At 38.4% G+C, this 63,427-nt stretch overlaps 4 protein-coding genes, 1 long non-coding RNA gene and 1 other non-coding gene across 10 annotated transcripts; 1 reads left to right on the top strand and 5 right to left on the bottom strand.

Moving 5' to 3' along the window:
- Nucleotides 1–4,063: 4,063 nt before the first annotated feature.
- On the bottom strand, nucleotides 4,064–5,539 carry LOC112199445 (bidirectional sugar transporter SWEET16). The gene is made up of 4 exons (XM_040517763.1): nucleotides 5,399–5,539; nucleotides 4,698–4,859; nucleotides 4,499–4,624; nucleotides 4,064–4,400 (listed from the first exon to the last, which is right to left on the bottom strand). Exons 1-4 carry the CDS (start codon nucleotides 5,447–5,449, stop codon nucleotides 4,248–4,250), a joined length of 492 nt encoding a protein of 163 aa, XP_040373697.1. The 5' UTR covers nucleotides 5,450–5,539; the 3' UTR covers nucleotides 4,064–4,247.
- Nucleotides 5,540–6,034: 495 nt separating this feature from the next.
- LOC112200077 lies at nucleotides 6,035–11,111 on the top strand. Of its 5 annotated transcripts, none has more exons than XR_005809300.1 (7): nucleotides 6,035–6,325; nucleotides 6,403–6,513; nucleotides 7,278–7,438; nucleotides 7,525–7,588; nucleotides 7,676–9,758; nucleotides 10,083–10,357; nucleotides 10,572–10,697. It is a non-coding gene; the product is annotated as an uncharacterized LOC112200077 (transcript). The 5 variants fall into 5 exon arrangements; XR_005809301.1 differs by having other exon boundaries at nucleotides 6,035–6,513; nucleotides 7,676–7,741; nucleotides 9,370–9,758; XR_005809298.1 differs by having other exon boundaries at nucleotides 6,035–6,513; nucleotides 10,083–10,481; nucleotides 10,572–11,111.
- A 14,821-nt stretch (nucleotides 11,112–25,932) lies between these two features.
- Nucleotides 25,933–26,645, bottom strand: LOC112200375 (flowering-promoting factor 1-like protein 3). Its single transcript, XM_024341405.2, has one exon. It carries the CDS (start codon nucleotides 26,542–26,544, stop codon nucleotides 26,218–26,220), a length of 327 nt encoding a protein of 108 aa, XP_024197173.1. The 5' UTR covers nucleotides 26,545–26,645; the 3' UTR covers nucleotides 25,933–26,217.
- A 20,014-nt stretch (nucleotides 26,646–46,659) lies between these two features.
- On the bottom strand, nucleotides 46,660–48,809 carry LOC112199891. Its single transcript, XM_040517926.1, has 2 exons — nucleotides 48,741–48,809; nucleotides 46,660–48,261 (listed from the first exon to the last, which is right to left on the bottom strand). Exon 2 carries the CDS (start codon nucleotides 48,019–48,021, stop codon nucleotides 47,479–47,481), a length of 543 nt encoding a protein of 180 aa, XP_040373860.1. The 5' UTR covers nucleotides 48,022–48,261; nucleotides 48,741–48,809; the 3' UTR covers nucleotides 46,660–47,478.
- Nucleotides 48,810–49,808: 999 nt separating this feature from the next.
- On the bottom strand, nucleotides 49,809–52,009 carry LOC112198355 (transcription termination factor MTERF6, chloroplastic/mitochondrial). Its single transcript, XM_024339461.2, has one exon. The coding sequence runs from the start codon at nucleotides 51,844–51,846 to the stop codon at nucleotides 50,623–50,625; it is 1,224 nt and encodes a 407-aa protein (XP_024195229.1). The 5' UTR covers nucleotides 51,847–52,009; the 3' UTR covers nucleotides 49,809–50,622.
- Nucleotides 49,809–52,041, bottom strand: LOC112198356. Its single transcript, XR_002935958.2, has 2 exons — nucleotides 51,888–52,041; nucleotides 49,809–50,403 (listed from the first exon to the last, which is right to left on the bottom strand). It is a non-coding gene; the product is annotated as an uncharacterized LOC112198356 (long non-coding RNA).
- Nucleotides 52,042–63,427: the final 11,386 nt, after the last annotated feature.

The following is a 63,427-nucleotide window of genomic DNA, read 5'->3' as shown; positions in this document are numbered from 1 at the left end:
TTCGACTATACTTCCTGGTTGGCTTAGGAGTTTTGCTTTGTCAAAGTTTCCTTTTCTGAACAGGATTCCTAGTTGGAACAGGATTTCCTGGCTGGACCAGGAAAACTTCATTTCTTCGTTTCAGCTCATTTATGCAGCCCTTGTGCCTTGTCTCAGCTTTCTCCAACGTTTCTTAGCTCTTCTTCCTCTTTTGAGCTCATTTCAGCTTTGTTTGCTCCAAGGACCTGAAAGTAGAAACTATTACTAAAAATAGGAACTTCCTAAAAATAGAAATTTTTACTGAAAATAGAAACTTTCTAGAAGTAGAAACTTTCCAAAACAAAAAGGATTCATTTAAGGAAATAACAATTAAAACGTTGCATTAAAATGCTCCTATCAATTATATATCGATTTTTTATTTGTGTTAAAAATCGGGGCGTGACAGATCTTGCCCTGCAATGCCGTAGAAGTCAGGTTCTGGCACCAATTGGACCGCTGCTTTGGCTCTTTGACCACCACCACGTCCTCCAGTATTATTGCCTCCTCTCCAACCAGAGTTGTTGTAATTAAACCTTCGCAGCTTAGGACATTGATTCTTGAAATGGCCAACTTCCTTACAATAGTTGCAAGTCATTTGGTTATAATTCTGAATCTGCTGATATCCTTGATTCCGTAATTGATATTGACTCTGAGATGGAACTAGGGTAGAATTCCCAATCTGAGGTTGAGGTGGAGGTGAAGCATGGATTGCTAAACCAGAAATTTCAGTATGAAGGTTCTGAGCGGTAGCCTTATTACCTTCATCTCTTCGGATATAGGCAAAAGCTTGTTCCAATGTAGGTGGGGTTGCAAGACGCAATAACTCATTCTTTGCCCCTTCAAAATGAGGATCCAGGCCAGCAAGAAAAATATGGACACGCATCTTGTCCTGCTCAGTCCGATAGGGATTAATATTAGCTTCACAAGTCATAGGATTAGGATTTCGCTGATCAAGCTCCTGCCAAATTGTCTTCAAATTTGCATAAAAGGTTGCAACAGGCTGTCCGCTCTGAGTTATTTTGAAAGCTTTGACATTCAATTCATGAACACGAGCAAAGTCACTCCCATCATAATATGTAGCAGCAACAGAATCCCAAATTGTGTTGGGAGAATTATAGTTAGCAAATAATCTCATTACCTCCGGAGTCATAGATTTGAGAAGAATTCCCATCACATTTGTATTTGCCGTATCCCATTCATCGGCTTTCGGTCCCGCAGCAGGTCTTGCTGCGCTACCGGTAACATAACTCCACTTTCCAATCCCCTGAATATGGATCTTCATAAGCCTCTGCCATAATTGATAATTGGTGCCGTCGATCTTTACACCAAAACTTGAATTATCTGTCACATTCTGAACAATCACAACCTCACGGGCCACAGAGTTAGCCCCTCCACTCTGAGATCCTTCATTATTCCCATCAGTAATATTCAAATCCACCATTTTTTTTCCCTCAAATACCCGAATTAACAAACCACAAACCAAAAAAGACCAGCAACGTTTTTCCAAAAAAATACGTATCCAAGATGTAGAACAAAACGTAACAAAACAAAGGAACGTTGATGCAAAACGTTGGTGCAGACTTGTTTCATTGATGCAAGACGCCTCCAAGGGAAACCAAGGTTAATTATAGTTTGATGCAAGGACAAAGGACCAATAACAAACTAGGTGGACCAGCGAGAAACAAAGGGACCAGAGAAACAAAAGATTAATTGTGTCCAAACAAAAGGACAAGGGAACAAGATGAATTCTAGGGTTGTTTTTCTCCGCAGCGGAAACCAAATAGTACCACCGAGTCTGAATGGATCTCGGCTCTGATACCAAGTCAAGTAGAACAAAGGAACAAGAGATTTGGGATTTTCTGATATGTTATTTACGTTCTCCAAGAACGGAGTATATATACAAGATACATCAAGACCTATTAGGAAACTAATTACAACAAAATAATCCTAATAATACACAAATATTCACAATCCTAATTACATGGCATGACTCACGTCAATACACTTTTCCTTCTTTTTAGTTTTTTAGTGGGATTTAGATTTGTCTCCCAAATGCATTAGTTTGCTATTGTGGAAGAGTTTTCATTAAGGAAATGTCGGTGCTTAGATAGATATATTTCAATGCCTACATCCATGTATTAAAGTAGTCCTAGCAACCATGTGGCAGTTGGACAGTTCATAAACAAAAAGCACAACCAAAAGGCTTCAGGAAATGGAGTGCTTCCAGGAGTCTTTTTCTTCCAGCGATGTAGATAGTTCTTATGCTTTGCAGACATTTTTATGACATGAACAAACATAAAACCAAGATCATTCATGTAGTTACCGAAAAGAATCATAAAATAAATAAAGCATGGTGAAGATTAAAAATCAAATACTTCGAGGAATTCACAGAGTCCAAACGGAAGTCACAAGTTCGATATAATCAGTGAGATTATATCCAACTTTTGGTAAAAGAAGTTAAATGGGATATTGAGAATCTGCAGATGAGATAGTATCCAGCTTTTGGTGGTGCAGTAGTTGGTTGTCATAGTGATCATTGTAGGAAGGGAAAGGTGGAGAGTTGTTGCATCACTCTACATCGATGATTAGCTCTAGCTAGCTAAAAAGAAATATAGAGGTTCAACTTCTCTCAAAAACATACATTATCTGTGTTTATGCTAGGCTGGTTTAAATATGGTTTCCTTTTGTCCGTCTTTCATAAACTTTCGCCGCATTCATTCTTACATATCAATCTGAGATTTCAAATCAGCAATTTGCATATGCATTCAATCTTCCACTCTACTTTCATCTTAATATGATTATTTCTGAGTTCCAAATGAGAGAGATGAAGCAGACCCAAATGAGAGAGATGAAGCAGACATGACAGAACCAATTGAAGACACGTTAGAGGAGTTAATGTAAAATAGTTGGTTCTAACTACAAACATAGAACATTTTCCCTAAATCTAATCATTTTTTTTCAATATGTATATAACAACCTACTTTAGTTAGCATATCTAATTTTTTGAAATATGTGCATATCTGGTTAGCATACCAAATTCTGAAATCTCTAAAAGATACTTTAGTTACTTATATAATATTTTGAACGTTTGTAATTGCTGTAGTTTGAAATATAACGTACCTGCAGCATCGCGTGGGGGTCAATGCCTAGTATATACTAATCCCAGACACTACTATTTGCTAGAATATTTTCATACAACGTTTAGGAAAATTCTAGTAAATGTTGACATATGTCATACATCAAGTTTTTTGAATATCTTAGACCGTTGGATTTAATTAAAAGTTGAATATATCTAATGGTCAGGAATATTCAATAGTGGTGACCTACTTACCAGGTAGCCTGTATAAACATTTTTTTTCTTTTTCAAAATTCTGAATTACATATCTACAATGAAATTTAAAAAAAAAAAAAACCCTAGAATTGAAAAAGAGGAGAAGACGAGGAAAAGAGGAAGAACGACAATTTGTTCTTGTACAAAGCGAGAAAACAAAACCCTTTCTGTTTCATATAAATTAGATGATGTGATTCAGGGTTTGTGTGATTTGAATTCTGTTTCATATAAATTGGATGATGTGATTCAGGGTTTGTGTGATTTGAATTGGATGATGTGATTCAGGGTTTGTGTGATTTGAATTGGATGATTATGTGCAATATTGACCAAGATTGAAGAGGCGCCACAGGGAACAAAGTGAAGAGGAGAAAAGGAGAAGAAGGAGGAAGAGCGTTCGTAAGTTGAAGCTTGAACATCTGGTTTGTTAGTCGCCATCTAGGAAATAGTAGGTCTTGTAAATTCCTTTCGGAAGACCCATGAGTTTGAACATGAACGATAAGAGTTTTAATTCTTCACCGGTTCATTCCAAGTTTTAATTTCAACTATGAACCAAGGAGGAAGAAGGAAGAAGGACGCTGGAAGAGAAAGACAAATAGAGAACCCCAGTCCTCAGTTCGGAAAAAAAAAAAAAAACGCAAATTTTTTTTTTTTGGATTAAAAGGGAAAAAAACACTACACAATCTCTTGAATCTTGATAGAACGAATTATTTTAAAAAGTGGTAGTCAAGTTGTAATTACATCCAACAATTAAACAATCCAGCAATTATATCCAGGAGTACTTGAAAAGTGAAAATTGAAAGTGTTTTGTGAAATCCCAAGACTCTTAACTCTCATATATGAGGAGTACTGAAGAGTGAAAATTGAAAGTGTTTTGTGAAATCCCAAGACTCTTAACTCTCTAAGAGTCTGGTGGTCCCTCTCCAGTGACAGCTTCCCAACCAGGCAAAAGGGGCTCAGCCAATAATGTTGCCGGTTGCTGCAGCCTGTGCCTCTGAATGCAGAAAGTGAGCACTTCAAAACAGCCTAGTATCATTCCCAAGCAGTTTGGTACCTTGATTGTTCAGGAAAAAAATAGTTTATTAGAGAGTAATCAGAGTATAACAAGTCTCTTTTACACAGTAACAAAACCCAATGACAAGATAAACTCACCAAAATATAGAGGTCCTCCACATACCAACCATACAAAGCCCATGCCCCTCCATTAAAACAACAGATGAATCCGTTCCAAAGCAATATATTATCCAAGTCCAACACAGGATTAACTATCATAGTTTTCTGGAGAATTCAATAGGTTTAATAACCATAACAAGACATTAATTCATATAATATTTGTCATATGTAAGCTTACCAACTCGACAATGGGCCAGTAGAATGATGCAACATTCAACAGTGCAGCCACGCTGCCAAAGGTGCTTGTGCGATCATCAAGGTCCACAACCCTACGAGCAATCAGGAGAATGGCAAGAGGGATGCCCAAATCCAGGCCACAGAACCATGGCAATGTCACAGCCTGTGTACATTATAAAATCAAAAAGAACTAGTGTCAGGATTACTGTATTAATGCAACTCCAACCCAAAGGAAAAAAACAAAACAAAAAATTAATGCAACAATAAAATGAATTAAATTTGTCTCAGGAACCCTAAGATCTGGGGGACCAACAACAATGATTAGGCCATCTCCAGTAGGAAATGGCTATATTGGGGCCAGGGCTATAATTTAGCCTCAGAAATATTATTTTTTATTCTTGAAATAGTGAACCATCTCCAGTAAGGAAAGGGCTAAATTTTAGCCATTTCAAGTATTTTATAGTTTTAAATTATATTTTTCAAATTTATCATTTTACCATGTAAGTAATGTAACTGACCATGTCACTGACCAAGTAACTGTAACTGGTCATGTAACTGGTCACGTAACTGACCAGGTCATTGACCAAGTAACTGTAACTGGTCATGTAACTGGTCACGTAACTGACCAGGTCATTGACCAAGTAACTGTAACTGGTCACGTAACTGACCATGTCACTGACCAAGTAACTTTTTGGCTCGTACCTTTGTCGGAGTTTTCGGATACTTGGATGAACACAATGCAAAGAGCTTCATCTTCCTTTCTTGTCCAATTAGCTCATTTGATGGACATGCTTTTCACTAGAAAGAGAATAGAAAGATGGAAGAAGTTTGTTGAAGTGAATTGTAGAAGGAAAACTAAAGGTGTGAAATTATAGAGAAATTGTGGTTGTATTTATAGAGAAAATGATGCTTTCAAATTTTATTGTTTTGTTAAAAAAAAAAAAAAAAACCAACTAGCCGTTGCATAAATAACGGCTAGATAATAGCAGTCATTGATTTGCAATTATGGTGATAATTGCTTAATTGATAGTCATTGATCAATTATGACCGTTGGGAATCAAATTGGTTTCATTTAAACCAATAGAAAGTTGCCACATGCCCCCCTTCCTTCTTCTAGCAGCTCATTTTCTCCACATTTGGGTCTGCTGTTGGGACCACAAATTCTGGACTAGGCCAGCCAAGGCGGCCTTACTCCAATGCAGGTGACCTCGAGGGCCACCCCTGCCATTTTCAGGGTCAACACTATCATCTGGTCCTTGAGAGACTCATAATATGCCCACGACATCATAGAAAGCAACGCAAAAGAAAATCTCCGGTGGTCTATATCTGCGAGACCCAGCCAGACTGGACTGCCGCAGATACTGTAGATCTGTGCATATATACAAACAATAGTTTATTCTTACTTCTCAGCATTTAAAGCTCAGAGATTGTTCACCAAAAAAAAACTCAGAGATTGTAATACATTAATAAACATAGCACGTCATGAGCTTAAACAAATAATAAATAAACTTACAGGGGATCAAAATGGGGTGTTCAGGAGGGAACAAACCCCAACGAAAAGGAGAATGATGATTTTCCTGTACCCCATTGTGGTGAGTGTGTGGAGACTGGAGTGTGGGAGCCTGGGAGGTAATTATTAACTTGACTGGAGTTGGGGTTGGGGTTAGGTAACCAGGTACTGTTAACTTGACTGGGGTTGGGGTTAGGTAACCCAAATTCGCAGGATAAAACCCTAAGGCATGAGCGGTGCGGGTGAGCTTGGGATTAGTGGGATTGCTTGTTACCAGCCTTCTGATGGTTTAATGGAGCTGAAACTGGTACTTCTTTTATACTCTCGAATCATTTCTTGTGTGTTCATGATTGTTCATTCGAATTGTTCGTAAAAAGTATAGTCCCTTTTGTTTGATATGGAAATCTGATTAGCTTTTGAACTTTGTACTTCTGGGGCATATGGCCATATGCTTCGAATTTTGTCTTTGTGATTCTGTTAAGACTTGATTTTGGTGGAATGCGTACCTACCTTTCAGAATCAGGACCTACTTTAGATGGAATTAACCAACTTTGGCTATAATGGCAAAGTATCTTCTGAATACTTGATTTTCTATGACTTAAAGCGTTGAGCTTTTGGTGCATAATGGACCTAACTGTCAAGATTTGTCTAATTTTAGATGGAATTCATTAATTTGGGCTCTATCGAAATGGAAAAGTTTCTGACAAGATTGATATTAAGCTGCTGCTTTGATTGGTTTAATGCTTCCAAGTGAATGGAATATAATTACTCTTGAAGTTCATTGCGGATTATTTTTGTCATTTACTAGAGATAATGGTATTGTTTTCTTACAACTAGCAGTGATTGCTCGAGTCTGAGTCCATTTACTTGATAACAGTTCCATTTACATAATACCAGTATTCTATCTCAGGAAATATTGGCTCTGCACAGATGTTAATGTTTTAGGCAATGTGTAGTTTGAGTTTTGTGTTTACATGCATTACTTTTTATTTCTTGTACTTACATTTCATTTTAATATAAAGGGTACTGTATTGGTTTTTTGTGCGCTCTCTAAGTTTTCTAGATATGCAGGCTGTGGCAGGATTCATGTCTAAAGCCGTTGGAAATTCAGTTACCTACAACCCCTCACAAATTGTATTGACAGCTGGTGCAACCCCTGCAATTGAGATTCTAAGCTTCTGCCTAGCAGACAGTGGAACCGCATTTATTGTTCCGGCACCATATTACCCTGGGTAATAACCGTTACTGATTCACATTTCTGAAGAGTTTCCGTAGGTACCTGACCTAAGAAAAACTGACTTCTGAACTTTATATGTAGTTTGGACAGAGATGTAAAGTGGCGAACTGGAGTGGAGATAATACCTGTTCCAGTACATTGTCTTGTCTGTGGCCAACTTACTTGTGGGTTTATTTGATTAGAAGCAAGTGTTGTCATTTGGTGATTATGACTGTTTCCTTGTCCGTTGCAGTAATCTTGGGAAGATGAAGACACCCATAAAGTTTATAGCTGCGTTGATTTGTATTTCGTTACACAGGTAACATGCTCTCATTGTTATCCTTCTCCCCAAATTTGATTCATCCCCTCCAATTTAATTCACCTCTCGAATCCTAAATTAGAAGGTGTTGATATATTGGGGTTTCGATTAAGTCAATCAATTGGCTGCGGCGTATTGGTCTTTATTTACTCTCTCAATTACAAGGTGTTCATATAGTGTTGTTTCGAATTAGTTGTGTGATTCATCAAGCAGAATATATTTTTGTAATTGCTGAATGGGTTTTGTGATTCATCAATGATTTTTGATTCATCAACCTGAGTAGATGAGCATTCTGAATTAAACGTCTGAATGGGTTTGAACCGATCGTATCACACTACTCCTGATTTGTCTAGTGTATATAGGCTTGCGGATCTTCACCATGTTGTTAATTGTGCGTATAAGAGAGACAACAGTTGACATGTGCATGAACATGATTCTTCCTTCACACAGAAATCTCATGTTACTTTCTTCTTCCTTTTCACAGAAATCTCATGTTACTTTCTTTCACTTACTTTAGTTTCTCTATATTAACTTTGTTCACTCCACTTTAGTCATCCACCATGCAGAAATAAATTGTTAATATATTTCAAACAATTGTATTTGGCTATTCTTACAGAGCCTCCAATGGTAAAATTAGAATACCCTAGCCATACTGTGTGGACCTAGCAACGTAGGATGGTACTGGCAGATGATTTGGATTCTGGACAAGGCAGTAAATAGAATCACATATTCCAAATCCAACCTTGTCTGTTTATGGATTCGGAGGCCTATAAGCCATGAGTTGAATTTGTCTGATTTCGAGCTGCATGTCCAGCCGCTTTGTTAATAATAGCATAGTATGTTACTGTCGATTTTTGTTGCTTTGGTTGTAACCTTTGATATCCTACTGGTGCTCTTATGTTTTGGGAAATTAAGTACAAGCCAACTGTAATGATATAATTAGGAGTTTGTCTCGAGTGTTGCTTGCATAATTCCCGTAACTCTAGTATGTTGAACTGCTAGAACTCACTGACAGTTATGTTATTGAGAAAGTGTCATGGAGCTTTAGCCAATGTGAAATCTCAGTTCAATGGTCTTAGTTCTTGTATGATTTAGAAACTTGTATCAAAGTGAAAATGAACTACTCTATTTCCTCAGTTAGATGACTTAGATCTAAAAGTACGGATACTTATTCTCATCCCAATTATATAAGAATTCTATCTTAATAGGATCTTTATCTGGCGGAGCTCCAACAACTTGGACTATAATTGTAATCAATCAAACTCACTATGCCTATTGGAAACGTTTGTGAATGGAATCTTGAGAAGAAATCAAGTGAGCAATCCACTATGAAGGAACCTAGTGTCAATTAGAAGCTGTTGATAGTGTGGTTTCGAATAAGTTTTAGATAGTATGGGTTTCGAAGGTTTTTTTGGCTGGACTAGTTAGTGGGGTTTTGGTGTGGTTTCGAATAAGTTTTAGATAGTATGGGTTAAGGCTGGACTAGTTAGTGGGGTTTTGGTTTCAGATTTTGGTTTCTTTTGGGAGGTGGGTGTACTTTAATGGAGTTGTTCTAGAGGTTTTTCAAGGATTCAGAACTGGGTTTGTGGAGGAATTCTGGAATTTAGTTTGTTCTATTATATCTACAGGTAACGTTGGAGGTCAGTTTTGCCAGAAGATTTAGTGGGTTGTTGCAGATTTTTGCGGGCAGTTAGTAAAGAAAAGATGCATTGTTCTGTGGTTTCAAGGTTCTTAAAGACTTGGTTTGAGTAATTGTTGTTTGATTCTTCAGCTTTTTAATTTTCAGGCCAATTTTGGCTTAGATAGTATGGGTTTCGAATAAGTTCGGATTCCAGTTTAGGGGTAAATTATGTTGCTGGAATGAGTGGGGTCTAAACAAGGAGATCCAATGCTAGATCTAGTTTTAGTGGGATCTTAGTGGCAATTCAGGATTTAAAATCGAGCCAGCAACTGGCAGGAAAAATTGGTTGTGACCTCTTACCTGTTCTGTGGAAAGGACGCCCTCTAACCTACTGAGGTAATATCTTTTCATGTTGGTAATTCATTTTTCAGTTCCTTCTGTAATGCATGAAATGATGAGTCCAATATTTGATTTGCACTATGTAATTGGATATAACTATATAAGATAGGCAGAGAAAGCTGCATGTAAACTATGTTGCTGGAATGACTGGACTTGTTCAAACACAAGCTATCTTTTTTCATTCATTTCTATCAGTTTCAGAATCTTTTGTTTCTCCTGAAGATCTGCGTTAGTTAATAACTTGGAGTTGCAGAAGTTAGTTAAAGTTTTAATAACCTGGAATAGACAATTTAATCTGATCCATGTGTTCATTATACACAGGCTGCTAGAGTCTTTGAAAGTCAATTGGCAGAGTCCATCTTGGAAGGTGATGGGTGACTTGCATTTCAAAAGCTTGCAACTACAACACACTTGAAAAACTAATGCCGAAGATAGAAGGGAACAGAGAGTTTGGTCAGGCAAGGTGGAGGCTAGTGTATACACCAGCGATCCCTAGCTTGCTCTTTGTTGATACTACTGTGGATTCTCTCAAATCCCTGGCCAGTAATATTTCATTTGGTACAGAAGTTGAAGTCCAACTAGGGAAATGTCTTGGGGTATTTTTCAAGCAAACTCCTTAATCTGCTTTTGATATTGTTGCAACGCACATTTGATATTCTCCAGATGCATCGGTTCTTCAAAAATTTTGGAAACTTTGTGTGCAACAGCTCAGTATTTCTGGTATTCAAGTTTTATAATTATACGGTGTAGTAGTGATATTTTGAGTTCAGGCTCGCTTGTTCAGTTACATTTGGACATATATGCATGCAGGTGATGGCATCACATAAGGCATCAAGTGATGACAATGGTGGGGGAAGTAAGAGAAGAACACTCAGAGAAAGGTTTGCTGCCAACAAGTTGAAGGTATTTCTTTGTTGAAGTCCGAAGTAGCTGCTGCAAAATCTGATGTGGGGAGGCTCAGACCAACGGTGGGATGTTTGGAACCCAATATTGAGACATTGACACAAAAAATAATTGAAGTACCAGACTTGGTCTGAAAACTGAAAGTTGGTTTGTACTTTAGCACTCGAAATTTGTGATGACTGACCATCTCAGATGGGAAAGTGTTGCAGATTTGTTTTATGCCCCCATTTTCCGAGACACATGCTCTCTGTTATGCTCTGAATAATTGTAACTGAGAGTACACTTGGAACTGTAGTGTCAAATTTTAGTTTCGTGGTGAAGAAAACATTTAGTAGGGTGAAAACTGAAAATAACTTCACCCCTCGATTTTAGTGTGACATTGAGTTGTCGGATATGAAGTTCTATAGTACATCCTTATTTCAAGAATTACTTCGGAAGGCTGATACTCTCAATTCTCAACTTGAACCACAGTAAGTTGGCATCGTGTATATATACTATATTATATGTCCTCTGGGTAAAGCCTGACCTGCAGCACGAGGAAAAGGCAAATAATTTACAGCTAGATGTCAATGAAGCAATGAGCTCGGGAATACAATCACTCATCCTCTATTGGCCGATACTTGTTAGCGAAAATGATTCTACTTTTCTTCTGTGACTGGTTGTGGAGAAGCGTTTATGGAGATAACCAGTAAATCGAACAAACACAAGGATCCTGTGTAATGTGTATATAAAAAAATAAAATAAAAATTAAAAAAAATTGAAGTGCAGAGAATATCAATTCCAAATCAGGCAACCCAGTGAAAGAATCGATAGATTTGGAATCTAGAGACAACAATTGTTAAGTGTTTTCTGTTTTGAATTAGCTTTGAATAAGTAAAAGTCCTAGTCTACTAGGAGTTTGTTTTGTTTACCAAGTCTTTAGGGAAATCCCATGAACTTAGGAGTTGTTAGTTTAGTCATGGGTAGTTGTTCCAGATTTTTTGCTTAGTTTGTTTTGTACGCTCTATTTATACAGAGCCTCTCTCAATCAATGTAAATGCAATTCAGTTCCAATAATCCTTCTCTATTTCATAACGTTCTCTTATTCTAACAATCTGGTATCAGAGCCCCCACTGGACCTGAGGTGAAAAGCAGCAGCTTTGTGTCTTGCAGCAGCAAGGGTTATGGCAACAGAGAACAATTACGTGCAACCTTCAATACCACGCTTTGATGGTCACTATGACCATTGGAGCATGCTAATGGAGAACTTCCTGAGGTCTAAGGAGTATTGGAGCCTCATTGAGACAGGTTTTACTGATCCTGCCACTGGAGAGGGGATGATGGTTGCACAGAGAAGGACATTGGATGAGTTGAAGCTGAAAGATCTCAAGGTAAAGAATTACCTCTTTCAGGCAATTGACCGCGCAATTTTGGAGACCATTCTCCAAAAGGACACAGCGAAGCAGATATGGGACTCGCTGAAAAAGAAGTATGAAGGCAAAGCAAGAGTGAAACGCTCTCAACTCCAAGCACTACGTCGAGAGTTTGTGACCCTTGAGATGAAGGTTGGTGAGTCTGTTTCAGATTATTTCTCAAGAGTTATGTCAGTGGCAAATAGGATGCGAACGAACAGATGCAAGATGTTACTGTGGTGGAGAAGATACTTCGCTCCTTGACTGACAAGTACAACTACATAGTTTGCTCCATTGAAGAATCCAAAGACATTGATAAGTTATCAGTGGATGAGCTGCAGAGTTCGTTGATCGTACATGAGCAAAAACTCAATCGAAATAATGGAGAGGAGCAAGCAGCCTTGAAAGTAGCAACAAATGGTGGTTTTCCAACAAGAGGAAGAGGTCGTGGGACTTGGAGAGGTAAAGGCAGAGGCTTTCGAGATGACAATGGCAGTAGGACCCGACATGATCTTCAATCCTACGATAGGACCAGACATGATCTTCACTCCTACGATCATCAGTCCTCAAATTCTCAAGGTAGAGGCAGGGGGCATTTTGATAAGTCCAAGGTTGAATGCTTCAGATGTCATGGGCTTGGTCACTTTCGTTCAGAGTGTTATGTGAAGCTTCACAAAGACAAGCAAAAGAATGGGGAGCAGTCCAATTTTGCAGAGAAAAAGGAAGAGGAAGAAGAGACACTTCTGATGGCATTGCATGTGAAGGAGGAGTCTGAAGCAAACACATGGTACTTAGACTTCGGGTGTAGCAATCACATGTGCGGTAGTAAGTCATCTTTCTCTGTTTTGGATGAAGCATTTCGCAATGTTGTAAGGTTTGGTGATAATTCTACTGTAAATGTTATGGGCAAGGGTGATATTCGAATTAGAACTAAAGCTGATCATATTGAAACAATCTCCAATGTGTTCTACGTTCCTGATTTGAAGAGTAACCTGTTGAGTATTGGTCAGCTTCAAGAGAAGGGATATGTGTCTACAATCAGGGAAGGTGCTTGTGAAGTTTATGATCCTCAAAGAGGTCTAATTGCTCATGTAAAGATGACGCCAAACAGACTATTTCCGCTGCGAATCAAGAGTGCTCATTCATGCCATTTGCGAATCAAGAGTGCTCATTCATGCTATTGTAAATATGGTACGACGTATGCTTGCAAGAGGAGGAATTGGGAAGTCTTTTTGGCCAGAAGCAGTAAATTGGAGCATTCATATATTGAACAGAAGCCCTACATTTGCTGTTCAAAATATGACTCCACAAGAGGCTTGGAATGGAGGTAAACCTACTGTTGATCACTTCAAAATATTTCATTGCATTGCTTATGCTCACATTCCAGATCAAAAAAGAAAGAAGCTTGATGACAAGGGTGAAAAATGCATATTTCTTGGAGTGAGTGAGCAGTCCAAAGCCTACAAATTGTATAATCCCATCACTAACAAGATTGTGATCAGTCGAGATGTTGTTTTTGATGAGGAGAGCACATGGAATTGGGCAGACAAGAGCACCCAACGAAAGCAAATACTTGTGAGCTTTGATGAAGAACAATTAGGAGTGCAGCAACAAATCCCTCCTACATTAGGAGTGCAGCTGCAAATCTCTCCTACCGAAGACATGACAAATGAGCAGCCAATACATGAAGCTCAAGCAGCAGCTCCAAGCTCAGAATCTCAAAGACCAAACAGGAAGAGACCTGCATGGATGATTGATTATGTAAGTGGAGATGAATTTTCTGATGATGATCAACTTGCTCATTTGATTTTATTTGTAAACTGTGATCCTTTAACTTTTGAGGATGCGGTCAAAGAAAAGAAATGGCAGAATGCTATGGATGCAGAGATAAGAGCAATAGAGAAAAATGACACTTGGGAGCTTACTGATCTTCCAAAGGGGCAGAAGACTATAGGAGTGAAATGGGTCTTCAAGACCAAGTTGAATGAAAAAAGAGAAGTAGAGAAGCACAAAGCTCGGTTGGTAGCAAAGGGATACAAGCAAGAGTATGGTGTTGATTATAGGGAAGTTTTCGCTCCAGTGGTGAGGCTTGACACAATCAGGTTGGTGATCTCGGTTGCAGCACAAAATGCTTGGCCTATCTTTCAGTTGGATGTTAAATCTGCGTTTTTGCATGGAGAGTTGCAAGAGCAGGTGTATGTTGATCAACCCACTGGTTATGTGCAAAAAGGTAGTGAGAAGAAAGTCTACAAGTTGAAAAAGGCTCTTTATGGGCTTAAACAAGCACCTAGAGCTTGGTATAGCCGTATAGATGCCTACTCTGCTGGAGCTGGGTTCAAAAAGTGTCCTTATGAGCATACTTTGTACATCAAATGTGGAGCTGCAGGGAAGTACTTGATTGTTTGCTTGTATGTAGATGATCTAATCTACACCGGAAATGATGAGCTTATGTTTCATGATTTCAAGAAGTCTATGATGGAGGAGTTTGATATAACGGACCTGGGAATGATACATTACTTCCTTGGCATCGAGGTAGTACAATCAGCAGCTGGAATCTTCATTACACAAAAGAAGTACGCACTGGAGGTGTTGGAGAAGTTTGAGATGAAGAACTGCAATTCTGTTGCAATCCCAGCAGAACCAGGATTGAAGTTGGTTAAAAATCCTGAACTAGGATCGAAGTTGGCTAACGATCCTAAAAGCAAGAAGGTTGACAGCACGTTCTTCAAACAAATTGTTGGTAGTCTGATGTACCTCACAGCCACAAGGCCTGATATAATGTTTGCTGTAAGCCTTATTAGCAGGTTTATGGAGCATCCAACTGAGCAACACATCCTTGCTGCGAAAAAGGTGTTACGCTACTTGAAAGGTACAATTGATTTTGGTATCTTTTATAAGAAGGGAGAAATTTTAGAACTTGTTGGGTTTACTGATAGTGATTATGCTGGGGATGTAAATGATAGAAGGAGTACTTCTGGTTATGTGTTTATGATGGATAGTGGGGCTATTTCTTGGTCATCAAAGAAGCAGCAAGTTGTCTCTTTGTCAACAATTGAAGCCGAGTTCATTGTCAGAGCATCATGTGCTTGTCAAGCAGTATGGTTAAGGAGAATGCTTGGAGAATTAAATTTTCCTCAAGTGGAAGCTACTGCAGTTTATTGTGACAATAGTTCTACCATCAAGTTGTCAAAGAATCCAGTGTTACATGGCAGGAGCAAACACATTGATGTAAGGTACCATTTCCTTCGTGATTTGACAAAGGATAGCATCATTGAGTTGGTTCATTGTAAAAGTGAAGATCAGATTGCTGATATCCTAACAAAGCCTCTCAAGGTTGCTACATTTATGAGGCTGCGAGGACTACTTGGTATGTGTTCTAGGAAAGAAGTTGCTGGTGATATTACTGATGCACGTGGATTGACTTGCTGGAGTTTCTTAGTTAAACTGTTTTTTTTCCAACTATCAGTTTAAGGGGGCAATTGTTAAGTGTTTTCTATTTTGAATTAGCTTTGAATAAGTAAAAGTCCTAGTCTACTAGGAGTTTGTTTTGTTTACCAAGTCTTTAGGGAAATCCCATGAACTTAGGAGTTGTTAGTCATGGGTAGTTGTTCCAGATTTTTTGCTTAGTTTGTTTTGTACGCTCTATTTATACAGAACCTGTCTCAATCAATGTAAATGCAATTCAGTTCCAATAATCCTTCTCTATTTCATAACGTTCTCTTATTCTAACAACAATCACCTCATAATCCCAGAGAAAAGTTGATGAAATCGGTGGTGTGAGGCTTCCATGCTCAACAATTTGTTCAACTTAATCGAGACAAAATTATAAGAGGGAAATCCCATGGGCGATGGAGATCGGGAGTAAGTGGAGGTTGAAGGTAAGAGGACTGGGGTGATGGGAAGAGATATTAAATGAATCTGATAGCTAAAAGGGGGTAGTTGGAGACTTTGAGTTTCCATATGCGAGGGAAGTGAAATAGCTTAGGCGGGAAACAAGCTGTTTGAACGCGGGAGGTTGAAATGTTGAATTGAATCCCTTCTCAGGTTCATTCTTATAGGGCTATAGGCAAGAGATGGTCTCGTGCTTGGTCTTTTTTTTATTTTTATTTTTTCATCTATACAGAAATAGGCCTCAAAAATTTTAACTAGGTTTCAGGAGCGGATCCAGGATTCAATTGTTGTCTAGGCTACTTAGAAGTGCACAATTTTTTTTTTTTTTTTAGGTTTGGAACCCAGTGGGAGGCTCATCCTCACGTCTTTATTATTTTCAATCAAAACATACAATGGAAGGGACATAAAACCAAACCCCGTAAATTAAAAACTACAAGCATACATTTGTTGTAAAACAACAATAAATTAACTAAATCGTACCCTCCGAGCCCCACTCACTTCAACCATGTCAAATGATAATGAGTAACTACTTAAGTGAGGTTGATACGGTCCTAAGACCACATAAGCTCTTCGACTATTGTCATGCTCATTCAAAGGGTACTTGAATATTGGACACCGTATTCCTGGATCACGTTCTAGAGAACTAACATCAAAACTTTCTTCTCTCTCAATTCTTTCATTATGACACTCTTCTAGTGGAATAGATGGAGAAGGGTTTAAAAGGACATCATTAACAGAATTCTCAGTTACATTTCTACTCCCACTCCCACTCCCACTTCTAATCTCATCGACACTATCACTTGATGGAGTACCACTTGTAAACCATGACAAAAGATTTTTGTACCTCTTGGGTTTCCGGTGATGTGTCATTATATTCAATACCTATAATATTATATAGATATCACCATTAGAATTATACAACTACAACTAATTATACATTACTATTAGTTACTAACTAGCAGGCTAGCAGCAGACTTTAATGTCTAATGGATTTAATATGTGCCTCCTTAACATATATATAATAACATATATATATATATATATATATATATATATAATTCTAATGGGTTTGTGAAAAAATATAAAGTTAGTAACACTAACCAGAAGGAAAGGGCATCAACAGCAATCTTGGTATTATGCATAAACCCATACACTATCACCAAAACTCTCAAATAAAAATTCTCCAATCTGCAACACAAAATGCACATCTTTAAATTAAAAAAATCACAACATAATCAGAAACCAAAAAAAGCATCACTGCATCAAGAAATCCCAAAGCCCAACAAAATTACAAAAGCTCATTCACTTATTGGTACTTGATTTTTTCTTTTTTTTTTAGCCAGTAGCTTATCATCAAAGACATTAGTCATTCAGTCGGTAATTCTAACTAAAAATAGTTAAAATACAATCATCAATTCATCAAAGCCTCATAGGCTATCCACCGATTCACCGAGATTGACCATGATCAAGAATTCAAGTTCCTCAGTTCGGCAGTTCCTCACTCCTTAGCGGCTCAGCTAACATAGAAATGATGGAATCTCTGTCTCTGTCTCTGTCCGCGACTCCGCCATTGGTAGCACTGTAGCAAACAGATTCGACGTCAGTGAGACTCTCGATCTGGGCAGACTGGGCGAGAGGAAATCTGGCCTCTGGGAATCTGGGATTTCTTTGAGAAAGTCAGAAAACCTGTGTGAGGCACTGATGTTGCTGTGAGTCAGTGAGTGTGACTGTGTGAGGCACTAAGGCTGCGAGCGGTGAGCCTGTGAGCTATTGTGATGGATAATTTTTTTTTTCTTTGGGCTGGTATGGGCTGAAAGGTAGAGAGAGATATACACACACACACACACACACATATGGGCTTTTAGCCCAAAATCATGTCTAAGCTTAAGCCCAGATAGCCTTCCAAGTACATCCGCCCCTGCTAGGTTTAACTCTGGAAAAATTGTAAATAGCCAAAAAATAATAATATGAAAATAGGCGTTATTTTTGAAACTGCCACGATCCTTTTGTTGCATCATTCTAAATGCTTATTTGTTCCATATCGGTTTTCTGTACCAATTAACCAGGCTATAAATTCATGTTGCATAAACTTATGAAATACTGTACAAACTAGACAAATATTAGACAGGTGGCCTCGTAGTGGATCAAAATCTTGCAACTAACATTTACGTGTAAAAGAAAAATAATTCAGAGAGAGGAGACACCATATTGGTGATGTTGTATACAAATTACGGGTTCATCATGACCGTGGGTGAAATGTGGGTTTGCCTAGATCAGTGGCACTCATTGTAAGTTCATAGCCTTAGACAATAACATTGCATGGAGCACTTCTGCAAGTCATTGTTTCAATTAATTCTTTTGGCTAGGGAGGGATCAGTGTTTGTACTTTTTACTATGCCAGCCAAGCTTTTTCTTAGATGAAAATAAAGAGGACATTAGCTAGAAGTCCTTCACACCATACAGTAAAGCAATATCAAAATAAGAAAGAACAGGAGATAAAGTGAAGCAAGGAGATCTTGTTTGTTTCTTTGTCTCTCTCCTCTTGAGTGCATCTTTGTCATTCACTGGTGCTGTGAACATTTCTGGCTGTGTACTAGAATGCAGGGTTGGTTAAAATCTACTCTTTTAAATTAATACATGCAGTACGGGGACCGTATTATCAAGTGCTATAAGAAAAACTTGCCCTCTCTGAGTGGAGATAAAATTTGTAAATTGAGGATTTAGTTAAAGAGAAGCAGCATACTAAGTAGCATTTTGTTCCCAGCATTAAGGATGAATTCACATTGTAGATTTCTTTTGTGACAAGAGAAGTTGGTGACTGGAGTCCATATTTTTACAACTTATTATAACTAAAATCTTGCATCTATACCTTTGTTTTCTTTAATTAACTTTATCGCATTTTGAGAGAATCTTTCATACGTTATCATTTAACCAGCCTATAGATGTAGTGTTTCATGTTTATCTGCATGCTTTCTCAGGCTATTGATCGAGGGGAAAACCTTACTGTGCTTGTTGACAAGACCGAAACCCTTCGTTCTCAGGTAAACTGGAGGCAAGAGAAACTCAACCCATTCATCTGTTGTATGTGTCTTTGTTAAAAACTAAACAACTTTATTGCACTTTTCAGGCCCAAGATTTCAAAAATAAAGGGACACAAATGAGAAGGAAGCTGTGGTATCAAAACATGAAAATAAAGTTGGTGGTTTTTGGAATCTTGTTACTTCTGATCTTGGTTATCTGGCTTTCTATTTGTCAGGGATTTGACTGCACAAACTAGTAGAAATTAGTCGCGGAGCATTTCGCTCAAATTATACGATACGTGTGCTTCAGTTCAACAAATTGTGCTGAGGGAGGAGGAAGTGAGCGAGGGAGAGAGATTTTCTTAAATCCTTGTCTTATCAGAATGTTCACTATGTTTCTAGATTTTATTTTAATATAGCAACATTTTGAACTGAATTTTGGTGAACTTTTGTATATTTGAAGATATTACATTGATTGATTAGATTAGATCAGAACACACCGTTGCCGAAAAAGTGCTACCCGTTCCAATTTTTTTACTTGGCAAATCACTTGCATCATGTTATATACTTTTACATGGATTCTATAACAGTATGGCATTTGGAAAGTAGGTGAAATGGATTGTGATAACCAAATTGTATGAAACAACTTGCATAGAAGAGTAAGACTCTAGCTATAGCAGCCTCGTGAGATACAATTCATAACATACGCGTAGAACAAATATTACTATATTAGGCCATAAATTCTAAGTGAAAAATATTTGAGAACACAAATAGAAGATTAATGGAGCTTGATTCTGAAAAGTCCAGTTGATTATTACAATATAGGAGTCGTTTACGGTACATTAATGTATCTATCGATACATCAAGTATACTAGTTTGATACAGAAATAGACTAATTTGAGATTAAGTGAAGTTAGTCTACTTATGCATGAAGTTAGTTTACCTCTATATCAAATTTAGTCTACTTGATGTATTGATATATTAATGTACCATAGAATATTCTTACAATACAAATCATGCAATGCGTTTCGTTCCATGGGTTGTCAGATGGGATAACTTTTTTTTTCTTTCTTTCTTTTCCTTTTTTTTTTTTTTGTTTGAGTAAAACGAGGGGGTTTTTGACCTTCCTTTTCCATCTCCTACTGCAGGAAGAATTTGTCACAGAAACTTTAAAACACAAAACGTAGCAAACAATATACAATGTTTCCATTAAGTGGCTCAGAAAATAATTTGGTTGGACTGAGTTTGCGACTACCTCTTCATATAGAGCAAGGGCATTATGTAACGGTTTAACTAACAAGGTAATGTCTGCATAAAAAAAAAAAAAAAAAAAAAAAAAACAAGGTAATGAACTAATTTGTGGGAGACCACTTGGTCTAAACTTCAGCCAAATAACTTGTGAATTATATATTACCAATGCATACATTGGAGTATTGGACGATTTGTCTTCAATCAATGGTGGACTGACCCAACAAGTTAAAATGTATCCTTTTTCGCTACGTGCTCACATGCCTTGGAATTTAGAACGTCCTTGGACATGCATGATATACCTTACAGACGTTCTTTGTTATCACACTCATTGCTTAAGAAAGAATACTACACACTACATAATAACTCATCAGATCGATGCAAAACTTCTTTTGAAGGTAAGTCCCTTCTGGAGGACGTTTGGCCACTAAGAAGGTTCTTCTGAAGGTCTGTCCGAGGATCCAATTCGTCGGAGGCATCCCTCCCATATTTCTAATCTCCTCCTTGCTTGTATCAGCACCGGTTTCAATCCTTGAGCTAGACCGCAAGAATTTACTTCCTGTCGGCATTGACGTGCCCCATATGGTTGTCCAGGGTCTTTCCAAGCCAGTGCACAACTGTCAACTCCCTTGGCTTCCCTCTAATCTATCACCATATATAGTGGAGCTTGGTTTCAAGTCTAACGCCTTGGAACCAAAAGGTCTCCATCCACAGAGCTTCTTGTTTGCTTTCTCTTCAAATTTCTCTCCGCTAGCAATATGATCCTCCATTGTTGTCAATATCTTATCTTTCAGAAATCTCTTCGAGGGGTAAAGTTATGGTATGTTAACATTTCTCATACATCAACTATTTTTACCCCTTTAAGGACTCATATTACCACTTTGAGAACTAATATTACTATTTTGAGAACTAATATTACTATTTTGAGGACTCATGTGGTAAACTAAGAAAATTTGTCACTTTAAGGACTCATGTTACCACTTTGAGGACTAATATTACAATTTTGAGGACTCATGTGGTAACTAAGAAAATTTACCACTTTAAGGACTCATGTTCCTACTTTAAGGACTAATATTATTATTTTGAGGACTCATTTTACCACTTTTAAGGCAATTGTATGCATGTCATACGTTAACACATTATAGAATTTCCCCTTTTCGAGTTCTGTGTGAGTTATGTGTGCATAATGAAGGCTTGAAGCCTTGACTAGTACTTACACAAAGAACTAACTCTTATTCTAATGCATGAGAATAGGAAACTAATTTCTAATTAACAAAGGAAACTAACTTGATCCGAATGGGAAACTAATTAGATCAGGGAAAATGTTGAAGATTTTACTAAACATTCAAAACCTAAATAGCCACATTTACGAATAAAATCTAACTTCACTTAATGACTGGGTGGGTGTGTTTTTAACTCACTAACGTAACCGATTATGTAGTGCTTGTAGCCCAAACAACTAAGAAGAATGTTGTAAGACATCAGCTTCGAGAGCTCTTAAACCAAAATAAAAATTTATGGATTGCTGAAAATAATGCTAGAAAAGGTAAAGCAGTTGAGTTTAATGCTCAAGGAAGATTTATGGAGGTATTAGAAGGACTCTGCCTTGTCCGTGGTTAATAATTTTGGGGCGTAGTTATCAATTTTTTTTTTTAAATGACGTGCAAAATTTTACTAACTTTGCTCCAAAATTACTGTCAGTTCTTTTTCCTTTCGTCTGTGTCTACTTTATATCCATAAAGAAAACCTCCAGTTCCTCATATTTTTAATACAACAGAGATCATACGTCTGCAAATTGTATACTTAAGTATGTAAGAAAAGTAGAGAAAAAACATGTCGAGTGTGTTAAAGCCATATAAATTGTCTGTTTCCTTGGCTTGTTGCGTTAGGGTTTCTCTGAAAAGTCGACCTAATTACTAACCAGCAACAAAGGCGTATAGCTAGGATGCCAGAACAAAACAACACATCGGAAATAACGAAGACGTTTCCTTTATCTACTACCTGGTAGACACTGCAGGTTTCTCTTCCTAAAAAACTGCTGCTACAATACATTGATTTGAACTAATATCGGAAGTAGATATAACACAAGATAATTACAAAAACCAAGGCACCACAACGTCTCCATTTTGTGGTTGCTACAGACTTTCGGAAAGATGGGATAGTTATAAAGGATGGAAGTTGATGTTTGGCTCTAGAAACAGGGTTTACTAGGACCAACCAACCTTTAGAAGACCCTTTCAACCAAGCTCCTGGTTCGACCAGGTAGCTCAAGCTTGACAAGTTAGTCGTTTGGGAGGTTGAAAAAGCTTAAAGCGTTGTTGCAACTGACCTACTGCAAGACTTGCAGAGACAGCTCTTGCAGCGAATTAACCCTAGCTATAACGAAAAGCTCGCTCCCTTATATTTTTAGTTTTTCTTTTTCGGAACTCTAATGTTTTGTTGGCAATCTCTTGATGGTGGCCAATTGCGTCATCATACATGTCAGATTAATATATTAAATTATCTTTAAATTAGCATATGTTAAAACATAAGTGATGTAGCTAAACTGAGAGTGAAACTGTATAAAAAAGTTGTCATCTGTACGTAGGCAAACTGCAAATAGAGCTTAACTACTACATATATAAGTCGCTGATATATAGTTTATGATTAACAAACATCATAAGTCATGGCCTGCCAACCACACTAAGCTAGCTTTCACCGACTTTGATGAGAACATTTGGTCTCATGAAATTAAGGTAGGCGCATGTGCATAAATGAGAGTTAGAAGATACATTAATTGAGTCATCCGCATGCATAGTTTGAAAAACAGAATACACAGAATTCAGATAATGTTCTTTTTCTCATCTATGTATAAACCGATGCCATCTAAAGGCGTGCTTAGACTAATTGAACTGAAGTATATCTTTATATATTTATACCTAGTCAGCATATATGCTTCTACGGAGGAGACTGATAATGACATACATAATTGGTCATCTAATTGTTCATAGTAATAAAAGAGTATTATTGTATATGAAATATTTATATAATAAACATAACAGCGTTTGTAGATTGACATTTGAAGTGTGTTAATAACAATTTTATTTATTAAAAACTTATGAAATATAACATTGTATGAGAATATATTACACTAAAAAACAGATCCCTTTTATTTCATTATTTATCCCAACTAATGTTATACATATTGTGATCCACCACCGTATTACCTTCTCCGTAAAATTGGTTGGAATGACATACCCTATCTCTGAGAGTCTGAGAACCCTGCAATATATGTCTTCTATCAAACTGCAACTGTTTGTTTGATTATATAATTATATATGAATGATTGCATGGGACATATACATACTGACATGACGAAGGCTGTAGCCGTCAAAATCAAACTCATAAGAAGACATATAGGATCACTCTTGTTCTATCCTGTGTGGATATCGGTGAAGATGGGATGGAAAAAACAAAGAGCTAGCTTCTTCAATTCTTAGCTCTTTCTTCTCCATATATGCATGATCCTCAATTCGATCTCCATAGAACTAATCCGATTTTTTCTATTCATTCATATCTTCTTGGCCCCTTGGAATTGGAAGAAGACCATGGCGATTAATTTGAAGAAGGAACTGACAACTCAATGAAAAGTGAGTGAGTCGTAGCCCATTCAAAGTAGGCATGGGCATATATATGGTCAATCATGAGAGCTCTAGCTTTAGCTATAGCTACAACTCTTTGCTAATGTAATGGGTTCTCCATCGGCCGTACAGATATTATTCACATGCATGGTGATAAGAGTCTTATCCGCACGAGTTTTAGTGCCACTGTGTTTAATCGATCTTAGGGTTGGAAGAAGATCTCTCCTAGCCTCCATAACCCAAGCCTTCTTTAAATTAAGCACGTGTTTCTTTTGGACAACCATGTCTCCAACAAGTCCGGGTTCATGCATGGCTGCTTATTCATATCTCATGGAAAAAAAAAAATTTGAATATCTTCAAAAAATTGATACTTTAGCTGATCATCCAAAACATATTTACTACGTATCACCATGCCTTCGGCCAAACCTTCCTTAAACTCTGTTTTCTAATAAAAAGACTAAACACCACCCTTTTATTTACTAATTTTTTTTTCTACTCTTTTTCTTTTCCTAATTTACTAATCACCACCCTAATTTATTGTTTCGACTTGTTGAAACTACAACTGTAAAGTTGGTACTAGTGACGTAGGTTAACAAAAAAAAGAAGTAAAGTGCAACCAAACTTTTAGGTGTTGAAATCAGAATGTGAATGGAATAAAACCGACTCCAAAACATTGAGAGCAGGTGCAAGTGAGCCCTAAAATAGATTCTTATTTCTTTTCTACGTTAGATATGTACTAGATTTGAGAAAATTATAGAATCTCACATCGAGAATTCTAAGTCCTATGACACGTACTATATATATTGGGTCAAATATATTTGAATTGTGGATGTAACTATTGTGTCAAGATTAATGTTGTATCACAGTAAATGCAGTAAACTATAAAATCTCAGATAAAAAAATCGAAAAACATTAAGATGCTTGGCAGCTGAGAGTTTCATAGAATCTTGTAAACTAGTCGGCAGGGTTAAATCAACTCTTGCCCTTGACCTGTTTCTCTTGAGCATGGGGTGTATGGGCTCTTTCAAATTTTCGATAAGTGGTTCCTATTTCAGTTTTGAGTAGGAGATCACTGCCATATATCTAAGATAAAGTCTCGATATTTCAAGAGAAGTCGTAGTAGTTTGGGTCTCTCAGTAGCTGCCCTCATTGCCTTTGTCTATATATGGCTTTATATTATTCCATTTTTGGCTTACGGGGAACCATATCATTGCTCTCACTTGCCTGATTTGTATGGCTACATCAGGGCATTTCTGCAGTAATCCATTTATTTGACTTTGGCTTCTAATGTCTTGTAGACTTAATAAAGACGATTTAAGGTTGAAATGATAGCAATCATTTAGGGAGATTTGATAAATGCTTATAAAAGGAAAAAAAAAAAAACTTTCGCTCAAAACAAACAGAGCACTATAAACATAATCATAACAAATAAAGTATATAGTAGTGCACTTGATGTCTGGTTGAATACATTTTTTCAATAGAGACTCCTGATATTATTTCAGGGCGTGTTTTAGATGCTTATTGTAATCAGGGGTTTAGGCTCTATCCCCCCCCCCCCCCCCCCCCCCCCCGTATTTGACAATTTCATTAATCAAGGCTTGAGGGCAGCCACACTAGCCCTTTATTTCAAAAAAAAAAAAAACATAATCATAACTTAGACTTACAATAAGAAGGAATGTTTCGACCAAAAAAAAAAAAGGAATGTTAACAGGCAGCTCACTGCGTACCCAAACACCGAGGAAGGAAAAACTTAAACCGGGGGTTCTAGTTTGAACGAGATTTATATGTTTACTAGCAATAATATGTGGAAGCCTGGCATCGATCTATTAGCCAAAAGAATGAAAAAAAAAACAGATCAGAATTAAGACAAATCACAATCTGAGACTCCAAGGTGTGATCCAAAAAGATAATCCCAAAAATGAAAATGTATAAATATATAGTTCTGTTTCACACCAGAAAATGCCGACCAAAACTTGGATGTCAAACATATCATGTTGTTGGTAATTTTTGTATTTATAAAATTATTTCTTTTTGTCTCTTTTGGTTATAATTGAAGGGACATGGGAATTTCAGTTCCTCCAAAGAAACTAGAACAAAATAAAAAGAACACACACAGGATCATTAAACATTCAATTAGTTTGTACAAAACCGCAATAGAGTACTCGATAATCACCCATCAAACCCATGTTTTCCCTAAACTAAATACAAATTGGACCTACGTACATACTGCAAACCAAACCAAACCAAAACACAGTGAACCCCTCAACAAAAAAAAAAGTTACAAACTCACAAACTAACCAAACACACAGTCATCTTCATTATCATCAATCACAAACACATTCATTAGCAGAAGCTAGCAGGCAGTAGTAGATCTAAGGACAGACTACGTGTCCCTGACGTCAAACAGATTCCGGTTCTTCACGACGATGTCGTACATGTGCATGGACTTGAACTTGTTGAAATCCTTGGGGAGAGAGATAAGGTGGACGGTGGATCGCTTGTGGTACTGAAGGAGATCTGGGTCGTCGTAGTACCTCTCCCAGCCAAGCGAGAGCAGCTTCCGCTCAAGCACAGCGTAAGAGGTAATGACCTCGTCACTGGGAGTGTGGACCAACACCTTGCGCCGGCCGCTGGAGCCCTGTAGGGAATCCGCCCCCGGGTTCTCCACCAGCCGGACGACGCCGTTCTTGAAAACCCAAACCCCAGACATGTTCTCAGAGAAGAATGAAGAACTAGCCTAACTAGCTAGTGAAGCAGAAGCTAGCTAGCTAGTAGTGAGAATGTGTGTCAGTGTGTGTGAGCCTTGTAGAAGGACGGTGTGTATATATAGGTGGGAAATTAGTGCTGTGAGTTTTGGAGTAAATAATATTATGGGCAAATAGATGGCTAGGGTAACGCGGGGCCCATATGATGGAGGAGTCATAGCAAGGGTGCAATATGGGACATGGTGTTTATGCAGGACTGGACCTGTAAGTATCGATCATGACCTTCATATCTCTATCTATGTATAAATGTTTATGTGTGTATGTGGGCATAAAATATCATTTCATTATATAATTTCCGGTCGAATTCCGGTGGGAGGAGAGAGAATCCTGGGCTTCTTTTTCTAAGGGCTCTAAACCCCACATTGGGAATCTTTGTTTTGTTTGTTAGAAAAAGCATTTGATATTAGCTAGGGTTGATTGAGACTTATTCGATCTCTAGCTTTGAGAATTATTAATGGGGAGATTGTATTTTGTATGTGTTCTGTGGATTAACACTGGTGACATTTGTGTGATCCGGGCATCGGCAAAAGGGAGATTGGATGGTGATGGGTTTTGAGGGCGTTGTCTGAATGTCTCATGCATGATGTAATCCAAACTAGCTAGGCATGATTTGTGTTATTTTTGGATATTTTCTTCTTCCTTTTTTATTGAAAATGCAGATAAAATTACAACTGATTAACTAAAAATGAGTGAAGGAGCCAAGGAGGTAGAGAAGAGCCAACATTTATCTTCAATTTATTAATTTTGATGTACCGTTTTGACTTTTAACTTTTGAGTATGAAAGAAAATAGGGTAAAAATCGCAAATGGTACTTGGATTATTGCGAAATATACTTTTTAGTACCTACGATTTTTTTTTACTTCAAATGGTACTTGAACTATTGCACCGTTACCAAATACGGTCTCCGTTAAATTTGTCATTAAATCGCTGACGTGGCATGTATTTGGATTTTTTTCTTTGCAAATAAGCTATGGACAAAATAATAAATTTCTAACAATGATGTTTCAAAAATATTTTTATAAAAAAAATTAATCTAGAAATTTGTTCTATTTAGGGTCCTTGACCCAAAGCACCAAAACAAGAAAAGATTAGCCCACTTATCGCAGCAACAGATTTTTGTTCCCACTTACACAGTTCAATGTTCTAAAAAACAGCCTAGGCGGTGCCTAGGCACTAGGCGGCAAGGAACCGCTCCGATTTTGGCCTAGGCGTTTCCCTTAGGAGCTGGGCTACTAGGCGGCCGCCTAGGCGGGCTAGGCGGGGACTAGGTGGGCTAGGCGGTTCTAGGCGGAGCCTAGGCGGTCATAAACCCTAATTTATTCTATATTTTGACTATTTTTATATTTATAATTAATTTTTAGACTTTAAATATTGTCATTTATATTATTATATGTCATTAAAATAATTTAAAATTAAAAAAAAAAAAAAACCGCCTAGTCCCCGCCTAGGCCCCTAGGCGCTAGTCCCTGGGTCACCGCCCGACTAGCGCCTAGCGTTTTTTAGAATCTTGACACAGTTTAACGTTAAATGACCATTTTTCCCTAAGCCTAATTAATAAATTACAGCATTGCCACTCTCTTTCCTCTCTTCTCTCTCTCCCTCTTTCTCTCTCCCCAAACAGACCTCTCTCTCTACCCAGACAATTCCGGCGTCTCTCTCCCTCGCGCCAAACGACTTCGGCGTCTCTCTCTCTCCCCAGATGACTCCAGCATCTCTCTCTCTCTCTCTCTCTCTCTCTCTCTCTCTCTCTCTCTCTCTCTCTCTCTCTCTCTCTCTCTCTCTCTCTCTCTCTCTCCCAGACGACTCCGGCGTCTCTCTCTCTCCCCAGACGACTCCGGCGTCTCTCTCTCTCCCCAGACGACTCCTGCGTCCCTCTCCCTCTCTCCAGACAACTTCGACGTCTCTCTCTCTCTGTCAAGCTTCTTCAAGCTTCGTATCGAGGTCAGGTGACTCGCCGTACCAGGAAAACGTGCCGGCCTTTAACGTCAAGCTTCAAGTCAGAAGAAATCGACATCGAGCTTCGGTGCAGGAGCCGTACGATTTGGCGGGACGAGGTGGATGTGGCAAGCGAAGTCGGCGAGGACGAGAAAAGCGCCGGTGGCTATTCCGATGAGGACTGGAGGTTCAGAGAGGTGAGAGAGGTCAATAGCGAGCTCCGGAGGTGATTCGATCCAGTGGTTTTGGTCCGACTATTGATTGGGGTGCCCAGAGCATTTTCTGGGTGCCCAAATCAATTTCTATCTTCTTCTTTTTCTTTTTTTTATTATTATTTTTTTTAAAGTAACTAGACAGAAGGAAAGAAAAAAAAAGGTTTTGAATGTCTATGGCCCCCTAATAGACGTCTATTACCCCTCTATTGGAGGGCAATAGACGTTTTGAATTGATGTAATCTACTTGTTTTTTTTTTTTTTTTTTTTTCTGTAATCAAAGTTTTATTTGTCTAAATTTATAGAGATTAGTTCTCATTCTGGCAATAGACGTCTATTGGGGGGCAATAGATGTCTATTGGGGGAAAAAAAATTCCGGTGAGATTTTCAGCAAATTCCGGTGGGCGGCAGCTAGAGGTGGCAAACGGACCATTAAGCACGAGCACGGCACGCTTAAAAGCGGCCCTGCACGGCCCAAGCCCGTTAGTTGTCCGGCACGACCCGAGCACGTTAGAATAAAGGGTCGGGCTGGGCCTAAGAATATTGGCCCATTGGCCCGACCCGGCCCGAGCACAACATATTGTGGGACGGCCCGTTACAAACACAAAATTTCATTTTAAAAAAAAATATTAAAAAACTACAATGATAAGATTTGAATATGAGACCTCTTTATTTAAAATCTCATGACAATTCCACCAATGCTTTCTTTTATATTGTCAAAATAATGAAATAAAACATTATATCCTTGTTTTGACATAAGTATTTTTTCTAAATATTAAATATTTGTTTATTAATAAAGACTAATCTCATAATAATACAACTATAGAATGAAGGAAAGAATAATAGATACTAAATCTTCATTATATTAATAAAGATTAATCTCACAATAATATACTAAAACCAATATATTTTGAGTTCTTTCTTTCTTTCTTATAGTGGAATATAAAAAATTATTAGAAATCTAATCTTAAAAAGCTAAGATTAAGAAAAACGTTGTAGAACTTAATTTATTTTAATTTTCTAAATAGTTAAATGAAATTAATTTTTATTTGTTCAAATTAAGATTTTAAAATCGTGCTTTATAGTGAGTAAGCACGAGCACGGCCTGTTATTGACCCGGCACGAGCAAGGCCCTGCACTATATGGGCTCGGGCCATGGACCAGACCGGGCTTAATATTTAAGTAAATGGGCCGGCAAGAGCCCGGCACGATAATAAATGGGCCGGCCCAAGCACTGCACGAAGCACGACTAGGCTCGTTTGCCACCTCTAGTGGCAACCGGTGACGGAAATCAGGAGAAAGTTGACCGGATTCCCGTAGTCGGTGACCGAACTCCGGCGGCCGGTGATAGGACTCCAGCGGCAGGTGACAGGACTCCGGCGAAGTCTCCCATCAGTGTTCTAAAACTCGGCAGCCTAGGCGCTGGGCGGTGGCTTACCGCCGCGAGCAATACCTACTCGGTGAGGTAGGCGGACATGGATTTGGGCAGGCGATTAGTCAGCCTAGGTAGCTGATTAGTGGGCCTAATCGGCCATAATCGTCTGGGCGGAGTAGGCGGGTTTATTATATATTTGTTTGGGTTTCGATCTGTTTCTCCCAATTCAGTGCTATTCTCTTCAATGCCATGGCCACCGTCGACCACCATCACCTCCACCTCGACTCCGTCCCCGTCGTCAACCTCCGCCTCTCCACCCAATCCGAACTCTACTCCCTCTCTCTCTCTCCTCCTTGTCTTCTGCATCTCACCAGTTCAATGACGACACTTTGATCCCCAAAATCAAGAGTTCGGTCTTCAACTAATCGCTGGCAGCCTCAAACAATTTCTTCCTTGGAGCCTTGCTTTTGGTAGACTTGCGAACAGAACGGAAAGTTTATCTTTTTCTTCTAAATCCGAAGCAGCCCGCTCAAAAGAACTAATGAGAGAGAGAGAGAGAGAGAGAGAGAGAGAGAGAGATGTGGTGTGAGTTTGTTTCAAAGGGAGAGAATTCTATTAAAAAAATGTGTGGTTGTTGTTGGTGTAGAGAGCGAGAGAAGAGGGATAGGACGGCTGGATGGACTAGTGGTGTGACGCATGTGCAACCCAAAGTATAATTCAATTATGCATTGAATACTACTCCTTCGGTGTTTTCCTTGTTTAATTAAACAAATATTCAATTAAATAAATGTTATGTTAAACAAAAATTTAATAATTTAATTAAATATATATTTTTCCTCCTCTTATTTTATTTTTCTTTATATATATATATATATATTATAAAAATAAAAACAATATAAAATCGCCTAGGCACCTGCCTAGGCGTCTGGGCGCTAGTCATCTGTCCACCGCCCGACTAGCGCCTAGTGTTTTTTCGAACCTTGTCTCCCATGGTGTCTCTTTCTCTCTCTCTAAGTAACAAAAGGGTGAAGGTAAAATGGTATTAAAAAATTAGATTAAATTCAGTTTACTCCCCTGAACTTTAGGCCTAAAATCAGATTGGTCCCTATACTCTCAAATGACATCACCCGAGTCCAAAATTTGAACTTGGCTCGAAACATGACGTCAGCTGCTGAGTTGGAGCAGACATGGGGGCCCACAATGAGGGCAAAATGGACATTTCAAAATTTCTAATTTTTTTTCTCTTTTTTTTTTTATCTATATTCTCTCTCTCCCCCTGATCTGCTCTCTCTCTCTCTCTCTGCCCTGTCTTCTCTCTCTCTCTCTCTCTCTCCCTCGTCAACAATAGGGTTTCTACATTCATAGATCAAACACTCATAATCATCAAACATTCATCCGTAGTCACTCACCAAGAAGCCTCTTGATCCCGACCATTGCCAAACCCGTTCAAGTCCAAATCGCCTCAGCTGGAGAGTTCGAACCCGATTCTCACCAACGCCTCGCTCGACAACTCGGAAGGATGGCCTATTTCTAATAAAGCTGGCCCAGGACACCATCACCTCCGGTGAAGGTTCGAACAAGGTGTTGGACTACGCATTGCCTCAATACAGAACTCTATTTGATTCAGTAAATAAATAAAGCTACAAACTTCGTCTTCTACGTCTTCTACACCATGATTGAAACAAAGAAAACGCCAATTGAAACCCTACCTGACTCGAATTACGCGCATGCTAGTAGGCTTGTATCCAGTACTGTACTCAAAATCCAAGTCGGGGCCACCGGGGCAGTACACGCAAATATTCCCGATGGTGGTGATGTGAGGGAACCGGTGAGCCTTCGACATCACGGCCACGACGGTGATTCCGAAGGTGGTTTGGACTGGCTTGGCTTTCAGCTTCAGGAGCATAGCCTCGTGGTCTGATTCAGGAAGCGCGGCGATCATCTCCACCAGCTTCGGCGCACGTGTGAGGCCGTACTTGAGGCACACAGCTGTTTTGAGGTCGTTTAGGTCGACGTTTTGGCCTCGCCGGGAGAGGTCGACCATGGAGCAACGATTTCAGCTATTGCCCGGATGCAATAAAATGAGGGGAGAGAGAGAGGGAGGGAGAGAGAGAGAGAGAGAGAGAGAGAGAGAGAGAGAGAGAGAGAGAGAGAGAGAGAGAGAGAATATAGAGAAAAAAATTATTAAAAGAGAGAAAAAATTAGAAAAATTTGAAATGTCCATTTTGCCCTCATTGTGGGCCCCCATGTCGGCTCCAACTCAGCAGCTGACGTCATGTTTCGAGCCAAATTCAAATTTTGGACTCGGGTAATGTCATTTGAGAGTATAGGGACCATCGTAATCGATTTTCAGAAAGAGGGACCAATATGATTTTAGGCCTAAAGTTCCGGGAAGTAAACTGAATTTAATCCTAAAAAATTAAAAAAATTAAAAAAATTTTAATGGGGTATTAGGGAAGACCTCCTTAGAGTGTTTTGGATAAGCGGAAATTAAAAAAAAACTTAATGGGGTCAGTGGGAAAAAATCTCTAAAAATGGTGTAAATTGACAAAAACCCTTCTATTTAACCCCAATTGATGGCCTTGTGCAATTTGGTGCAAAGTGAGAAGGGAAAGAACTTTTTTTTTTTGGAGGGAAGAGTTTATGTGGCTGCACAGACCATTTTGCCCCTCCAAATGCATGCCACATCAGCGATTAGGTACCATATTTAGTAACAGTGCAATAGTTCATGTACTATTTGGGGTAACAAAAATTCGTAGGTACCAAAAAGTACCTTTCACAATAATTCAAGTACCATTTGAGATTTTTACCCAAGAAAATAACTATAACATGCCGTTAAAATTGTTTTTTCATTGAAAGGTGCATGAATCAAGCAAAAAAAAAAAACTTAGGATTAAATACTTGTTACTCCTCAAATTTCTATCTGAAACACAGTTTAGTCCCTCTCCTTCTAAATTAAACTGGATAGTTCTTATTCTCTCTAATTCTCACACAACATGTCCAAAACAGGCCTAAAATGACTATTATACCCTCACTTCATATTTTTTTCAAATTTTTTTTTAATTTTTCTCTCTTTTTATTTATTAATTTTTTTTCTTCTACTTCTCTCTCTCTCTCTCTATCCTCCTAAAACAAAACCCCTAAAACTCTCCTCCTCTCCCCCCCCCCCCAAAAAAAATATCCGGTGGACCGGTACGGATCGCCACCTTCGTCGCAATGAAGGTCACAGCCTTGTGTGTTGTTATTAGATCCGGGTGAGGAATTTGGGTTACCCAGAGAACTCAGGGCCTGGTTTTTTCCGTCACCGGTAAATCTCCCAGCGATTTCGAAATCGTGTCGGAAAAGTGATTGAAGCGAGAGGTTGAGCGTGCATGAGAGAGACTTCAGGTCGCCGCCTAAATCCTCTGGCACCGATCCGGTGAAGCCGTTGTCCTAGAGGTCTATTGGAGGAGATTTTCCATATCAAACCAAATTCCGGCCAGAATTTCAAAATTTACAGGTAAATTTGTTTCGGCGAGTATCAGTGTCTGCAATTGTGTACATTGTACAGTTTTTCAGACCTTTGTCTAAGGAACCAGAGAGGGACTTGTTGGAGAGGTCAAGGTTATGGGTACAGTGGTGGGCTGGGTTCTGGATCGGGCACCAAGTCGGGTTCTTTGACTTTAGGTTAGTGTTTGTTTTTGTCTTGCTTTTTGTAAAGGTGATAATGTGATGGATTGATGTTGATATAGCAATTGCCGAATTGGAATTGGGATACAGTTTATTTTTTGAATCATATGATGGCGGAGGAGTTGCGGGAGTGGCATCTGACAAGGTATTGGGAGTGGTGAGGGGAGTCAATGAGGCTGAGGACGGGGGTGGACTGAAAAGACGTGGTGGTCTTCTCGCCATTTTGGGAGTCGTGGGAGGGGCTTTGGAGGTAGTAGACTGGACGACAAGGAAATCGGGGCGGGAACGATGGTCTCCCTAATGGCGGAGTATGCCTACACCAACTCTCAAAGAGAGAGAGAGACAGAATAAATAAATAAATAAATAAATAAATAAGTGAAAAATTAAAAATAGAGAGAGAAAGAGAGAGAAGGGGAAAAAAAAGGAAGTGAGGCTATAATAGTCATTTTAGGCCTGTTTTGGACCTATTGTGTGAGAATTAGAGAGAATAAGGACTATCCATTTTAATTTAAAAGGCGAGGGACTAAACTTTTTTTCAAGCAAAAGTTTGAGGAGTAACAAGTATTTAATCCAAAAACTTATCATTTGTAAGTTTCATTATGTGCTTATTCAAAAAAAAAAAAAAAGTTTCATTATGTGCATTATTAAAAGATACATAGTAAAACCAATTAAGCTAGCCACCAGAGCGAGAGCGCTAGGGTTTTCAAAGAAAATTTGGTCTCTCCGTCCGGCGGCCCGTCCGGTGACGTTATCGTTGGACGGAACTTGTTGGACTTGGGTTTGCTTGTCTGTTCTCACCTTCGATTGGTCAAGGAACTGGAGGAGATGATAAGGGAGATCAAGTTGGCTGGCGGGTTTTGGTTCTTTTCTTACTGGTCGGAGTTGGGATTGGCGGGTCGGTAGTGTGGAGTGGTGTTGCAGGTTCAGAGGCAGACTGGAAAGGATGAGATCGTGGTAGTGTTGATTGGCTTACATCGGACTGACCCGACCTGAGTTGGATCCGATCAAAAATGTTCATTTTGGGTCACGGCGTTGGACTCCAACATGGGGAAGGGAATGGCTGGAAAGGGCGGTGCATCTCCACGGCGCTGCGGGGATGGAGCGAGGTTAATGGTGATCCGGAAAAGGTGGTTGTCGGCGGTCGTGGGATAGGGCCAAGCTTGTCTAGCAGCCTGTGATCAACTTGCCTGGAGTGATGCTTGGGCCTGGCCTGGCCTGGTAATTTTATTTATGTTTTTAGTTTTCTTTTTTTATTGTTGGTTAGTGTTGTCTCGCCTTTGGCGTTTAATAAGTCCATGCAGGTATCATGTAGGGCTAGTCGGGCTAAATGCCTATATATGAACTCTAAGTGTCTTGTCTGGCCTAGTGGTAGGATGAAACTAAGTGTCGTCGGATTTACTTTCTAGCAGCAACATAGTAGGAAAGTTGTCCTCATGGTAATTATGCTATGTTGTAATCGGGTTACATATCAAGTTATCTTTCTGCTATGTCAAAGCAAATAGAGTAGCTAATAGTGCACTCTTTGCTAGTTGGTACCTAGTTGAATACATTTATTTGGTAGAGACTCTTGTTATTATTTCAGGACGTTCTCTGTATGCTTATTGTAATCAGGGGTCTAGGCTCAATGTCCCCCCCTGTATTCAACAGTTTCATTAATCAAGGCTTGAGGGTAGCCACACCAGCCCTTTATTTAAAAAAAAAAGAAAAAAAAAAGAGTTTCATTATTGCCACGATCTTCTAGTCTAGTGACATAAATCTCTAAAATTTTGAGTTCGACTTTTGTTGTTCCTACCCATTATTGTATAATAACTAAAACAAGATCAATTCTATTAGCATCAATCTCATGAGAAGAATCATGTATGGTAGTACGTTATCCAATTTTTTGGTCGTCCGACCACTATGCAACATGTTGCTAGGTGGATTGGCTTCATTTCCGGTCAGCCATGCTCCCTATGATCAATGTTTTTTTTTTTTTTGTGCATCTATTGCCACCCTACCATTTTCTTAGGAGGGTGTATTGTATTTGGATTTGTGCAGACTTTTTTTAAATAACAGACTTTTTGAAAAGTCCACAGACTCTTTAAAAAGTTGATAAACTGTTATGGATTTCTTAAAACCATTGATTTTAGCAACAGACTTTTATTGATTCATGAAAATCTATATACTTTATTATGAATGACTTCTACAGATTTCCTAGGATGTACAAAATATAAAAAAACAAAAACAAAAACAAAAAACAAAAATAAAAAAATAAAACAAATGCAGCCCAAACACAAAACAAAATAATAACTTGTTGTCTCTTCAATGCTCCAGTATCTTCTAATAGAAATTACTCAAATAAATGATTGTTAGTCTGTCTAGCGAGTTTGTTCTCATTCCTAATCTCCCAACAACATAAATATACAATATAGATCACTTGATGTTTATGGTTAATTATTCTCATCAATTTTGTTTTCGCCGATTAATATATATTGTAGCAATATTGGTCAATGTCTTGATCTATAATCAATCAATTTAAATTCAATTGTTCAACCTTTTTTTGAACCATAATATAAATTCAAATTAATGAGAATAATTAATTAATTAAATAAAATTTAGTACGGTTCAAGGTCTTAGGGTTAGACCACAATATTTGAGTTTTAGGGTTTCATAAATCATTTTTATGGTTATTAGGGTTCGAAGTATCACAATTGAAAAAAAAAAAAAAAAATCGCATTCTACAACTACAATGAACATGTTGGGTATCAAAAAAGGTTGATATCATAAAAGATTAGAGAAAACACAAAAAATTAAGAGAGAGATGATGAAAGACAAACTTCTTCGTGCGTAGAGAGAAGAACTTTGATAAAATTTTTTTTTTTTTTGAAGAGGAAACTTTGATAGACTTTTTGAAATCTTTGGTCTGGAGGCTGGAAAATTATTGGAGTTTGGTATATATAGTTAACACTACAAAGTCCATGATTATCCATGATTTTCTAATTCCATAAGTATGAATGATATTTTGAATACCTCTGTACTTTTATTCATTTTTAAAAGTCCTAATTGAATACCCCTAGATTTTGGTGGAATTCATGAAGTCTTTAAAAATCCTAATTGAATACCTCAAGACTTTCATGGACTATTAAAAGTCTATATTGAATACACCTAGACTTTTAAATTCCATAGATTTCTTTAAAAGTTCCACTAATTCCATATACAATACACCCCCCTTAGTTCACCATACAAACATTTGAATTATTGAAAGATTATATTACACAGTGTAAAATGACTACTAAGTACATTAATTTTCTAAAATCCAAATTTGAATGGAAAAATAAATAAATAACCAATGAATTAAATAGAAGGATTACTTGATTTCTCATTCGATAAGTGGATAACATTAATGTTCATCTTCTCCACCCAAATTTGCATTTATTACTATTTTTTTGTCTCTTTGTTACCTCTGCATCATGAATTCGTTATTTAATTCACAAAATTATTAGTGTTAACTACATCAAAATCTTTGCAGTACGTTTTGTGAACACTGAAAGTAAAAATTTTAAACATGCAAGAAAAATCTCAATATCTTCTTCATTGCTCATAGTTGCATGTTAACTAACTAATATTTTGACATAGAGTGAAATAGATGAACACTGAAGCAGAAACAAAAAAAAATTAAAAAAAGGAAGTAAATTAGATTATGATTTTGTTAGGAAACTTTAATATATTATAGTTTTTTTTATTGGTATAAATTAAATGAGGGATTTTCATTAAAAAAAAAATCTCTTTTAATTGGATATGTCATATAAAGATATTCTTGGAAATAGAAATTGATTACATAAGTAAATTTAATAATTGAAATTATACATGCATAGTCGAACTATACATTATTGTGCGATGCATGCATTCACATATATGAAAGTTGTTTTTCTTCTTTAAATTCACTTTACAATATATTTATATAAAGTAGACAATTACTTTTACAAACATATATATGTATATGTGTATTTATATCTATACTGTTATTAAGAGAAGAGATTTTGTTAGCAAACTAGACGTGAAAAGATGACTAAATATTGTCTAGATTATCTAAAAGTATCTTTTAATAAATAGAGGACATAATCGTATTTCCCCTAAAATCTTTCTCTATAACTTCTCACTTCCACAACAAAAGAGGGAGGAAAAAAAAAAGCCAAACTGGACATGAAAAGACGACTAAATCCTTAGACCATAGATTATCTAAAAGTATCTTTTAATAAATAGAGGACATAATCGTATTTCCCCTAAAATCTCTCTCTATAACTTCTCACTTCCACAACAAAAGAGGGAAAAAAAATTCAAGAACTCCCCACGTTTTCTCCAATGATTATTATTATTTTTTATTTAAAAAAAATTAAATAGGAGTGTGTGTTTTGGTCTAGTTTATATATATGTAGAGGCCAGGAAGTGTGCAGATATGTAAATATTAAATTAAGTATATATACTTCGAGCGGACATGGAGAATAAAACTAATTTCTATAAGAGGAAAAGTATGGACATGGAAAATAAAACTAATTTCTATTAGAGGAAAAGTTGGGATGCTCAAGGCATTGTTGGGTTATAAAAGTCTAACGTCTAGTTTAAAACTATCTGAATGGTTTGCGGGAAAGACGAGCTGTGAAGATGTGACCAAAAAGCAAAATTCTTAATTTGTAGTAGTAATATTACTGCATGTTTAATTCACTATGGAATCTCTGCCTTGCAGAGAAGACCAACTGCAATGTGAATCATCCCCCCCCCCCAAAAAAAAAAAAAATCATATGGAATCTCTGCCTAACTACCGTTGACTCCCATTGCCTCCTACTTGCCCCAATTATTTGCATCTCCTATCTAGCTAAGCTAGCTAGGGCTACTTGCAATTTAGAGATAGCTAAATGACTGGAGGGAGCAGCTTAGAGCAACTCCAACCATGGAGTCAAAAGCCAAAATGGCTCCCCCAATCAAAATCCATCATCTCCGATAATAGCTAAGATAGAGTCATTTTGGCTTTTAAGCCAAAAGGGGAGTCAAAATTACTATACATTGTAGAACGAAAGTCATATGTCGTGAGGCATGAATTGAGGTGGGCTCCAGCAGCATGTGATGAATTTATGAATAGACTTTGGCTTTTGACTAAAGATGGTTGGAGATGTAAAATATGAATGAATAGGGATGACGTACACTAGGGGAGCCAAATTTTGCAAATGACTTTGGTTTTTGATTCCATTGTTGGAGATGCTCTTATGTCCGAGGAGGAGTGACCAAGAACAAACACATGTACGTAGTTTGTGATGGATTCCAGCAACATATACAAACATCTTGCATTCTCATATTAAGCATCAAAGGGTGATGCATTTGGACATGGATATAGCTTGTTGAACTTTAGGGCACACATTATCTTCATATACAGTGCCATGATCACACCCTTGTTTGCGTTTTGTCACTTGCTTCTCCTACCAGCTTGACCTGTGATACAGACCCAACCCCTTCCAAAGCCAGCATTAAAGCCACCTCTCCATTCTCATGACAATGAACCTTTAATTAGTTGAGTTTCCAAATTTGTCATATCTCTATTCCTTCATATTCCTTCTCATAAATATCTCAATATTACAGGACCACCCAGCCTATATTCTGAATTTTTTTGCATATAAATTGTGAAAACCTCACAAGGCGTACACGTTACGTAGGTATTTGAATATACTACTGATTCTGAATTAATTTTACAGATATATTGTTCGGGTTTAAGTTGGCTAGAATCCATTACATCCATCAAGTGTCATCAGGTATGTGACCTCAGAATCTCTCGGAACTCTTAGTACATGTACGTGAGATTAAAATGTCTTACTTCAAACCATATCAACCCATCAAGAGGATATATTGGGTGCTTAGTCCCTTCATTTAGCATGATGGTCACTTGGATGTACATATGTTATTGAATTCCGACAACTCTGAAACTACTTGTTAGCTTACGCTTGTTACTAACTTCTAAATCATTGCATCGATATTATCCTCGATCAACTTTACTACTTAGGGCTAAGGGAATTGCGCAAATGACTCCATGAAAACATCAAGAACCGAAGGGCAACTATACATAACTTAGCAAGATAAGAAAATAGCCTCTCCCATTAGCAAGACCAAATAAACTTGACCATTTCTTATTTAAAACATGAACATTCGTGCGTCAATTGCACAAGAAAGAATAAACAAAATAATGGATCAAATTCGTGCAACAAATTAAGATCATGATCACGCAGTGATAACAGATGATGCTGCACCAGCAAAGTTCCCCACCTCATACAGACATGAATGATTCTCTCAAATCTAAATCCGCCATTTCAATTCCATATCATTTTTGAGGCTTCAATTCCATCTCAAATCTAAATCTAAAAGCTCGGGCGATGTGGAATGTTTTTTATTTTTTTGGGACTGAGAATTCCAAGTCATTTTAGCTAAGGAACTTACATCCTGGCCCCGACCACCTTTTTTCATAGTGGTCTTGGTTTTGCTTTAATCCTCTGGCTAGCTATATCACAGTAGCAAGTAGTCGATCTTCCATAAAGTATGGAAAGCTCTATTACCATAGTGATACACAACAAGCCCATGTGATTGCCCTCACGAAAAGAAAAGCCGATTCCTAAGTTCCATATTTTACTAAGCAAAGATACTTGTGTATATGCCATCCTTTTAAATGTAAACCTCTTCTTTTTGAAGGACGAAAGCAACGACCTATCTTAATCACTAAAGATAATTGTTGGTTCCTCCAAAATTAGTAACAGGTTTTGGACATTACAGATCGAATTTATTGACAGGGAAGGCTAATCGATCTATACAAGTAGATTATTTGGATTAGGGCTAATCATCCTTTTGCAAGTCGATTCTTGATGATCACCTCGAGTTTGTTTATTACTATATATTACGTACGTTGGTTGTGTAACGATATCCTCGATCATAATCAATTTCGGTTAACAATGGAATCCATCGATGAAAAGCATTTGTAAGTAATTAAAAACATTATGACTTTTAGATTACTTGTTGGTGAAGACCTCCCGTGGTGAAGTGAAATCATATTTGAATGTATGTTTGTTAATAGTCTGACAAGATAGAGTTTGAGCCGTCAACTCTCTCTCTCTCTCAAAAAACATAGAGTTAGGGTTTCGGTTTCAGTGTTTCTCCTTGTCAACGAGATGTCCTCTGTTGATGCAATGGCTGCTAGACTAGCCTCCTCTCTTGCTATCGCTGAAGGCAAGAGGCAGGTTGATTTGCGACCTAAGCAGGGTAAGGGTTTGCGACAGGCAAACGTTTTCTTGGTGGGCAAGCTCCTCACCGCTCGGGATTTCAAAGTCCAGTCCTTCATGGGGATGTTTCGCAACGCCTGGAGGGTTAATGGTTCGCTGCAGGTGGAGGAAGCAGAAGAACAGAGAGTGCTCTGCACGCTGTCGGATCCGTCTGATCGAGTTCGAATATGGCGGGGTGCTCCATGGGGATATAACCACGCGCCGGTGGCTCTAGCTTTGTATGATGGTATCATGCCGGTGGAGAAAGTGCCCCTAGCCATGGCATCATATTGGATAACTCTTCTGGGAATACCACCAGCGTTTCGATCTGAACGTGTCATGACTATGATCGGCTACACGCTGGGGGATTTTCAGGAGATTGATAAGACTGCTAAGAAGACTGGGAAGCTCCGGATTAGGGTTGAGATACCTTTGCATAAACCATTGCCTTTCAAGCGGTGGTACTTGGTGGAAGATGCGATCGAGTTTCGCTGCCAATTCCGTTAAGACAAGCTTTTCGGAAGATGCTCTGTATGTGGATTAGTCACGCATGTGGGTTTACCATGCTCCGGACCGGCGTTGGATGAAGACGATGATGAAGCCGAGAGAATTGTTTTGGGATCCCAAAACACGGTGTCGGAGAGGAGTGGTGGGGGCTCGCCGGGAGGTTGGGCGGGGTCAACATCAGGGCATGCTAGTGGTAGTGGGCTCAATACTGGTGTAAGAGCTAGGGCTACCACCCCGTGTCCACCATTGATCTTTCGAACTCCAGATCCTGGTCCGAGTGGGGAACCATGTTTGAATGCTTTGTTTCCAAAGCAGAAGCGACATATCGTGGTACGCGAACTCCAGGGGCCAGCGGTCACTCCAGAACGCATCACTGGCAAGCGTCAAGCCAGAGAAGAAAGCATGACTATCTCTCCTAAGAAACTGAAATTGAGCTTGGCGGTAGGTAAGAGAAATCTTACTCTTGACTCTGGAAATCTTGGATTGGACCCTATACAGGAGGCGACTCATTTTGGGAGTATGAAGCGGAAGAGAGGACGACCTTCTGGTAGTAGAAATAAGGTGTTGTCTGATGGCAAGCAGCAGACCTCAAAACATGGTGAGGGTAAGGCGAAGAATAAGTCCCCAACGAAGAAACAATCTGTGGGGAAACACTCCAACCCGAAAGGGACGGAGTTGGCTCTTTTTTAATTTCTGTTACTTGGGTTTCAAGCCTATATGAGAGTATATGGACTTCTATGAGTCTTCTATGACGTTTCTAGTTTCTTGCTTGTACCACAATTGCGTGCCTGGCAAGGAAGGGCTAGTTGAATGATTTCCTTTCCGTAGAGGGCGAGGTTTATACATTCTTAGATAGGCTTGCTTAAAAGCGAGCGTCCCAGAGATTTAAATGATCTACTCTAGCTTAGATAGTTTAGTTCGGATTTTGCCGAGTTTTGCTTTTGTAAGTTATGGTAGACTCTAGCCTATTGGCTGTTGATCTAATAAATTCAACTTATATTTCAAAAAAAAAATAGTCTGACAAGATAGTAATTAATTGTCACACGAGGGGAAAAGAAAAAAACAAATGTGTGTGTTCTATATATGTCTACTGTCTATACGAAGTGCCTTTACATGTGCTATATAGATTCTCGAATAAGACTATATTACCCGGAATTAAGAAAAGCACATGTTCATCACTCCATACGTATTGTATTTTATCTATCCATGATCATTCATATATGGAGAGACTTTAGATATAATTATTCATTGTCATGCAAAGCTTAAATGATTGATTGACGGCCTCTTATATGTGTTATATAGATTCTCGATATAGGACTCTATAACCTGAAATTAAGTATTTGTTACTGCTCCATACACATATTTTTTCTATACAAAACTATCAATTTTTTTGGTAAACTACAAAACTATCAATTGATAGATGGAAAAGTTTGAATGTTATAAATTGTCACGCAAAGCTTAGATTCCCAATGTAGGATTATATATTCCTTAAAATGATGGATGTTTGTATCCGTTCATCGCTCCGTATACGTATCTATCCTTAAAAGAAGGTCATGATGTACACACACAATGACTGAATCCATCGTACCAATTTGACCGAGAAAGTCACTTTACTCAACTTTCCGAACCATACATATTCAAGTTGCAAAGGTATTCTTGACAGCAGGAGGTTCTTATTTATTTTATTTTATTTTTTTTATTGTTCAATCACACGGTGTCCTCAAAGGCCTTTTAGGCAAAGACTAATCCGTGCTCAGGGAATCTTGTCAGAACGCTTCCTGCTCCCTGGCCACCAAAAATATATTTAGATTTAACTCCAATAAACGTCGGCGGGATTCGAACCCAGGTATGGGGGTTCCACACCTGGAGGCTCTTACCAACTCGATCACCTGTGGTGGTTGACAGCAAGAGGTTCCTTGATTTCTCCTAATGGATAGGCAACTGGATACCATTATATATATTCTCAAGCAAAATGCATGCATACCTTGATACCAATTTGGTAATATTTGTCTACATCTTCAAGGGAGCTTTCCCCCTTACTTGAGGTGAGTTTCCAAATGATTATCCCTCTTAATATATTAGTTTAGTATCTTATGTATAATTTACCAACTTCTCTCCTGGCCTACTCTTGTGAAATTATTCTCCAATATACTTGTATAATAAGACCATAAAAACTCATTGGGTGTAGTTGGGTTTATTAAAAGGGTGACGGTTTGTAAAGATATCAATGGGAATTTTTCTTCCAGTGTGAGAGGGACGGGAATGAAATAAAGCAAATAGCTAGAGAATGGTTTCGCTTATCTAGGATTAGTTTATGCCTAACTTTGATTTAAAAAGATGGGATTTCAGGGCCAATGATACTGATTTTGAGAATAAAGCAGTAAGCATTTTGAATGTAGGATCGATTCCCTCATAAGAACAAAATTAGGGGAGAAAAGTTCTAATCCATTCTTTGAGAATTGTTTTAATCCATTCTTTTAATTATATTCCAAGTTCTATGAAACTGACATGATCGAGACCGCACAGTTACAAAACTAGGAGAAGTTTGAACTTAGAACCTTTTTTAACAAAACAAACAATAAAAATTGATACGCACGTCAGGTGACTTTGCTTTCTTATCATTTGTGAATTATTACGTCAATGGAATGTGTGTTATATATAAATGTTCTCTTATCATTAGAATCAATTTAATGTGAATATGGCAAGAATATGAAAAAGAAGAAACTAGCATAAATAACAAGGTTCTCAAAATCCATGCTCGTTCATTAATTAGTTTTGGTCATGTTAAACTGAGTTCAGATTGCAGATTACAAATGTATCAAATCACAGTGCAACAGCAACCTCTCTAAATATTGAACCTGAAGGTACAAGGAGATTGATATTCGAAACAACTCTGTCACTAACTTTTCTTTTGCAAACTCAGGCTTCTCCCAAAAGAAATAAACAGAAAACAATCTAGGTCTTCAAAGACCAACTGGGTCACCTTCTCTGAGGGGTTTGCAGGAACTGGTATATGTTACAAATAACATCTTTTGGCGCACGTAACCATTTAAAATTTAAACACCACTCTAGACAAGGCAGAACAGAGTAAAAGAAATGCTTCTGAAATACTCCAAAAGAGCAAGATTTGACCATGTGTGGCAGCAGAACTTACAATATGATTCTCTTCGATCATTAAATAATTAAGAGCAAAATTAACAAAGCTTCATTCTGAAATTATTTAACTTTCCTCATATCCAAAGCCGAGTTCCGCAAGAACCATTTTCCCTTCAAAGATGCTCAACAGTTCAGGTACTATTGCCGTTGATATGGCACCACAAACCTCTCCAAGAACTTACTACCATGCATAATCATGGTGTTAAAAGAAGATTCTCCCCTTGTTATTAAGCCCTTCAACAGGAGAACTCTAATAACAGAACACCTAGGAATTATCCAATTCTCTAAACTATAAGTTAGGGCATTCGGATTTTAAGCCAAATCTGCGGGCTGAACCAATGCCATTTTGTTCACTATAAAATCCATTTTACTTGAAAAATACTTCTTTGTTAACTTCACATACAACGAATTCTTTCCAAAGGCCACAAAGAAGTCATCTTCAGTCCAACCACACTTAATTACAATCTCAAAATAAAATCATACGCATGGAAAGAAAGAACCTTTAGAAATTCTTACATTTTTATTAAATCGTACGCATAGAAACAAAACAAAATGTAGGTGCAAAGAGAAACTTTTTAATTTGTTCCACAGAAACACACATTTTTGAGAGATAACTAGCTAATAGCATCCATCATATACAACTAACTGCATATTTCAAAGCCAATTGAGGAATCCTTTAAATCATTTGCAATCTCTTGATGTTTCTTCTCTGACATCAGCTTTCTTATATATCAACGTCCTTTATGGCTCGAATTGTCTTGCTAGAACACTCGAATGTCTCCTTACAGTCCAAAAGAGAGGTACGTCAACAATTTAACAAGGGTCTCTATAATGCATACATTATTTCTCAGGAGCTAATTCATAATTTTGAAAGAAAAGACACGGAGTTTAAGAAGCAGTAACATACCTTCTCTCTAGTAACTAAAAATTTTGGTCATAATTGACATGGACTAGGTTCCTGCTGTGGAAGTCAGAAGCAGAAAATGAAAAGTCCCTGTGTCCCCGCACATACAAGTGTTTTAGTGAATTGAAGGGCAGTTGAAACACACATTTCATTTTGGGCATATATCTAGTCTTTCTAGATTTTGTAGTCTCGGCAACAAATTTGATGGGAGAGCGTTGACCAGGTTATGACACTTTTTTCACCCTTAATAACTTAAAAGATTGCACGGCGAACTAGGTGGTAACTCCTTTAGGCCATCCAGACCATGGAGATGCGACTCTTTCAAGAACACAGGTTTTATCCAGACCATGGAGATGCGACTCTTTCAAGAACACAGGTTTTTACGGAACCCATGTCCTTGTATTCATCAACTCTTTCAAGCCCTCACCATGATGCCAATGTACAAAGATATACTTCTGCCCATTTAATCTCCCATGGTCATGTTCCATAAGAAGGAGACTACAACAGATCCCCGAGAAGTAATGGAGGTTGTAGAAAGGGAAACTATGGAAGAGATAGAGAGAGCTGGAAAACAGTTTGAATAAAATTGGATGGACGACTATGAGAGGAGAGTCAGGACACTTTTGGAGATGGCTAATTTAGGAGAGGAGACCAGACCAATAGTTTACCATCACTTTCAGCAATGCAGAGTTTTATCTCCACTTCACTTGCAGCCAACTAAGAATAGTCGTCTTTGGTCAGTGGGACTACTGATCACAAGCAGGGCCATGTACCCGTGTGATAGCAGAGCTATTATTGTTCTTTACAGGATAAATTGGCCATTTTTTCTTGCATCTTGTATCACCATTTATTCTATGATGCAAAGCGATGACCACAAAAAAGCATCTTGTATCACCATTTATTCTATGATGCAAAGCGATGACCACAAAAAATTCAAAAGTTTTGGCACAAGCAATCAAGCATACCTATTTGATTTCTGTAATTACAAGTCAAAAATTTGTACACACATACAGACTAACATTAGGCAAGTCTAAGGGACTTCATGATCACCTTCACAGGTTGCATGATGAAGTAAATAAGACTGATGAGAAAGAGGAGATCGTTGTCAAAAAACATAAAACAAAAGGGAAAAAAAATGATCATCTTCACAGGAAAAAAACAAAATTTGAAGCTCATACAATGATTTCCATTATAGAAACATTTGAAAGTTCCTAAGTGCAGCTTCCCATATCAAACATGAAAAACTAATTTAGATCTCAAAAGAGCAGAAAGATCATCATGAAGGCATGCCAAGATGCAATCAGAAGGAGCAGTAAATCAACAAACTCCAGTTGCAAAGAACAACCAAAATGGGCAAGACCATCTGCTAAACTGCACTCTCTATGAACATGATGTAGCATCCCAGGCATCCTGATTTTTTTTCCATAAGAATCATCAATAAGGCTGAGCCAACTTCTAGTATTGTTTAACACTATCAAAATTCTTCTCACAAGCCATTCTTAAACCAGTAAACCACAGATTTCAATGCTAACCCAAACTCCACCGCATCTCACAAAACCCAGGCAGCAGTAAAATGTCATGAACAAAATCAAGAAATATCTTAGTTTAACAAACCTGGGAAGGAGAAGACATACCAACTAGAACTTCTTTTTTGAGGATTTGCAGGAACTAGTATATGTCACAAAATCAGTCTACAAATACCTATCTGTGCACTTGACCATTTAGATACCACTCTTGGCAAGGCAGAACTTGTGGCTGAAAAACTTCAAATGTTTGTGATCTTATGATTCTCTTAATCATCAAATTTACAACAAAATTAACAAGCTTCATTCTACACTTATTAGCTTTCCTCAAACCCTAATGCCCAGTTCCACAAGACCCAGACCCATTTCCCCTGCAAAGATGCTCAACAATTCAGGTACTTGCGGTTGATATGGGACCACAAACTTATCCAAGAACTTCTTATTATTGTATATCATCAAGCTGTTGAAAGAAAAATCTCCCCTTGCTATTAAGCCCTTCAACAGGAGAACTCTAATAACTGAAGCCCTAGGTATTATCCGATTCTCCAAACTATAAGTTAGGACAGTCGGATAATGAGCCAAATCTGCAGGCTGAACCAAAGCCATTTTGTTGACAATAAAATCCATTTTACTAGAAATATTCTTCTCTGTCATGTTCATAAAGAGGGGATTCTTACTAAATGCCAGCAAAAAGTCATCTTCAGTCCAACCACACTTTTTATAGAAATCCATCTTTTGTGCCCATTTTGATGAATCCGTAGTGGAGATCACAAATAGTGCTTTCATGAACGTCGTTGATGTTGAAGGGCGGAATCCCAAACTCATGACCTTGTTGACATTTTGGTGAAACTTCTCGTTTTCAAGGGACATTAACAGTGGCTGACATGTTGCATAGTAAGAGATTAAAGATTCTGGTGCTTTAAGTTCTCTGAGAACTGAAACATTCCGAGCAATGTTGCTTACTGATTTGACCGTCAACAGCTGATAGGAGTTCTTAAAGAAACCTGCAAACTTTATGTCGGAACCAAGTAGACTTCTGAGGATTTCGTAACAAGGACTGAGACTTCTATCTACATTTCGTTTCAAAACACTTGGGTTGCTGCAAAGAACCTGAGCAATGTCAATGCCTGAGAGGCCAATAGAACTAAAAAACTCAAGTTTGGGCAAGAGGGTCTTGTCAGGATTGGCCACTAGCACTTCTGGGCGTTTCTTAACAAGTTCGGATATGGATGTGTCATTGAATCCATAGTGTTTCAGAAGCTTAATAACCGAGTCTGGTTTCTCTCTGGATTTGAAGTGTACCCTCTTCTTGGACAAAGAGAGAGCAACTTCTGGTGACAACCCACATGAGTTTACAAGGTATGAAACTGTAAAAGAGCCATCTTTCTCTTGGGGTTTATCTATTTCACTACCTAATAATGATTTGGATGAATATGATAAGCTAAAGTGAGATGCTTTGCGGAAGCAATGTAAATGGGTCACTGAATCAACAGAAGTGCTAAAACTTGGAAGCAGTAATTGCAATCTTTTACAGCAAAAACCAAACATAATTGCAGCAAAGAAATCAACTTTCTCTTAAAGGGACTCACCGAGTATGAATAGCTTTTCAGCTCAGTGCTCAGCTTCAACCAACGACCAATTGTCAATGCATTCCTGACTTCCTATTCCAATTTTCCAATTTGGGGGGTTTAGGGTTTTGATCCTCCTCAGCTTTGTAAAATGAGAGGCAAAGACCCGAATAGCAAAAACAGGGGCTCCGAAATGTTCATGGGCCTTTCATTGCTATCTCACTCTGCCCTTGGAATACCCGATTAAGCCCAATCAATGCATCTATTCCTCTTATATAATTGATATCTTTGTTTTTCAATTGACTATTAAGTTATTTTACCATATAACTAAAGGTTCAAAATCTTCCTACCTGCCGTTCTTGAGTGAGATTGGGTTGTTCTTGTAACCTTGATGAAGACGTATCAGGTCCCCAACCAGGTTTTCAGACTTTGGGTGTTTTCGTCGATAGTTGTAGAAATGAATATGATTACTGATTGATAGTCTTACGAAGCTCAGTTAATTTAGTGTTCAATGATGTAATTACTCTCCAACTTGTCACTTCCTACTTTGGTCATTATATGGCTTTGGATAGAGCGTAAAATGTTTGTACTAGCCGTATGCCAGGACTCTTGGCTCTTCTTCTTTTTCTCCTATTTTTGTTGCTGCATTGATCGCCCTTTCAACCAAAAGAACAGGTCTTGATACCTAATGTCACTTTGCTCTGTTTCTTTTTATCTGGTTTTTATCTGAGAATCAGTCAGTGTGACAATATGGACCAAATTGCCCCATCTTCAAAACCTGGGTATGCAATATGCTACCCAAGAGTCCAATTCACATTTTAAGCTTTTAAGTTTTAACTATTAGACCAGCCTCCAGGACATTTTCTAATTTATATACTACACATGAGGAAAACATTACCATGAATTTCAGGGTTCTCCAAACTTTGCACATTCCATATCAACATGTCTTCGTTCACAATCAGTAGCAGAGTTCAAATTGCCGGTACAAATGTATCAAATCCAACCCGAGTGCATGTTCACGGTGCCACAGCACACTGTCTAGACTCCAAGTATGCATCTCTCAGAAATAGGAGGTTGAAGTGAAACATGAATCATGAATGGTAACTACTCTTAGATATAAAATCTTAAGGTACAATGAAATTGCCATTGGTAAATACATTGTAACAACTTACAACTCACTTATTCTTCTAGTTAACTGCCAGTCTTTTGCCCAAATAAAATAAAACAGAAAATAATTTAGGTCACGAAAGAACAGAATATGATCATGAAGACGCAGCAAGATGCAATCAGGATGTGCAGCAAATCAATGAACCCCAGTTGCAAAGCATGGCCAAACACGGGCAAGACCGTCTGCTACATAAGTGCACTCCCTCTGAAACATGCAACAATTTTGAAATTCCAACAAAAGTTCACGCAAAAGATGGAAACAAGGGATCACCAGTAATAAGAGTAATCATGAAGTCTAAGTCGACTTCTACTAGCGCATTATCAAAACTGTTTGCCCAAGCAATTCTTGAGTAAACCTCACATTTCACTAATAACAATTCATAAACCCAAACTCCACTCCACCTGCAGTAAGGTGCCGTGAACAAAATCAAGAACCACCTTAAGCTTGGCAAAAGCTGGAGGAGGAGACAAGTGAACTAGGACTTCTTTTCTGAGAAGGGTGAACAGGAACTGATATCTGCCACAAATCAATCTACATATTCATATTTCTGTGCACTTGACCGTTTAGATATCACTTTTGACAAGGAAGAACAACGTATAAGAAATGCTACTGAAAGTTGAAAAAAATAGCAAAATACGACCATTTGTAGCAGCAAAGCGTACAATGCATCTGGTTCCTATGATTCTCTTAATCATCACATAAGAACAAAATAACATGGCACCACCCTGCGATTATTTAATTTTCCTCAAATCCTAATCCCAGTTCCGCAAGACCCATTTTCCCTTCAAAGATGCTGAGTAATTCAGGTACTTGCTCTTGATATTGCACCACAAACCTCTTCAAGAAGTTCTTCTTATTGAGGCCCATCAAAGTGTTGAAATTGAATTCTCCCCTTGTTATTAAACCCTTCAATAGGAGAACTCTAATAACTGAACACCTAGGTATTATCCATTTCTCCAAACTATAAGTTAGGACAGTCGGATAATGAGCCAAATCTGCAGGCTGAACCAAAGCCATTTGGTTGACAATAAAATCCATTTTACTAGAAATATTCTTCTCTGTCATGTTCATAAAGAAGGGATTCTTTCTAAATGCCACCAAAAAGTCATCTTCACTCCAACCACACTTTTTATAGAAATCCATCTTTTCTGCCCATTTTGATGAATCAGTTATAGAGATCACAAACAGTGCTTTCATGAATGTCGTTGCATTCGAAGGGTGGAATCCCAAACTCATGACCCTCTTGACAGCTTCATGAAACTTCTCTTTTTCAAGGGACATTACAAAGGGCTGACACGTCGCATAGTAAGAGATTGAAGGTTCTGGCACCTTAAGTTTTCTCAGAACTGAAACATTCTGAGCAATGTTGCTTACTGATTTGACCGTCAACAGCTGATAGGAATTCTTAAAGAAAACAGCAACCTCTAAGTCAGAAACAAGTATACTTTTGATGATATCATAACACGGCCTGAGACTTCTATCTACATTTCGTTTCAAAATACTTGGGTTGCTGCAAAGAGCCCGAGCAATGTCATTGCCTGAGAGGCCAATAGAACTGAAAAACTCTAGTTTGGGTAAAATGGTCTTCTCAGGTTTAGCCCCAAGCACTTCTGGGAATTTCTTAACAAGTTGGGATATGTCGGTATCATTGAATCCATAGTGTTTCAGAAGCTTAATAACCGAGTCTGGTTTCTCTCTGGATTTGAAGTGTACCCTCTTCTTGGACAAACAGAGAGCGACTTCTGGTGACAACCCACATGAGTTTACAAGGTATGAAACTGTAAAAGAGCCATCTTTCTCTTGGGGTTTATCTATTTTACCACCTAATAAAGATTTGGATGAATATGAACTGCTAAAGTGAGATGCTTTGCGGAAGCAATGTAAATGGGTCACTGAATCAACAGAACTGCTACAACTTGGAAGCAGTAATTGCAATCTTTTACAGCAAAAACCAAACATAATTGCAGCAAAGAAATCAACTTTCTCTGAGAGGGACTAACCGAATTTGAATAGCTTCTCTGCTCAGTGCTCAGCTTCAACCGACGACCAATTGGTGCTGCATTGCTTGCTTTCTATTCCAATTTTCCAATTTGGGGGTTTAGGGTTTACTCCTCCTCTCACTCCAATTTACTTACTATACTGCAATGTAATCACCTCCCCTAAGTAGCTTTTACTCCTCGGTAAAATGTTCATGGGCCCGATCACTGCCCCTACGTATAATTTTTTCTTTTCTTTTTAAGTTGATTTACCAATATTAAAAAAAAAAAATTAATTTACCAAATAAATAAAGGATCAAGATATTCTTGCATGATGTTCTTGGGTCAGACTTGATGAACAACATGGATCCGTGTTATATTTTCTAGTCTCTTTGGCTTTTAAGTATTGAACGGTGTTTGTAAGATCTTCCAAACACAGAAATTTCAGTTTTCATCAGTCATCAAAATATATGCACTATTTCTTTAGTAAGAACAACAAGTTTTGAGGAAAATTCTTCTTATCGTATTTCAGATTGAATGAAAATGACTTTTTTTTTTTTTTTTTTTTGTGAAAAGAGATCAGCCAATTATATAGATTCAGCAAGCAGTACAAAAGCGAAACACCCTTATGGGGTCGACAGAAAAAAATCATTCTTTAGGGAACTCTAAACACCTATTCTATAACAAGAACAAGCTCCGAGTACACCCACATTTTAAGGAAAATTACGCACCTTTATTGAGCAAATAGTAAAATGAATCCTCAGAGAAAGTGATCTTTGCGACTTATTAAAGAAACTAAATAGTAAATGAAGGAAGGGGTGTAGATTCCCTTTCCATGACATCATCCTTCAGCAAAGCATCCACCTTATGAACCTTAGTGTAAATGGTAGCCACACCAGCCCACCAAACTCTAGTCCATATCGCAATCACGAAGGGCACCCCAACACATACTAAGGGCACCCCACAGCAACTCAAAGTCTGCAACTCGCTGGAATCCCCGACTCCCGCCGCCACTAAAGAAATCTGGCATTATATGGGGCTAAAAACACCCCAACCAAGCCTCCCTCGCTCCACTTCTATCACCGGTATCCAGCTACCGCCACAATGTGTGTCACCACCACCGCTAAAAATGTCGGCCTCATCCCAAACATCCTGATCTCGAGCCCAGATCAAGTAGTTGAATCCGTGCTCAACGCCACCAACTGCATCGAGAGGAGAACCCCCGTAGAAATCCTCTGATCTCCGACGTGACTCGTCCTTGCCGCCGCCAAGGGCACAAACCGCACCCCAAGTCCTCTAATAGCCTTCACCGGTTGCACATTCAGGCTTCTGGTTTGATAGAAGCGAATCCATAACCCACCAGCCCAAACCACTCATTCCGCACGGAGCCACAAAAGCACACCCCGTACCCATAACCACCAGATAGGGCATTCCTTCATTCGAGATCGAATGACCCCGACCGCTTCCGCCATGGATCGCTCCATACACACACCAGATGCACAGACCTAAGTCTGCTATGGCCACCTAACAGGGTCCGTCCCGGATTCCACCCTGGAATCCGAAGTGGCCCGCGGGACCCACCTTTAAATAAGGTTTACCAAAAAATTCGGCATAACCTCCCTTAAAAATGGGCAACCCAAAACCTGTAGAATTTCAATTTCACTTCTAAACAACCCTCCTAAAACTCCTGGAGCCACCCTGCTCCCAAAACCGCACAACTCCACAATTTAGAGTATCAAATTATCCAATTAACTCAAATTACAACCAAGTCATAGGTTACAATATTAATACAAAAATCTCAAGGTTATCAGAGCAGTCTAGAACCAAAAGAACAACGATATACATAGTAGGTTAGCAAGTAACCTACGAGGGATAGATGACAGCAGTGGTGCTAAGCCTCAACTCCTAAAGCCGAACAGCTACACTGCGAACTGGGCATTTGAAACCGAAGGGCCCAGGGGAAAGTACATAAAAAACGTTAGCGTGAGTGTACAAAAATAAACGATTTTAAACCAAATGGATTTTATACTTTCCCACATTTATTTCTTTAAAATTCCCGATGCATGCAATGATTAACAAAAATAAAATAAGAGGAGTTCCGCTCATGAAAGCCGACTAGCCCGGCTAGTCACAAACAAATAAAGGAAAAGGTTGAAACTCAGATACTCAAGGAAATAAAACCAGCCCCGCTGGCTAAAATAAATCGGACTAGCCCCGCTAGTCGAAAATAGTATAATGAGTAGGGGAAGACGATAGCCATACGAGTAAGCCACCCAGGCTCGGGTGATAGCCTCCCAAGCTAAAGTACTCCCATTACTCCCGTAATATACCCTTACGCCACTAAGTGTAGCGATAGGATACTGGGCTTCAGAATTACTGTCACAGAGACAGTAACCAGCGCCATAAAGGCGGAGGGCTTCGGTGATCCCATCACCTCGCCACAAAGGCGGAAGATCAATGCTAGCAATGATAAGTCACCCAAAGTATGGCAAAAGAAAATCCGAAAACCACATAAATCCATAAAACTTCCCCAACTCTCGTAAATGAATTTCCAACGACGTGTCCCACACGCCAAGATAATCTAAATTCAAAGTAAATAGGAAGAAATAATATTACTCGTAAACCGGAACAAAATCAATTTCCAAAATCATCAACAAGGCATTCCCAATGCCAAAACCGAAGTCGATAAATAAATAAGCATTAACTTCATCGAAATCCCATTTCGAAAATCTTTCTAAAAAAATCTTATTAATAAAATAAATAGGAGGGAAATAAGCATTCCAATGACGTGACCCCGCACGCCATAAAATCTTCAAATAATCATAAATCCAAATCCATTTTCGAAAATAACCATATGCTCGAAAAAGTAAATTGATAAATAAATAGAGCATAATCAAGAACTAAATGCATGCATCATTTACTTAAAAACAAAAGTCCACTCACAGTATGCGGCTAACGTGGTACCCAAGCGTAAGGATCCTCGTCAAGCGATGGGTCGGTACCTCGTCCTGTACACAATTATATTCCGTAAACAATAATTAGATAAACAAGTACGATTCTAAACTGAATCCCAAAACCCTACGAAATCCCACATCTCCATTTCTTTCCGGGTTCTATCCAAACTTCACCATTAATATATATCCGTCGATTAAAGTATTCCATATCGGAACCAAGGAAACTCGTAGGTCGGATTCCCACAATTCGACAACCAAAACTTCCAAACTTCGGGAAATTCACAAACAAATCCAAACTCCTCTAAAATTCACCAAACTTCACAAACAAGCTCCACAACATTTATACAATTTAAAGGGCTAAAAACTGAAATTAAAACACTGCCCACACACGCCTCCACGCGACGCCCACAGTGGCAGCGCGTGGGCCCCACGCGCCGGCGGCCACTACCTCCGATGGCCACCATATTTTGACAGTAGCACCTACTCAACACACTGATCAATTTTCTCAACTACAACACATCCCAATTTTACCTTTAAACAGTCGAAACCGGCCGGTGAAATTTTTCCAGAAAATCCCAAGAACCCTAGGATTTGAAATCTTCGATTCGACCTCCACACTGAAAATCTTGACTCCAGGATAGGGGCGAAATGATCCTTGGCAAAAACCTATCCTTCGACGCCAGTTTGGTGGCCGGATATGGCCGGAATCTCCGGAAATCGATGAAACCTCCGTTCGGCTACCGTAATCTTCGCGGCTCAATTCCGAGCTCCTCCGGTCGAGCCGCCGCAAAACACCACCACAGGCGTGACAAGGAGGAGGAGACGAGCTTGCCGGTGCCCAGATTCCGTCGTGGGTCGGCTGGAGAAGGGAGATATCGGAGGAAGAAGAAACCGGACAGAAGGGAAGAAAGGGTCGGGGGAGAGGAGAGAGAAAGAGCCGGGTAGGTTTCCAAAAATGGAAACTTACACTTGGCTATTTATAGAAACTTACCATGAACAGTAACCGTAAACAGTAACTTTAATCTTTCGCTTATAACTTTCACATACGAACTCCAATTTTTACGCACCACATATGCACGCGCTCGGTTTAACGTGCTCTACAACTTTCATGAAGGAAGTTTTCTCAAATTTTGACCCGAATGAAAAGTCAACTTTTAGGGCCACTAAAAGTATCTAAACAAGTAAAAAGTGAAAGAAATTGTCGTTTCCCATCCAAATGACTAGTAAACGGTAAAATTTAGGTCCGGGACGTTACACCACCATTGAAAATCAACGAGGAAGGTACAAGAGAAAGCAACCCAAGGGAGAGACTCTCTCTAAACCCTAGCAGAGCGCTAGGTCTATTTGTTGTTAAATGAAAATGACATGATTGCGATACTAAAGAAAGCAAAAGGAAAGAATTAAAATGGATATTTGAATAAGCAACAACAAAAGAATTCCTTTATTTAATTTTTAACCCTTGATGTTTAGACGGTTGGCCCAAAGTAACCCCCAGCTTGAAGGATAATTGAACCCCCAAAATAATGACATTATCTCATGGTCTATGGTGATATGGTGCATGAGGTATGGCTAATTGGACATTTTGGTACTTAGTTTTCAAAAGATGACAATTCGATACCTGAACTTAGGCTTCGTTTAACACTTTGGTACTTCTATTAATATTTCTGTCAAATAAAAGGATAAAACTAATATTTAGAATATATGTATAAAAACAAAATAAAAAACATGAGTTTTGTGGGTTGATGGCCATTTTTCATCATTTTATGGGTATGAATTAATGCTTATGGGTTATGTTGAAGGTGAAATAATCGAATTTTATGTTTAAGAAATATAGTAATCATCATTTGAACACCCACGAGACTACTCCACCGAACTATGTCTAATCTACTGAAAATAGTCTCGTGAGTGTTCAAATCATGACGAATAAATTTTTTAAACATAAAATTCAATTATTTCATCTTAACACAACCCATAATCATTCATTCATGTTCATTTTCTCCCAAACGACCCAAAAAATGATGAAGACCCACAAGCTCATATATATATATATATATATATATATATATTCCGAATGTCAATTTTATCCTTACATTTAATATAAAAAAATTAACATAAGTACCAAACTGCCAAACAGAGTCTAAGTTCAGGTATCAAATTGTCATCTTTTGAAAACTAGGTACCAAAATGTCCAATTGGCCATACCTAAGGTACCATAGAAGGAATTTACCCAAGAATAAAAGATGCATATATTTTCATCAAAGTTTAGTTTGATAAAATTGGCAGAGGAGGATCTCATCCAATTTTCATCCTGAATTTATTCACAGATATTCTTTTAGCATTATAAAAGTCTATTAGAAAACTTTTGAATTAAATTCAGTTTACCCCCTGAGGTTTGAGGGTAATTTCATGTTAGTCCTTATCTTTTCAATTTAATCAGTTTACCCCCCGAGCTTGTCAATTCTCCTCAACCGTGTCCATTTCATCCAATTTAGACGTTAAGTCTGACTTTTGAGAGCTAAAATGGTCATTTCAAGACAAAAAAAGGAATTTTTTTTTAAAAAAAAATTTCTTCAGTTTTTTATTTTTTCTGTTTTTTAATTTCTTTCTTTCTGTTTTTTCATTTTTTATTTTTTTTAATTTGTCTTCAACCTATACACCACAAGTTATAATAGGTTTATAAGAACAAAAAGATACTCTAGGTGGTTGAAAGCCGTTCGCTGATATACGATATTTGTGATATATCTCCAATAAAGTGAAGAAATATCCGTAAAAAATGATTTAACACTTTATCTATAAATATCTGTAAAAAATGATTTTACACAGATATTTCTTCACGATTTTACACTTTATCTGTAAATATCTATAAAAAATAATTTTACACAGACATTTCTTCACTTTATTGGGGATATATCCTAAAATTCTTCTCTTTATCGGAGATATATCATAAATATCGTAGATCAGCGAGCGACTTTCAACCACCTAGAATATCTTTTTGGTTTTATAAACCTATTATAACTTGTGGTGTATAGGTTGAAGACAAAATTTGTATAAAAATAAAAATAAAAATAAAAAAAAAGATGGAAAAAAAAAATTTTCAAATGAAAAAAAAAACATAAAAAATAAAATAAAATTTTTTTTTGGTCTTGAAATGACCATTTTAGCCCTCAAAAGTCAGACTTAACGGTCCAAATTGGACGGAATAGTAGAAATTGGACACAGCTGATTGAAATTGGAAAGCTTGGGGGGTAAATTGATTAAATTGAAAGGATAAGGACTAACATGAAATTACCCCCAAACCTTAGGGGGGTAAACTGAATTTAATCCAAAACTTTTAGTATGATGCACTCCCCTCTTGAATATGCATGGCAATGTATTGTTTAGCAGGTACGACATTTTGACTTTTTTTTTTTTGGAAATAGGGACAGTACGGCTACTCTCAAGTCTTGCTCATTAATGAAACTGCAGAATACATGGATGGGAAATTTTGCTTAATGCAATAAGTATAAAGAGAACATCCCGAGACAATAACAGGAGGAGTCAACTAAACATATGTATTCTAACAAGTACCAATTAGCGAAGAATGCACAGTTGGCTACTCTATTTGCTTTACAATTGTGGTGACACACCGGAAAAATATTGCTCATGGAGAGCCATAATTTACTAATATTATCAGCTTTCCCACTATGTTACCACCAGAAAAACAATCCGGTAGCACTTAGTTTCATTATGCCACTAGGAGGTTGCGACCATTTGACGAAGTAAGGAACTCGCTGCCTAACCAGAGCAGACAAGGCACACAAGGTCTGCAATCTGGGACAAAGCCCACATCACCTTTCCAGAATGTGTAGGGATTTATTACCGACATAAAGCCAGATTTAACTAAAAATAAAAACCAACATAAATTAAAAACATTAAAATCAAAATCAGCCCAATCTAGGCCCAATGTCGTAGACCAGGTCCACAGTCTAACCAAGAGGGTAAAGAGGGACAGGCCCATCGGCCCAACCCAAATCGCCATCGTCGCCACCTTGAACCACCACTGTTGTCCGACCACCATCTCCAGCGCCCCACCACCGACATGACCTACCTAACTAGATATGGAGTGTCCAACTCTCACCAGAGCCACGAACAAGGCGGAAATTAGAACCATAGCGTCCCCAAACCAAGACGAACTGGAACTCCAATCCCAACCTCCACCTCTTCCCACTCCCACCAAACCCATCGATCTAGACCTCCACCGCATCCTCAACTATTACGTCCCGAACCTAAATTTATCGGTTTACTAGTCATTTGGACGGTAAACAACAATTACTTTCACTTTTTACTCTGTTTCGATACTTTTAGTGGCCCTAAAAGTTGACTTTTCGTTCGGGTCAAAATTTGAGAAAATGTTCTTCATGGAAGTTGTAGAGGACGTTAAACCGAGCGCGTGCATATGTGATACGTACAAATCGGAGTTCGTATGCGAAAGTTATAAGAGAAAATATAAAAGTTATTATTCACGATAAGTTTCTAAAAATATAGGAAGTTACTGTGGTAAGTTTCCATTTTTGGAAACCTACCGGCTTTTCTCTCTCCTCTCCCCCGACCCTTTCTTCCTCTTCAGTCCGGTTTCTTCTTCCTCTGATTTCTCCCTTCTCCGGCCGACCCACGACGGAATCTGGGCACCGGCAAGCTCACCTTCTCCTCCTTGTCACGGCTATGGTGGTGTTTTGCGTTGGCTCGGCCGGAGGAGCTCGAAATTGAGCCTCGAAGATTACTGTAGCCGAATGGTGGTTTAGCCGATTTCCAGCTATTCCGGCCATATCCGGCCACCACACCTGTGTCGAAGGTGTGGTTTTTGACAAGAATCATTTCCCCCCTAGCCTTGAGCTACGATTTGCAGTGTGGAGGTCGAATCGACGATTTCAGATTCTAGGGTTCTTAGGTTTTTCTGGAAAAATTTCACCGACCAATTTGGAGCACTTACAGGTAAAATTGGAACTTATTGTAGTTGTGAAAAATGCTTGGACTATTGAGTAGGTGGTGCTGCCAAAATTTGGTGGCCATCGGAAGTGGTGGTAGCCGGCTCGTGGGCCGCCACTGTTGGTGGCGCGTGGAGGCGTGTAGGGCAGTGTTTTAATTGCAGTTTTTAGCCCATTAAATTGTAGAAATGTTGTAGAGCTTGTATGTGAAGTTTGGTGAATTTTGGAGGAGTTTGGAATTGTTTGTGATTTTCCGAAGTTCGGAGTTTTGAGATTGAATTGTGGGAAATCCGACCGTCGGATTTCCCTCATTTTCATTGTGGAATATGTTAATTGAGGAATTGGTGTTGTGGGAGAGATTTGGGTGGAATTTGAGAAGTAATGGAGATAGGGATTTTCGGTTTTCGTTTAGGTTAGTATTTATTTTATCAGATTGCCGTTTACGGAAATATAATTCTGTACAGGACGATGTCACGAGCTACGGTTAAATGAAGGAACTCGTTTGCGTGATCGCCCAATAGTACTGTGAGTGGACCTTTGTTTTTAAATAAGGATGCATGCAAATGTTTTTCCCGAATTAATTATTTATTTATTTAATCCATGATATTATATTTTGCCTTCGGGAAATTATTGTTGATTTGTCTTGATTTGATTTGGGAAATGAATTAGTGAGTTAAATTATTGTTTTAATTTATCGAGCATATTAAACGGATTTAAATATTTTATTACGATGTCAATTGGATTTTCGAATTGAAGTTGTTATGCTCGATTTTGAGTCTGTGATTTATGTTAAATTTCGTTGAAGTAATTTTCCGAGGTGATTTCCGGAATTAAGTATCTTTCTATTCATTGATTTGAGATTTTTAGAAAGATTTTCGAAATGGGATTTCGATGAAGTTATTTCTTATTTATTTATTCGACTTTCGGTTTTGGCATTGGGAATGCCTGAATGATGATCTAATTATTCTTTTAGCGTGTGGGACACGCTGTTGATTTATGCGACTTTTTACTAGAATTTCCGGGTACGGTTGGGAATCGTACCCGTGTTTTCTTTATTTGCGGGACTTATGGGGAAGCCTTATAAATTTACTAGATTTGAATGGTTTTTACCCGCCATACATGGGTCATCATTTAGTTCTCCTCCTCACGTGGGTGTAGTCGAGCCTTATTAGTACTCCTCCCTGCTTACTATGTGTTCGCGGGTGAGTCGAGCAGAGCATGGGATGCTCCAGAGTGTGAGACACTCCGACCCGAGCCTGGGAGGCTCCCTTCTTTCGTATGGTGATACTTCTTCCCCATATCTTATTGTGCTTGACTAGCAGGGCTAGTCTTATCTTCTTGAGAAAAGAGATTTCGGTTTTACGATATATCTTTTCGAATGTTGTGACTAGCGAGGCTAGTAGGTTTATCGTTTTGAAATTCTTGGATTTAAAGCTAAATGTGTTTTCTTATGGTTGCATACATAAGATTTTTAAGAGTATAAATGTGGGAAAGTATGAAATCCTTTTTCTTTTAAATTGTTTATTCTTGTCCACTCACGCTAACGTTTTTCATCTACTTTCCCCTGGGCCTTTCTGTTTCTAATGCCCAGTTTGCAGGCAAATTAGTGGAGGTCGGGCGTACATGGCATTTGAGGCATAGTTGTCACTACTTCCGCAGTGTAGGATCCCTTGATCCTTTACTCTTCTTTTTATATCCCTGTGTATAGTAGTATTGCTCTGATAACCTTTGTGATTAGTATTGTTGAGTTTTGTGTTTTGTGAAAGTGGAGTTGTTGGTAATTGGGAGCATGGTGGCTCCAGGAGTATAAGGTTGGTTTGCTTGAAGTGTTTTTGTGTGTTTTACAGGTTTTTGGGTAGTCCATTTTAGGGGTGACTCTGCCGAATTTTTGGTAGAGCTATCCCTAAGGTGGGCCCCACAGGGCCACCTCGGATTTCAGGGTGAAATTCGGGGCGGGTCCTGTCATCAACCCCAGACCAGATCGAATCTGAAAACCAATCCAAACGACCACCACGCCCCCAATCTCACAACCGCCGCGGTGACAATGTAACGACTCCCCGTTCAGGCTACCACCAGGCTCTACTGACCCCCTCAAACCCATGTTTAGAACCCTTAACTTGTCAGCCAAACCTTGAATACCACACCAGGCCAAGCAGACAAAGAATTGACAGCAGCCCGTCATACAACGACATCCAAGGGATGCGTCGCCGGGCGGAGGAAGAGAAACAATTGAGGATTGCAGTCGCGTTCTCTAGACTAGGGTTTCCATAAATTTACTGCTCCATCTTGACTTTCTTTTTAAAACATGGATATCCTTTTATAAGTGGGGCTCTAATGAGGACCATTAAATTGAAGACTAGTTGAAAACTTTCTAATCAACAGTTGTGAGACTCACTTTTCGATCATATTTCAACAAATGAACATTAGATGTTTAGATATTCATGAGTAGATCATTTCTGCAAGTTTTCAACCAAATTGATAATCGTTAAGTCATTCATAATTGTGATTTATCTTTTATTACTATGAATAGTTCATATTTGACAGATTTGGTTCGTCTATTGATTTGATCTAGTTTGGTACCTTAACGATTTGAAAGAAAGTTTTCAGAAATGATCTACTCATGCATACCTAAACATCTAACAGTTGATTTGCCAAAATGTAATTGAAAAGTGGGTCTCCCAAACCATTGATTAGAAAGTCCTCAACTAATCCTTATTTTAAAGGCCTCATTAGAGCATCTCCCATCCTTTTATTAGATCCCTATCATAAAACAAAACTTTACCTAAAACTAGGGGTCATCATTTAGCCCACGGGCCTGAAAGCCCATGGGCACCCGGCCAGCCCAGTGGGCAAAAGCCCAGCCTGACCCACAGCAAAGCCTATCTTGGCCCTACCCATTGGGCACAAGGCAGGGCTAGGGCGGAGGGTTCAAAGCTCAGGCTCGGCCCGCGGTCTGACCCATTATATGCCCATTAAAGTCTGCACGGCCCGGCCTTATAAGCCCAGCCTGAACTCCTATTCAATTATAATATTAATATTTTTTGTCTGGGTTAAATACTGGTTACTACCCTGTGGTTTAGATCCAAAATCAATTCAATCCCTGGACTTCTAATTTCATCAAAAACACTCATATACTTTCAATTTTGATCTAATAGGTCCAATTTGTTAATATTCTGCTATGGGTTCAACTTATAGTTGGATTATTTGATGAAAAACTTTTTATTTGATAGATTTCTAATAGTGAGACCCACTCCTAAGTTGACTATGCATGTCACATCAACATCACATCATAAAACATAGGCCATATATAAGTCAGGTCAACAAGTTAAATGACTCAATTATCGAAAGACTAACAGATTGGACCTATTAGAACAAAATTGAAACTGCATGAGTGTTTTTGATAAAATTAGAAGTTCATGGACTGAATTGATTTTGGACCTAAACCCCAGGGTAGTAACCAGTATTTAGCCCTTTTTTCTATGTAGTTATATTGAACTAATTATAGCATTAGGCCATATTTTCCTTTAATTTTGTATTTTATTTTGTTCAATTCGTCAATGGGCACTATCCTTCCAGCTATGCATTTAGTTTTCTGGTAAGGAAAGAGGGGAGCCTAACATACTTCTGTAACTTCGAGTTCTATGCT

The sequence above is a fragment of the Rosa chinensis genome, chromosome 4 (assembly GCF_002994745.2).
Source record: "Rosa chinensis cultivar Old Blush chromosome 4, RchiOBHm-V2, whole genome shotgun sequence".
Taxonomy (NCBI): Eukaryota; Viridiplantae; Streptophyta; class Magnoliopsida; order Rosales; family Rosaceae; genus Rosa; species Rosa chinensis.
The sequence above is the reverse complement of the archived record's forward strand: the minus strand, read 5'-3'. Positions and strand labels throughout refer to the sequence as shown.

Bases quoted from the DNA above. Each gene is read 5' to 3' on its own strand.
- LOC112199445 (XM_040517763.1), bottom strand. From the start codon at position 5,449: ATGAAGCTCTTTGCATTGTGTTCATCCAAGTATCCGAAAACTCCGACA. The intron at 4,860-5,398 runs GTACGAGCCAAA...TAATGTACACAG, and splicing joins ATCCGAAAACTCCGACAAAG to GCTGTGACATTGCCATGGTT. The intron at 4,401-4,498 runs GTGAGTTTATCT...TGAACAATCAAG, and splicing joins TGGAGGACCTCTATATTTTG to GTACCAAACTGCTTGGGAAT.
- LOC112200375 (XM_024341405.2), bottom strand. From the start codon at position 26,544: ATGTCTGGGGTTTGGGTTTTCAAGAACGGCGTCGTCCGGCTGGTGGAG.
- LOC112199891 (XM_040517926.1), bottom strand. From the start codon at position 48,021: ATGTCCCTTGAAAACGAGAAGTTTCACCAAAATGTCAACAAGGTCATG.
- LOC112198355 (XM_024339461.2), bottom strand. From the start codon at position 51,846: ATGTTTGGTTTTTGCTGTAAAAGATTGCAATTACTGCTTCCAAGTTGT.